This window comes from Pyrus communis, chromosome 3 (assembly GCF_963583255.1).
Source record: "Pyrus communis chromosome 3, drPyrComm1.1, whole genome shotgun sequence".
Lineage (NCBI taxonomy): Eukaryota > Viridiplantae > Streptophyta > Magnoliopsida > Rosales > Rosaceae > Pyrus > Pyrus communis.
Window position 1 is genome coordinate 28,580,350 of NC_084805.1, and position 68,871 is coordinate 28,649,220.

At 37.4% G+C, this 68,871-nt stretch overlaps 13 protein-coding genes, 1 long non-coding RNA gene, 1 other non-coding gene and 1 pseudogene across 15 annotated transcripts in view; 6 read left to right on the forward strand and 10 right to left on the reverse strand.

Annotated features, from left to right (window-relative positions):
• Nucleotides 1–4,458: 4,458 nt before the first annotated feature.
• On the forward strand, nt 4,459–6,478 carry LOC137727354 (putative cyclin-D6-1). The gene is made up of 6 exons (XM_068466219.1): nt 4,459–4,814; nt 4,987–5,073; nt 5,168–5,263; nt 5,451–5,652; nt 5,881–6,011; nt 6,098–6,478. The coding sequence occupies exons 1-6, from the start codon at nt 4,506–4,508 to the stop codon at nt 6,368–6,370; spliced, it is 1,098 nt and encodes a 365-aa protein (XP_068322320.1). The 5' UTR covers nt 4,459–4,505; the 3' UTR covers nt 6,371–6,478.
• Nucleotides 6,479–8,900: 2,422 nt separating this feature from the next.
• Nucleotides 8,901–11,234, reverse strand: LOC137728577 (disease resistance RPP13-like protein 4). Its single transcript, XM_068467325.1, has 2 exons — nt 9,162–11,234; nt 8,901–8,918 (listed from the first exon to the last, which is right to left on the reverse strand). The coding sequence occupies exons 1-2, from the start codon at nt 11,232–11,234 to the stop codon at nt 8,901–8,903; spliced, it is 2,091 nt and encodes a 696-aa protein (XP_068323426.1).
• Nucleotides 11,235–12,071: 837 nt separating this feature from the next.
• On the reverse strand, nt 12,072–14,285 carry LOC137730188 (uncharacterized). Its single transcript, XM_068469247.1, has one exon. It carries the CDS (start codon nt 14,213–14,215, stop codon nt 12,155–12,157), a length of 2,061 nt encoding a protein of 686 aa, XP_068325348.1. The 5' UTR covers nt 14,216–14,285; the 3' UTR covers nt 12,072–12,154.
• Nucleotides 14,286–17,239: 2,954 nt separating this feature from the next.
• Nucleotides 17,240–19,378, reverse strand: LOC137728578 (disease resistance RPP13-like protein 4). The gene has a single exon (XM_068467326.1). The coding sequence runs from the start codon at nt 19,376–19,378 to the stop codon at nt 17,240–17,242; it is 2,139 nt and encodes a 712-aa protein (XP_068323427.1).
• An 832-nt stretch (nt 19,379–20,210) lies between these two features.
• Nucleotides 20,211–22,277, reverse strand: LOC137728579 (uncharacterized). The gene has a single exon (XM_068467327.1). The coding sequence runs from the start codon at nt 22,275–22,277 to the stop codon at nt 20,211–20,213; it is 2,067 nt and encodes a 688-aa protein (XP_068323428.1).
• Nucleotides 22,278–24,843: 2,566 nt separating this feature from the next.
• On the forward strand, nt 24,844–24,917 carry TRNAT-AGU (transfer RNA threonine (anticodon AGU)). Its single transcript has one exon. It is a non-coding gene; the product is annotated as a tRNA-Thr (tRNA).
• Nucleotides 24,918–25,487: 570 nt separating this feature from the next.
• LOC137727389 (transcription factor MYB4-like) lies at nt 25,488–26,645 on the reverse strand. The gene is made up of 3 exons (XM_068466258.1): nt 26,394–26,645; nt 26,081–26,210; nt 25,488–25,932 (listed from the first exon to the last, which is right to left on the reverse strand). Exons 1-3 carry the CDS (start codon nt 26,530–26,532, stop codon nt 25,488–25,490), a joined length of 714 nt encoding a protein of 237 aa, XP_068322359.1. The 5' UTR covers nt 26,533–26,645.
• Nucleotides 26,646–28,046: 1,401 nt separating this feature from the next.
• Nucleotides 28,047–30,441, reverse strand: LOC137729702 (protein PLANT CADMIUM RESISTANCE 12-like). The gene is made up of 5 exons (XM_068468710.1): nt 30,037–30,441; nt 29,605–29,668; nt 29,252–29,416; nt 28,773–28,838; nt 28,047–28,646 (listed from the first exon to the last, which is right to left on the reverse strand). Exons 1-5 carry the CDS (start codon nt 30,327–30,329, stop codon nt 28,485–28,487), a joined length of 750 nt encoding a protein of 249 aa, XP_068324811.1. The 5' UTR covers nt 30,330–30,441; the 3' UTR covers nt 28,047–28,484.
• Nucleotides 30,442–33,590: 3,149 nt separating this feature from the next.
• LOC137728872 (E3 ubiquitin-protein ligase CSU1-like) lies at nt 33,591–36,180 on the reverse strand. Its single transcript, XM_068467661.1, has 2 exons — nt 35,828–36,180; nt 33,591–34,488 (listed from the first exon to the last, which is right to left on the reverse strand). Exons 1-2 carry the CDS (start codon nt 36,064–36,066, stop codon nt 33,816–33,818), a joined length of 912 nt encoding a protein of 303 aa, XP_068323762.1. The 5' UTR covers nt 36,067–36,180; the 3' UTR covers nt 33,591–33,815.
• Nucleotides 36,181–37,244: 1,064 nt separating this feature from the next.
• On the forward strand, nt 37,245–40,459 carry LOC137728855 (universal stress protein PHOS32-like). The gene is made up of 2 exons (XM_068467640.1): nt 37,245–38,036; nt 40,192–40,459. Exons 1-2 carry the CDS (start codon nt 37,349–37,351, stop codon nt 40,209–40,211), a joined length of 708 nt encoding a protein of 235 aa, XP_068323741.1. The 5' UTR covers nt 37,245–37,348; the 3' UTR covers nt 40,212–40,459.
• Nucleotides 40,460–42,189: 1,730 nt separating this feature from the next.
• On the reverse strand, nt 42,190–42,960 carry LOC137727300 (zinc finger protein CONSTANS-LIKE 9-like). Its single transcript, XM_068466164.1, has one exon. It carries the CDS (start codon nt 42,944–42,946, stop codon nt 42,446–42,448), a length of 501 nt encoding a protein of 166 aa, XP_068322265.1. The 5' UTR covers nt 42,947–42,960; the 3' UTR covers nt 42,190–42,445.
• Nucleotides 42,961–47,836: 4,876 nt separating this feature from the next.
• LOC137727288 (calcium-binding protein PBP1-like) lies at nt 47,837–48,537 on the reverse strand. The gene has a single exon (XM_068466153.1). It carries the CDS (start codon nt 48,258–48,260, stop codon nt 47,922–47,924), a length of 339 nt encoding a protein of 112 aa, XP_068322254.1. The 5' UTR covers nt 48,261–48,537; the 3' UTR covers nt 47,837–47,921.
• A 1,490-nt stretch (nt 48,538–50,027) lies between these two features.
• On the reverse strand, nt 50,028–50,324 carry LOC137728580 (calcium-binding protein KRP1-like). The gene has a single exon (XM_068467328.1). The coding sequence runs from the start codon at nt 50,322–50,324 to the stop codon at nt 50,028–50,030; it is 297 nt and encodes a 98-aa protein (XP_068323429.1).
• Nucleotides 50,325–52,741: 2,417 nt separating this feature from the next.
• LOC137728581 (U-box domain-containing protein 8-like) lies at nt 52,742–53,832 on the forward strand (annotated as a pseudogene).
• Nucleotides 53,833–54,807: 975 nt separating this feature from the next.
• LOC137727952 (uncharacterized) lies at nt 54,808–59,959 on the forward strand. Its single transcript, XR_011067892.1, has 3 exons — nt 54,808–55,762; nt 59,382–59,787; nt 59,847–59,959. It is a non-coding gene; the product is annotated as an uncharacterized lncRNA (long non-coding RNA).
• Nucleotides 59,960–66,716: 6,757 nt separating this feature from the next.
• LOC137727950 (G-type lectin S-receptor-like serine/threonine-protein kinase B120) overlaps nt 66,717–68,871 on the forward strand; it is a 4,475-nt gene continuing 2,320 nt past the window's right edge. The window contains exons 1-2 of the mRNA XM_068466814.1: nt 66,717–68,201; nt 68,856–68,871. The exon at nt 68,856–68,871 is cut by the window's right edge and continues 95 nt beyond it. Coding sequence (XP_068322915.1) covers nt 66,857–68,201; nt 68,856–68,871 — 1,361 coding nt within the window. The 5' untranslated portion in view covers nt 66,717–66,856. The remainder of the gene's footprint in view (nt 68,202–68,855) is intronic.

A 68,871-nucleotide genomic window follows, 5' to 3' on the forward strand; every position in this document is an offset into this window, starting at 1 on the left:
TGTGACCAGTTATGTCTATATTTATTATTAACAACTCATCACATGTTGTAACTTACATAAATAATTTGGATGGACAAAATGTCTATATTTCAAGGTGTAATATTATTAAATTATACATATGTTATAATATGGTGACGGTGTGTTGCTCAAACTAATATAAACCAAATCTAATCAAGGAGATCAGTTTAAATAGAAAATTGCCCTATATACCATAATTGCAAACTTGAAATGGGCACCATTAATTTGACACAGAATTCGAAATTGGAATGTGCAAATAATTAAAAAGATGTAGAAGAGTCTATCGGACGAGCCCGTGACAAGAATATGGACCCTGTTCCCGTTGCATGAATCGTGAGCATGCATGCTTCACATTGAGGGATAAGTCAATGTGTATACGTCAAATCGTACGACTAGCTGTTTGCTTGTATATGTCCTCTTCTGAGATCCTTTCTGAATCTTTTTTACCAAAACTTACGGATCAAATGATTCGAGTTTCTAAAATTTAATTTAACGGCTAAAAATACATACTCTTTTTAAAAGGTATAATAATTTTAACGTTGGATCAAATTTTAAGAGTTCAAATCACTTGATCTGTGAGATTTAGTGAAAGGGATCCAGAAAAAATCTATTTTTCCCCACTACCCACTAATTACCATTTCTAGACCCATCTAAACCCCAATGCGAAGGGAAAGATGATTAATTAGAATAATCAATAATATTTGGGTTTTTAGGGACAAAGCAAACAAGTCATCACGAATGCTCCATTTTTGGAAGCTTCCCAAAAGCTTCGTCTTAATTTTACGTGGGTCTGCTTCTCCGCTGTTATCCTTATAAATGAGAGGCTCAAGTTCAATAATCTGCATTTCATACGGATTTCTCTCTATCTATATAGATGGGACGGATAGGTGATACTATTTTGTTTGTATAATTTTTACGTATGTTTTTGTGGGATCCATTTCATAATGTAGTTGAATGATTCCAACCGTCTACCTTCTAGGTCTTCCTTAAAAGATCATATCTATAAAAAAAATACCAAAATCTAAAACCATATGATCGTTGGATTAAAAGTTTAGAGTTTCCTTGTAGAACTATTTGTGTCCATTTTCTTCACAATAAATGAATGTCCTAGTGATTTTGGATTTGTCTTTTTTTTTTTTTTTTTTTTTTTTTGTGTGTAGGAATGATCTAAGAATGATGTTCTAAAAGATAAAAAATTTGAATCTTTAAAATATATTACAGAATAAGCTTCATAAAAACGTGTGTAAAAATTTGGGCGATCCAACTCTTGAAAAGTTAATTTGTAAATGTACAGCTCCCCACAAACACATGACATGGTCTAATTATGCTTCTGCGTATTGATATGATGAAATGATGTCTTATTCGATGGACGCAACAAAGCTGTTGAAAAGTTAATTTGTATATAGACAGCTCCCCATTTTCTTGTAACTTTCAGATATCCTTAATCTCCTGTTAAAATTATAATTGATTAATTAGTTGAGAAATTAAAATGATATATAAGCCAATGAGTGACATGCAGAAGAAACTAGAAATGATTTAAGTTTATTTATGTACCATGACTAGGAGATATATATATGTTAGTTGTTGATGATGATATGGGGCACTATGGGACCTGGAAAATTCAGGAAACTTTAAAAGTATGCACATAAACATAAAACGTCCTAGCCAGGGTCTCACATTGAACACAAGAACATGAACCCAACTGTCACCCTGCCATGACAAGGAAAGACCAATATTGTCACGGTTTGCATGCATCGTCTTTAATTAAATTAAAAAATTTATTTCTACAAAAAAAAACTCGAAAAATTATCATTGGAACGAATGGTTGTGTTGTGCGTGGTTGGTTTGTTGGGCAACATCCAGATATATACACAGTCTATTAGTTTTTTTTATAGATGTTATCGGAGATGTATCATGGGATTTAGGCAAATCACGTAAATCAAATAACTATATATATTTAAGGTAATAAAGCAAAATCTATCATTTATGACACCGTGTGCATTTTAGGGTTTTCAGTAGTATTCGTTTGCTTATGGAAGAAGATGAAAGAAGGAGAATATCAATTTCAAAGAATCAAAGCAAGTTATATAACTAAATACATATTTGAGGAAACAAGGCAGTGCCCTAGTTTACTATTCATCTTGTAAATCGTACTGAATCAATGAAACGCATATACTCCATATGTTTTAGTGGTGGGGTTCAACTTCAACTGGGAAATTTCTATGAATTTATTAGATCTCTTTAGGTGGGGTTAAATTCAGCTGATGCTTTTCTGGTTTTACAAGATATAATATGGCGGATAGTCTATTTCCACCTGCACAAAAAGCTTCAACTTTAAATTCTGGGAATCCGATATTGGCATTTATTGCATACACGTGAATCACATGAGAGTTCAATGCAACCTCAAATGGCCCCCAGAAAACCTAATCTAGCAGAGAAAAATTAAACAAAATGATGGATTTTGGGTGGGGGTGTTCAATCATATGATGAGGATTTAAATGTAAAATAAGGTGATTTAACAAAGAAATAATATTAATATACACAACGACTAATGTCAATTATAATATAGTGAAGTCATCTAGATATCATATTACTTACAAAAAAAACCTATATTTAGCTGGGATCGATGTTGGATCAAAAGTGGCGAAGTTTCCTCGTTGGGACACATGCATGGGTGAATGACGATAGCATGCATATAATGCATTTTTGCTCATCCCCAATTGATTACCTTTAAATTAGTTTAAACTTTGAAATTCGTGTTTTAAATAACTTAAACCAAACTAATTTAACGACAATCAAAGAGGTAGAGGGGTTCGAGTATCAATCACTCCCACTTTAGGGTAATGAGCAAAGATGCACTTATATATACCTATATGCATACGTTTCCACAAGCATTGTGAACGATTGATGCATGTGAGTGCCATTATGAGTCCTGCACATCCATAACCGTCTATGCTTAGGAAGCTGCCAAAAGCATATAACTATTCAATAAATTCGGTCCATATATAAATTGAAAAAGAAGTGTAAGAGGGAGCATGATGTTATGTAAGATCAAATTCTTGAAAACAGAAGCATGATAAAAGTGGGGAGAGGAGAAAGATGGTATGGCTGTGCTGTGCTGTGCTGTGCCAGCTACTGCTAGTAGTTCTGTATTTTGTGTGCATAGCGATGGATTTAGTAGCCTTCTCTTTTGAATGTACCGGCGTTTATCGCGGAAAATGGGACGATAGATACCACAACTGTCCGTGTCTCTCTTAATATCTTGGTACACACACACACACATATATATATGCTATATTCTGTAACACCCAAAAGGGACCACTAATTGTCACGTTCTTCTGCTCATAATAGATTTTCACTATTGAATTGCCAATTGAAAGAAAACTATCCGATCGATTCCAGTCCCAACTATAGTCCAATTGGTTTATCTGTACACTCCCTTAACAATGTGTTTCATTTCAAACTGTTTGTACTTAAAAGTAGCTACGGTAAAATATTACCGAACAAGTTACGGTCATTCAATCGGGCCACAAAGAGGAGAAAAACTCTCGTGTCATAGGGATATATATAGCTCCGAGATAAGGAAGTTTTTCTCCATCCAGAGTTGGTCCTCATGTTTTTAATAATAAAAACAAACTAACAAAATTTTTTTTTTAACAAACGATATTATCTACACTAAGGGGGTGGGCAAGTGAGCTAAGCCTCACAATGGGCTAACAATAAATAGTTCAAATTCGCCTTTGGTGAAGATCAAACTTAAAACATCTGACTTACAAATGAAGAGAAATATCACTAGACTATATTACTAAATGACAACAAAAATAATATAAATTTAGGTTTTGAATTACCCCCCTTAACAGAATAAAAGAAATTCTAAGGTGAATATTAGATTTAAAAGTGGTTTGACTTAACTCTTTAGTCATTGTTTTTGTTTTTATTTGGACTGACAAACCATTCTCATATTTCTTTGCATAAGCATCATTAACTTCTGCATTAACAGTGAATAGTTTTTTAGGATCGATTAGTGATTAGTTAGATCCAGAATTAAGGGTCAGTGGGTATTGTTTTCTCCCTGACATATACAATTCCCAAAAGTCTTGATAAAAAATAAAGAATGCAGCCTAATGCAAGGTTTTTTAATTTTTCAATCTGGGAAAGTTATTCACTCTCATATATATGCTTTGTTATAGACAATTTAACCTGATGAGTAGAGAACTTGCAGCTGCCGGCTTCACAAGTCGTTTCTTAACTTTTTAATGTGAGACAATTTTTTACGTCCTCGTACTTTTCTCTGTAGGCGGTTAAAAAATTCAGTAAAATTGAACCAAATTTATGCTGTTTTCTTTTTCAATGAGGAGAGAATGAGTAAAAGGGACCAACATGCATATAAGTTAATGGAAAGAGAGAGAGAGAGAGAAGACTGAGTAGTGAATGTGAAGACTTAACCACACACAGGCACAGCAAAGCAGCTTCTTTATCAGCACAGAATGCGAAGCTTCTCTTTCCCATCATCATTATTACTCTCTTCAAATTTCTGCTTCAAAGTCCTCTCCTTGACCTCCTCATTCACTCCTCACAATCTACAAACACAAACAACTTCACCAATTCAGAACCAAATCAACCAAGAAGCGGACATGGATTATGAGTTTGATCTTCAGGAACACAACTCCGATACAATCCCAGATCTCTTTGCCTCAGAAAATGATCACATGCCCTCCCAAAACTTCCCAAACAGCTCAAAACACACTGATTTCTACTTTACTTTTCGCCTCAAAGCCATTTCTCGGTTTTTACAGGTAAAGAAACGAGATGTTATTGAAACTAAAAAAATCATTCCGCATCAACCCCTTTATAATATCGTTTGTTAAAGGAGCGTATAATGACTTTTTTGGACTTCATGATGGCTTTGTGTTTCTACTCGTACTCTACTTCTTCAGATTGGTCTGAGCTTGTGACAATTTTTATCAGGTTCGGTATTCTTGCAACCTTGACCCTTTCATACCTTACCTTGCCATTAACTACCTGGATCGATTCGTAACGAAGTGCGATATTCCGGTAACAAAGAAGTTTAATTTCTTAAATTCCAAGATAATGTCACATTTTTTAGCTCTTACTTCTTAATTAGCTTAGAAAATCATTCACATTGCAGCAAGGAAATCCTTGGGTCTCAAGGCTTGTGGAAGTATCTTGTCTATCTCTAGCTGCAAAGATGAAGAACACACCCTTCTCCTACTGTGATTTTCAGGTAACTTAATAGCCCTTCAATTGCAGCGTGACCGCTCTCTTGCACCTAAGTTCAAATCCTCCTTCTCATATAGAGTTAAAATAGTTTACAATATCGTTTTTTTTAAAAAAAAAAACTGAGAATGATATATACAATATCTGAAGCAGAAGAGCTAATTGTTTTGCTTAAATGCTTATATATGTAACAGAGAGGGGAAGGTTTCGTCTTCGATGTGCAAACGGTTCATAAAATGGAGGTTCTCATTCTCAATACTCTAGATTGGCGGATGAGATCGATAACTCCCTTTTCTTTTCTGCATTTCTTCTTGTCTTCGCTGGACTTAAACGATCGGCCACTTACACAAGGTCTCAGAAATCGAGCTTCGGATATCATCTTCAATGCCCATAATGGTACTACTTATTAATTGTTCAAGTACTTCCGCTTCATAGATTAAGGCTAGTGATTTTAACGCTCCTCATTTAGACAATGCACTTTCACGTGCTGAGTAAAAAAAAAGAAAGAGTGTCAAAATCACTAGCCTAAACTGATGCGTGATTAACAAATTATTAATTATGACTCACAACCTTTTTTTTTTTTTTTTTTTTTTTTTTTGAATTTGAATTTAAATTTGATTGCAGAAATTAAATTTGTAGAGTTTAAGCCATCAATAATTGCAGCATCAGCTGTCCTATCTGCATGCCATGAGCTGCTCCCACCGAAGTTCCCTCCTTTTAAAGCTTCACTATCATCTTTCCAATATGTAAATAAAGTACGCACAATATCAACATTACAAATTTTCAATTAATTAAAAAAAAAAATCATATGATTTAATTAGTATTTAAGTTTTTATTTCAGGAGAGTTTGTTCAAATGCTTCAATTTTATGCAAGAAATGGTAGAGAATGAAAGGTTGGATACTATGTCCTGCACAAGAACCCCAGTGAGCGTTCTCGACCATCGCCCTACTAGATTTGAAAGTGAGAACACCATTGGCAACGTGGCGACCACCACCACATATACTTCTGTTTCTTTGGCAGCAGAGAAGAGAAACAGCAAAAGGCGTAGATTAACTGGTACTTTCTGCAGTGAAAATATGTACAAGCTTTCTTATCATGTTCAACAGTGCTGATTTGTTTGGTTGTCTCTATGCCTCACATGTAATAGTTACCCTCAGCTACCTTCCGATAGATGCACTAGTTGTTATATCACTAGGTGCATAATAAGAGAAATAAACACATAATTATCTAAAATTGTTGTTACTCAAGAATCTTTCATCAGACTTAGCCCTTCGTCGGGTAAAAAATTTATGTGGTACTTGACTTGTCATTGAATTGTGCTGAGTGCCACCACCATCCACTCAAAACTTGTCATTTATTAAACCAAATTAATAAAAATAAGTCCTTATTTTCTCAAGCGCACCTCCTCCCTTCTCTTGCTGTTCCCACCAACCCACTCCCATCATTAAATCAATCCATGCCCAAAAATATACTTGAATCTTGTTCGCTTCATACCTAGAAGAGCCTTGTTATTTTTCTTCTACTCATCGAATTCTTTATTTTGCTTGAAAAAATATATAGCATATATTGTTTCTGTGTTGTTTTAGGGTTTTATAGGGATGTGCTGAGTGGCACTATCATCCACTCAAAACTTGTCATTTACATAAAGAGAAAAGCTAAGGAGACTCTTTTAAAGTGGAACTCTCCATGGACTTTGACATGTGTTTTTATAGTGCCCACTCTGCAATGTGTTTTAATGATCCGAATTGTTTATATTTTAGAATATCATTCATAGATTATCCTTACAAAAAATTAGATAAATCCAAAATTATTAAAACATTCATCTGTAGTTAATAGAGAATACAGTTTTACAAAGAAACACTAAATTTAGGTCTCGTTTGGATGTGTTTTTAGAATGACTAAAAACGCTTTTAGAGAAAATATTTTTCGGTTCCAAAAGCACTTGAAGTGCTTTCTGCAAGAAACACCAGTTATTTGGTTCTTCTAGGAAGCACTTTAAGTGCTTTTTTAGAATTTACTTGTATTTTAACTAAGGATTGGTTCAAAAAACATTTTAACCAAAAGCGTTTTTAGTCATTTTAAAAGTACATCTAAACGAGCTCTTAATCCAATGGTCATATGATTTTGGATTTGGGTCGGTAGACATGATTTTTGAGGTAAGGTCTAGAAAATAGACTGTTCGGATCGTTAAAATACATTACAAAATGAACCTTATAAAAACGTACGTAAAAAACAAAAATAAAAATAGTATTACGGATCCGCCCCCTTTTAACTATATGATATCTTATAAAGTAAGAATAAGTGTATCTGGTTACCAAATGAGCTATTCAGACTATAATAAAACTACACTAGACATAAGCATACAATTTGGTTATGGAATTAATCATACCGTTGCTAGCAGTTGCAACAAACAATACAAGGATACAGCAGCAGATTTAAACATAAATATTCTAGTTCTAGTTCTATTAATGATGATTGTTGTTCGATTCTTCTTCTTGCTTTGAGTCTGCCTTTTAAATATTTTTTTTTTTATGTTTTACTTTTGAATATTTTTTTAGGTTTTATGTTATATTTAAACTGTTAAAACAATTATTATATTTAATGTTTTAACTAACGACAAAGTTTTGATTCAGTGGGTGATAGGGTCATTCAATTAGTATATTTAATGTATTTTATTTTGGGGATTTGGGATATGATACAAAGGGCGCTGGACAATGGATTAGGATATTCTCCCGATCTAAGGATGAGAATCCTCCTGATTAAGGAATATAGGCTGTTGGATGAAAATTCAACGGTTATAATTATTATAATTTTAAAAGGATCCCTTGTTTGTAACCGTTGAATTTTCATTAAACGACTTATGTTCCTTAGTCAGGAGAATCTTCATCCTTAGATCAGGAGAGGATCCTAATCCTTGGACAATGAGGACAAAACGGGCTTTTCAACAAAAATTTGTGCAAACACACGTTATTTTTTCAGTACGATTAGTATGTATCATCTTTGTCGGATTGGATCCCTACATATAAGTATAAAGCAATAAAGCTTAAATGTACTACAGAGCACGCATGTGAATCCCACACAATTAATAAAACAGACGTAATTATTTGATTAAGCGATGTTCTAAACTATTTTAAATTTAAATAAAGGAAATTTCAAACCCAGTTGTAAATAGTCGAACATATTATTTTGGCCAATTAGTTTTGTTAGATATTTTGGTCTAAGATTGATATGCTCAACGTTTGTTTGGATATAAGTTACGGTGTGTTAGAGATTTCATTTATTTAACTATAAGAGTGGACCCGTAGCACCAATTTTTTTTAAAGAAAATTAATGAAAAAAACTTGAAAACTTTGAGTTTTAACGATAAGGACAAAATAAAGGGTAAAGTGAATAGTGCCAGGTTTGATTTTTAGTGTAAAAATATGATTTTTCATTAAAGTGAACAATACCACGGACTTTTCGTTAAAACTTCCCTTTTTTTTTTTTTTTTTTTTTTTTTACCTAACTTTTGAAGATATGAATAAAGGAAGACGACAACCTGGGTTTTCCATTTTCTTCCTTTATTTTTTTATTATTGTCGGTGCAATGGACAAACAAATAATAATAATATGGAAAACCTTTCACAAGCACAGTATTAAATATTCAGTCTTTAGTCTGATACTGCAACAAACGTCAGATTAATTTAGTCAGTATTATCCGATGATAAATTATCTTATCCGACTAAAATAGTCAGTACAGTCCGAGCTACCAAACGAGGCCGTTGATACATAAACATATAATTTGGTTATGGACTTAATCATACTCTAGCTCTAGCTAGCAGCTGAACAATACAAGGATACAAGTGTAGTTCTATTAATGATGATTGCTGTTCGATGCTTCTGCTTGCATTGAGTCTGCGCTTACCCACACACCCTCATTATCGCATGGCATGGAACTGAGATTAGGACAATCGAATATCTCCAAGTAATTCAACTTTGGAAACAATTTGTGCAGGCTTGGCCAATCCATCTGCAATTCTTCCAAGAACTTCAAGCGTAAAACTTCGACGTTCTCTCCGCGACGCAAATCCGAGAGCTTTCCCCCTCTGATATGGAGCTTCTCTAGTTTACCTAATTTCCATTGCATCAACCAATCAGGAATCTTAGAATCAGGGAAGTAATGGAGGTTAAGTTTCTTCAAAAGATCAGGACCCGATGGAGAGCCTGAAGCCTTTGATCGAGAAACTGGCGGCATTGATGAAGGTGATGATTTTATTGACTTTAATTTTGGGAGGCTGGCTAACTTGATTAGTTTTGGGCGGCTGACTAACTTGATTAGTTTTGGGAGGCTGGTTGATTTTGGTTGTTCATAAAGTCTTGACCATGATATGGATAAAGACCCGAGCTTTTTAAAATCTGCCAAAGAAATCAGCTCTCTTTCCACAGCGTCGGACTTTTTGTTTTTGTCTACATGGATACTCAACTTTGTTAGATTTTGCAAGCTTGACAAATCAGCTAGCTTACAGGGCTGGCGTCCACCTTCTGCAGCCCTTGGCTCACCAATCACAAACCCTTTAAGCACCTGGAGCTTTGAGAGCAAAGCAAGCCCTTTCGGCATGTGGCTCATCAAGTAGCACTCGTACATATCTAAGTGTGTCAGGTTCTTGAGTGAGCCTATCCCTTGAGGAATTTTCTCCAAATGAAGACAGCCGTTGAGGTTCAGGATCATCAGATTGCTGAGTTTGCAGACTGCAGCCGGAAGCTCAGAAATTCCAGAGACTCCTCGAAGACTCAAGTACCGGAGATCTCTCATATTCTTCAACCCTTTTAAGAACTTGCTGTCCTCTACCTGAATCAGATGTTTGGCAGAACTCTGCCATCTTCCAAGCTGCAACACTTTGACTTTTTTCATCTTCGAGAACCAGTCTGGTCTGAAGTCAAGATTGGGCTCATTGACATTGATCATACATTGAACTTCCTCCTGTTTAAAATGGCATGGCAATTTGAGTATAGAAGAACCTTCTTCGGTTTTTACCAGGCATGACCTCTTAGAGCGAGTAAAGTCTTCGGTAGGATTTCCATCCACATCGAAATCGAAGAACGAATACCACTTTGCAAGCATGATCACGGCATAACGAGTAGCAGGGTCCATAGTGCAGCTGTCAGCACTTGGTCTGCGCTTTTTGTATTCCGGCTTGATGAGACCTTTTTCTGTAAATTTCTCGAAGAATTTATTTGCCGTCTCCTCAGCAGTCTTGCCTTCTGCTCCCAAAGTGTCTATAAACCCCTCACCAACCCACCAATGGACTAAAACTTTCTTCTTTATGACAGCATTTTCAGGGAAAACTGAGAAGCAGAGGAAGCACGGCTTCTCTTCGTCACTTAGACCGTCATAGGCGTTCTTAGTTTCTTTGAAAGCTGAACTCTCTTCCGTCATGTTTTGCAAGTTCAAATCTTGCAGTTCTAAGGAATGATGAAGGTTGAATTCCGCACGCGCCATGGATTTTAAGCTCTCAGAAGATAAACGAGGAGGGTGAGAGAGTAACTCCTTTAAACGGGAGGTGATGCGGAGAGTTTCGTTAAGCTTGTGAAGAAAATTTGGTCTGCTGCTGTTTTCGAGTGTCTCCGTTCTCTCGTTGGAGGCACCATGTAAGCTTTGAAGAGCTAAATCTTTGATAGCACGGTTGAGATGATCTTCCCATTGCTTCAGTCTGCCATACGCCTTTTTGATGTAAATGAGATCACTCTGGATTTTCTGTAGTATTGTTTGCAGATTACAAGAGGAAGAGTCTTCTTCACTGTTGGTGGTGCTGCTGCTTTTGTGATTTACATAATCTATGTCAGTTGGAAAATGTTTTGCATGACACACAAAAGTGGGCATGATAACTTCATTGAAAAATTGGAATGGAGTGACCTGCCCGGAATTCAGGTACGAAAGAAGGGCTAGAGACCGATCAGGTGACTGGAATGAAGGGGTAAAAAGCACTTGTGTGGACATGGTGGATGATAACGGATAATCAAGAAGGAATTGAAAACACAATCAGAGAAAGAACGAGTTGAGACTTGTTCATTGAAAAAACAAGAGCTCAAAGAGTTTTATAAGTGGTCCTAGTGCTCATCTCGTCCGTTGAATGTTCTTCACAGCGCACCAGTAGGGACCATTTTACACAATGATTACTAGTAAACTTTGGCATGCTGTATCAAAGACTTGTCGAAGAGTCAAGGTCTCCCTCCACGAGTTCGGTGTGAGTTTTCTCAAACCAAAACTACTGTATTAAAAATCTCTGTCTAGGTCCCGCCTAAGTGCTAGACGGCTGATCATTACTCCGATTAATCATTCGGCGTTTGGAAATTAAGAAGGGGCTCATAGACTTGCCCAGGCTCCCGCCTAACTCGTCCAGACCCGCTTAAACAACCATTTAGGTTACGACTCTCATTTGGACAGAAAATAGATAACTTTTATTTTGTATTTTATTTTTTTAATAAATTGTAAGAGATTTGTTGAATACTTGGATGAACACTCATTATATGCTTGTCCCCATATTTTTATTATGTTCTAATATTTTAAAATCTATTTATCGTTATATTTGACAAATTATGTATCCTATTAGAATTATGTATTCTTTTTTTGAAGTATAAGTAGAAATTTATTTATATGTTATATAATAAATTTAATTAAAGTTAAAAAGAAAAACAGCATAAGGCCCGCCTAAACGTCTAGGTGTTGGACTCAAGCCCGCCCCAACTAGCACCTTTTAAAACCGTGAAATGAGCTACTGGACTTGGAATTTCATCTGAATTGAATGAACGGAAAAAGTTCATTTTATTTCATACCAAGAAAATAAACTGTAATAAAGTCATACAATATATTTCATCCCCCTAAAGAAATAAAAGATAAAGAAGCTTGGATGGATGATTTCACTTGACCAGCACCATTTTTCCAGCATGGTTTTCGAGCTCATAGAATTGTGTTCCCAAGCCGAGATGAGTCATCAGTAGCCAAGTGAAAGTCAGAAGTTCTCCACCCCTGCTTGGTTGCTGAGCATGTACAATTGGTCTACAATTGATGGAAGCATAGGACAACAATTCCACCCACACTCGGCTCATTAGCTCCCACGAGTCTCCGCGCAACTTTTCAAGCTCTCCTACTAGGAAACATGCATCAAACAATACAGATTTGCTTTTACTTCCCTTCACAGCTGCTGATCTGTATTTGGCCTTCACAGCAGTGATCTCGTCGCAGGCTTTTCGATGATCAGATATTGAGTGCTTGGAAAAGAACCTCTTTGCCTCTGCACGAGTGTCCTGAAAGACTATATGCCAATTTCCCAAGAACGGGGCCATCATCTTGTGCTGCATCACCAGAAGATAAAACATATAATCTGAAAGTATTTTGCAGATTTTTCGTCTTCGGTTATGATCAGCATTTTCCACAGGTTTTGCAAAGTAGAGTTCCGTTGCAATGTGCCACAGAAGAACACTTTCTGCATACTGATACTCCTTTACACTCCATTTGAGTTTAATGTAATCTGAAGTCCACCAGAGAGCCCAGTCCCCTCTTTGTGAGCATGCCTCCATGTTGGTTCTTCTGTTGTTTGCTTCCAAAGATTTTATCCTCAGCTGCTTGAACACGAAGCCCTTGAGCTCATCCGTGAATTCCTCAGAGGAAGAAAAGACTGAAACTTTTATCTTTTCTAGGATTCCTCTAAAACCCACAAAACCACCAATAGCGAACACCCATTCTGGACGCTCATCCAGGCAATTCCTTATCATATTATACTGGGACACCAATCCAGACCACCTTCGTCTTTTCAATATCCATGCAGGGATATAACATTGGCTCCAGATGTTTCTTAAGGCAATGATGGTCCAGTCAGAGAAAATGAGCTTCAACAACACAGATAGTGTGTCGAGGACTATGGCTCCGACAAGCAATGCATAAGTAAGAACAATGTCAAACTTACCGAACTCATGTTTCTTAAACTCATCTTTTTCAGCTGAAGCGAACAACATCAAGGCACCGATGGTTGAACAGAAGGTAATTAAGCGGAGCAAGTAGCCAATTCTGTGTCGCGCCACAAATACCTTGGTATGGAGGACCTCATACATGAAGCTGAGCTCATATTCTATCAGTTGAAAAGCACTGATGGGAGTTCTTTCGAGAAAAAAATATCGACTGCGCTCCCTATCATTGAAGCTCAGAAGGAACCCAACAATGAGTCCTTTGAAGCTTTCGAAGAAATGATATGATTCCTGCAATAACTCCATGTCATCTAAAGATTCTTGAGAAACTCCATCAACATTGGGGTTTTCTTTATGATTAATCCCTTTCCCAATGTGCAATGGCCTTGTTGGCAGCGGCATCTCCACCATTTCTGACCTCATTGTAGTAAATATCGCGACGGTCTCTTCATAGTCAGGACCGGGTTCTGGATTTGGCAGTGCAGTCTCTCCAAAATGGTCCAAGCTTGCAAGGTAAAGACAGCATGTTCTCTCCCCAAATTTGATAGTACCGGCAACAAACACTAGGATCGTCGGGATCCAAAGCTTGTTTTCGACAAGTGTCAAATAGAAACTATACGCAGCTGCCAGGACTTGTAGGATGAGTTGAAGCAAGTGCCTGAGCCAGAACTCATTGTCCTCCAGAGCAAAAGAAGTAATCGTATCAGGGCCACCAAGATGCACCAAAAGAAATGAAGCCCAGAATGCTAAAAGGTCTTCATTATTTCCAGAGTCGCAAGTCCCTGACTGGCTTTTGGAGATTACCCCAATGGAAACAGCAGCAACCCAGTCGGAGAGCAAGTACGCCGACCAGATCAACCCTAGGAGCAACATGCTTCTGCATTGTTGCCTGAACGGCGCGGAAAGCGTTAGGAAAACTTGAATAGCAAGGCTCAAGAGAATGCAGCCCCTCAGATTCCATACATCCCATATCTTCATCAGCTCTTTGGGTATGGGTAGCTGCATAGTTCTCACCATATTTCCTCCTGTAATTAATCTCCTCCAAGTGCATAAAACTTGAAGCTTAATTTGCAGTGTGTGATCAGAAAGAGAGCTTAATTTGCAGTGTGTGATAAGAAAGAAAGCTTTGTCGTCTTTCTTGAGTGCGCGACTTTGTCTCTCTCTAGATTGACTTAAAAGAGACATTGGGTCACAATCATATGATGGTGGAACCAATTCGGTGGAAATTTCATACTCGTTTTTGTTTTTGGTGATAGTACGCTAATTATATATTAACACAAACTTTGAATATTCTATTCAACTTCCCAGTTTTTGAGCTGCAACCGCTGCGAAGTTGGGTTCAGCAGCTTCAGCATTGTGGATTGAGAGAAATTTTTCGTTGTGACTAGAACACTGGTGATACATCAAGTATTTTTATATAAGTGGTGGGAAATTTTGTTTTTTAAGTTATTAACTTTTTAACACACATATCTCATCATTTCTGTTGTGAAATGTGGTGCACCACTCTATCTTGAACACTGAAAAATCTCTTGTGAATTCAGATCCTTCAACGATGCATTCATGTATGGTAGTCTTTGGTACAGTCTCATCTTTTACCAGGAAGCCCACGAGACGACTGATTCAAAGCGTGATTTGGGACCACGCTAGAGGCCGCCCATTATTCAGTCTTTGTTTGTACCATATGTGATGGAAACAAGCCATCGGCTGACCATAAAGTTTTCAACGTGTAGGGAACACAATTAGATATATCAAATATTATAATACAAGTGATTGAAATTTGAAAATTTTCAGTGTATCAGAAACACAACCTAGTACACCAAGTATCGCAATACAAGTGGTTGAATTTTTTTTCTTTCCAAATACCCAATGATTTGCATTATAAGTGATCTCTCTGGCTAACCCCATAACGAGTTAATGGGAGCTTTCTACTCCTTGGAGTAGAAGCCCCCTTGCTTCAGGACTGTGCCACCACCACAACAACGATCAACAACGTAAGATGTTAAGTCTGATAGGATGTTGTGTATTATGCTAAATCAGCATGATTGTAGTGATGTGTTGGCATTGCTGACTAGAACAAACAAGATTTAGTTAGAATTGTTGGTTGTTAGGGAGTGAATTAGAGAGGAAGCTACCTAGTCACTATATAGGGAAATACTGTAGAAGGAAAGCTGTTGTTGTAATTGGTACTGTAACAAGAAGTATATCCTTCACTGTTACGTTGAGTAAGAAGCAGAGTGTGGGTTGTATCAAAGTCATTATGTGAAATCCTGCTTCTGGATTTCACTATTGTAAATTACGTATTATGTATTAGCGAGATTTTAAATTATTTCGAGAATTTATGTGAGTTTTATTAAATTTAGATTTTAATTAAATTAATTTGATTTTTGAATTTCGATCAGTAATCGTTAAAAATTTGTAGACCTTACGAGATCATATTAAGTATAATTGGACATAGCTCAATCTTATGAGTGCATAGACGAAAACCGTTTATGAATTGGAGTTGAAAGGAAGAAATTAGAGGCTTTAAAAAAAAAATTAAAAAAAAAAAAACTGAAAGCTGCCAGATGGCAGTGGGAGAGAGGGGGAAAAGGAGAGAAAAGGGAGAGAAAAGGGGGAGAGGGTGCCAATCAGAAAAGGAAGAAATGAGGGGAAAGGAGGGAAGGGAGAATGAGAGAACCGGCCAAGATCGTTCGCTCTCCAATGGCCTGCAGTATACGAGAGCAATTCCACCCATACTTCACTCATCAGATCCCATTTCTTATCTTTCTCCTTCGACAGCAGCAGGTTTAACTTCTGTGTTTACCTCGAGCATTCTTTTGCAGGCATTAAACTGTTCCTCTCCTGGTCCCAGCTCCCTTCTGCTAAAGTTATCTAAAATTGGTGTTACTCAAGAATCTTTCATCCTACTTAGCCCTTCGTCAGACAAAATATTTGTGTAGGACTTGACTTGTCACTAAATTGTATTGAATGGTGAGTGCAATTACCACCCACTCAAAACTTACCATTTATTAAACCAAATTAATAAAAGACTCCTTGTTATGTTCAAGTAAAAATATAAATATAAATTGCTACATAATTAGTTAGTTAATTAAAACCGAATAACAAAAATAAAAGGCTTTATTTTTTCAAGCGCACCTCCTCACTTCTCCTTGCTGTTCCCACCAACCCAATGCCATCATTAAATCAATCCATGCCCAGAAATATACCTGAATTAAGTTCACTTCATCAAACCTAGAAAAGCCTTGTTATTTTCCTTCCACTTATCGAATTTGTTGTTTTAGGGTTTTATAGGGCTGTGTTGAGTGACACTACAACTCACTCAAAACTTATCATTTGTATAAATACGTTTTTGGGGATTTGGGTTATGGAACAAAAGGGTGTTGGACCTGGGCAACGAGGACAAAACAGGCTTTTCAACACAAGCTTAAGCAAACACACGTTATTTTCAGTAAGATTAGTATGTAGCACATAGCACTGATGTAAATCCCCCACACTCAACAAAACAGATGCAATCATTTAATTGAGTGATATTCTAATCTATTCTACTCAATCATTTAGCTAACTAGTCTTGTTAGATATTTTGGGCTAAGATGATAGGTTCAACGCTTCTTTGGATATGAGTCACGGTGAGTTAGAATTCTCATTTATTTAATTATGGGGAGGATTCGTAGCACTACTTTTTTACACAATTTTGACATGCATTTTTGTAGAGCCAACTCTGTAATGGATTTCAACTATCCGAATTGTCTATGTTTTAGAATGTCATTCATAGATTATTTTTGCAAAAAATTAGACAAATTCAAAACTGTTAAGACATTCATTTGTAATAAAGGAAATAGACAAATATGTTTTACAAAGAAACACTAAATTTAATTCAATGGTCAAGGTTTTGGGTTTCAGTATTTTTGGCAGACATGATTTTTAAGGTAAGATCTAAAAAATAGACGGTTATGGGATTATCATACTGTAGCTAGCAGGTGCAACAAACAACACAAGGATACAACAATAAATTAAAACATAAATATTCTAGTTCTAGTTCTATTACTGATGATTGCTGTTCGATGCTTCTTCTTGCTTTGAGCCTCCCTTTACCCACACACCCTCATTGTCGCATGGCATGGAACTGAGTTTAGGACACTCGAATATCTCCAAGTAATTCAACTCTGGAAACAATTCTTGCAGTCTCGGCCAACTCATCTGCAATCTTTCCAAGAACTTCAAGCGTAAAACTTTGACGTTCCATTGGCATTGATTTCCGTGACACAAATCTGAGAGTCTTCCCCCTCTGATATGGAGCTTCTTTAGTTTGTCTAATTCCCATTGCATCAACCAATCAGGAATCTTAGAATAAGGGAAGTAATGGAGGTTAAGTTTCTCCAAAAGAACACGAAGCGATGGAGAGTCTGAAGCCTTTGATGGAGAAACTGGCGGCGTTGATGAAAATGATGATTTTCTTGATTTTAATTTTGAGAGGTTGGAAAGCTTGTTGGTTAGTCTCCTCCGGAGTGGTGGGCGTTTTATGTGGTCATAAAGTCTTGACCATGATATGGATAAAGACCGGAGCTTTTTAAAATCTGCCAAAGAAATCAGCTCTCTTTCCACATCGTCGGACATTTTGTTTATGTCAACATGGATACTCAACTTTCTTAGATGTTGCAAGCTTGACAAATCAGCTAGCTTACAGGGCTGGCGTCCACCTCCTGCAGGCCTTGGCTCATCGATCACGAACCCTTTAAGCACTTGGAGATTTGAGAGCAAAGCAAGTCCCTTCGGCATGTGGCTCATCAAGTAGCACTCGTACATATCTAAGTGTGTCAGGTTCTTGAGTGAGCCTATCCCTCGAGGAATTTTCTCCAAATCAAGACAGCCGTTGAGGTTCAGGATCCTCAGATTGCTGAGTTTGCAGACTGCAGCCGGAAGCTCAGTAATTCCAGAGACTCCTCGAAGACTCAAGTACCGGAGATGTCTCATATTCTTCAACCCTTTTAAGAAGTCACTGTCCTCTACCTGAATCAGATGTTCGGCAGAGCTCTGCCATCTTCCAAGCTGCAACACTCTGACGTTTTTCATCTTCGAGAACCAGTCTGGTCTGAACTCAAGATCAGGCTCATTGACATTGATCATACTTCGAACATTCTCCTGTTTTAAATGGAATGGCAATTCGAGTATAGAAGAACCTTCGTCGGTTTTTACCAGGCATGCCCTCCTAGAGCAAGTAAAGTCTTCGGTAGGATTTCCATCCGCATCGAAATTGAAGAAAAGATCTCTCTTTGCAAGCACGATCACGGCATAACGAGTAGCAGGGTCCATAGTGCAGCTGTCAGCACTTGGTCTGCGCTTTTTGTATTCCGGCTTGATGAGACCTTTTTCTGTAAATTCCTTGAAGAATTCATTTGCCGTCTCCTCAGCAGTCTTGCCTTCTGCTCCCGAAGTGTCTATAAACCCCTCACCAACCCACCAATGGACTAAAACTTTCTTCTTTATGACAGCATTTTCAGGGAAAACTGAGAAGCAGAGGAAGCACCCCTTCTGCGGGTCACGTAGACGGTCATAGGCTTCCTCAGTGTCTTTGAAAGCTGAACTCCCTTCCGTCATGTTTTGCAAGTTCAAATCTTGCAGTTCTGCCAAGGAATGATGAAGGTTGAATTCCGCACGCGTCATGGAAAGTCTGAAGCTCTCAGAATCAAAGTTCACTGAAGGTAATTGAAGAGACTCCTTTAAACTGGAGATAATTTTGACAACTTTGTCAAGCTTGTTGTGAAGAAAATTTGTTTTGGTGCTGTTTTCAAGTGTCTCCGTTCTTTCTTTGAAGGCATCATCTAAGCTTTGAAGAACTAATTCTCTGATAGCATCGTTGACAAGATCTTCCCATTGCTTCAGTCTGCTACACGCCTTTCCGATGTAAATGAGATCACTCTGGACACTCTGGATTTTCTGAAGTGTTTGCAGATAACGAGAGGAGTCGTCTTCTTCACTGTTGGTGCTGCTGCTGCTTTTGTGTTTTTCATCATATTCAGTTAGAAACTGTTTATCTTTAGATATATGATAATGAAAATCCGGCATGATAACTTCATTGAAAATTTGGAATGGGGTGACCTGCCCGGATTTCACGTACGAAAGAAGGTCTAGAGACACATAAGGTGACTGGAATGAAGTGGTGAAAAGCTCTCGTGTGGACATGGCGGATGATAACGTATAATCAAAGAAGGAACTAAAAACACGATTAGAGAAAGAACGAGTGGGACTTGTTCATCGAAAAAAGATGAGCTCAAAGAGTTTTGTAAGTGGTCACAATGCCCGTCTGGTCTGTTGAACGTTCTTCACATCACACCGGTAGGGACCAATTTCCCGAATGATTATTAGTAAACTTTGGCATGCTGTATCAAAGACTTGTCAAAGACCTTGACCAGGTCTCCCTCCACGCGTTAGGTGTGAGTTTTCAAAGCCAATTAAAACCAAATTGATGAGTAATGCATGCAAAAAGGGAGTAGTTGTAAGGGAAAATTGACTTGCGGATCGTCGAAATATTAGAGACACAGGTCGCGATATTGTCCCCAACTTGGCAATTACTTCCTACACAATCTGTCAGATACGAGATTTTACCGTAAAAGGCTTCAAAGCTAGTTGAAGTGGAATTAGGATATTTAGACTCTTCTTTCCTTCTTTCTTTCTCTGGCCGATGTGGGATTTCAACTCGGATATGCTGTGAACTTGCAGCATATGATTACTTTTCTGTAGTTTTAATAAGAAATTGCAACAATTAGCATACATATTTCATGGAATTTCAATAAGAAATACCACTTGTAGTTTTAATCGGAGTGAAGAAGCAAATGATCTACTGAACTTGGAATTTCATCTAAACTGAATCAACGCAAAATGTTCATTTGATTTCAAACAGATCGCCATACCAATAAAATAAAATGTAATAAAGTCACACAACATATTTCATTACAAGCATCCCCCACCCAATTGCCTAAAGAAATAAAAGATAAAGAAGCTTGGATGGATGATTTCACTTGGTTGGCACCATTTTTTCAGCATGGTTTTCGAGCTCATAGAATTGTGTTCCCAAGCCGAGATGATACATCAGTAGCCAAGTGAAAGTCAGAAGTTCTCCACCCCTACTTGGTTGCTGAGCATGTACAATTGGTCTACATTTGATGGAGGCATAGGACAGCAATTCCATCCAGACTCGGCTCATTAGCTTCCACGGGTCTCGTCCCAACTTTTCAAGTTCTCCTAGCTCTCCTGCTAGGAAACATGCATCAAACAACACAGATTTGCTTTTACTTCCCTTCACAGCAGCTGATCTGAATTTGGCCTTCACACCAGTGATCTCGGCGCAGGCTTTTCGATGATCAGATATTGAGTGCTTGGAAAAGAATCTCTTTGCCTCTGCACAAGTGTCCTGAAAGACTATATGCCAATTCCCCAAGAATGGGGCCATCATCTTGTGCTGCATCACCAGAAGATAAAACATATAATCCGAAAGTATTTTGCAGATTTTTTGCCTTTCGTCAGCATCTTCCAAGATTTTTGCAAAGTAGAGTTCTGTTGCAATGTGCCACAGAAGAACACTTTCTGCATACTGATATTCCCCTACACTCCATTTGAATTTCACGTAGTCTGAAGTCAGCAGGAGAGCCCAGTCACCTCTTTGTGAGCATGCCTCCATGGCGGTTCTTTTGTTGTTTGCTTCCAAAGATTTTAACCTCAGCTGCTTGAACATGAAGCCCTTGAGCTCATCCGTGAATTTCTCAGAGGAAGAAAAGAGAGAAACTTTTATTTTGTCTAGGATTCCTCTAACACCCACATAACCACCAATAGTGAACACCCATTCTGGACGCTCATCCAGGCAATTCCTTATCATATTATACTGGGACACCGATCCAGACCACCTTCGTCTTTTCAATATCCATGAAGGGATATAACGTTGGCTCCAGATGTTTCTTAAGGCAATGATGGTCCAGTCAGAGAAAATGAGCTTCAACAACACAGATAGTATGTCGAGGACTATGGCTGCGCCAAGCAATACAAAAGTAAGAACAATGTCAAACTTACCAAACTCATGTTTCTCAAACTCATCTTTTTCAACTAAAATGAACAAAATCAAGGCACCGATGGTTGAACAGAAGGTGAACAAGCGGAGCAGGTAGCCGATTTTGTGTCGCGCCACAACTGCCTTGGTATGGAGAACCTCATACATGAAGCTGAGCTCGTACTCTATCAGTTGAAAAGCACTGATGGGTGTTCTTTTGAGAAAAAAATCTCGACTGCGCTCTCGATCTTTGGAGCTCAGAAGGAACCCAACAATGAGTCCTTTGAAGCTTTCGAAGAAGTGATATGATTCCCGCAATAACTGCATGTCATTTAAAGATTCTTGAGTAACTCCGTCAACTGTAAATTTGGGGTTTTTCTTATGATTGATCCCTTTCACAGTGTGCAATGGCCTTGTTGGCGGCATCTCTACTTTGACTGACCTCATTGTAGAATATATGTCGACGGCCTCTTCATAGTCAGGACCAGGTTCTGGCTTTGGCAATACAGTCTCTCCGAAATGGTCCAAGCTTGCAAGATACAGACAGCATGTTCTCTCCCCAAACTTGACAGTTCCAGCAACAAATACTAGGATCGTCGGGATCCAAAGCCTGTTTTCGACAAGTGTCATATAGAAACTATACGCAGCAGCCAGGACTTGTAGGATGAGTTGAATCAAGTGCCTGAGCCAGAACTCATTGTCCTCCAGAGCAAAAGAAGTAATGGTATCAGGGCCACCAAGATGCACCAAAAGAAACGAAGCCCACAATGCTAAAAGGTCTTCATTATTTCTAGAGCCACAAATCTCAGTCTGGCTTTTGGCGATGATCCCAATGGAAACAGCAGCAACCCAGTCGGAGAGCAAGTACGCCGACCAGATCAACCCTAGGAGCAACTTGCTTCTACATTGTTGCCTGAAAGGCGCAGAAAGCGTTAGGAAAACTTGAACAGCAAGGCTCAAGAGAATGCAGCCCCTCAGATTCCATACATCCCATATATTCATCAGCTCTTTGGGTATAGGTAGCTGCATAGTTCTCACCATATTTCCTCCTGTAATTAATCTCCTCCAAGTGCACAAAACTGGAAGCAGTGTGTGATAAGAAAGAAAGCTTTGTCGTCTTTCTTGAGTGCGCGAAAGCTTTGTCGTCCTTCTCGAGTGCGCGACTCTCTCTAGATTGACTTTAAAGAAACTTTTGGTCACAATCATATGATGGTGGAAACCAATTATATTTTAATACCAACTTGGATATTCTATTCAACTTCCGACCTTTTGAGCTGCACCTACTGCGAAGCTGGGTTCAGCTTCAGGAGATTGTGGATTCAGATACTTCAACCATGCATGCATGTACTCTAGTCTTTTGAACAATCTCATCTTTTACCAGGAAGCACGTGAGACGACTGACTCAAAGCATGATTTGGGACCACATTAGAAGCCGCCCCTTAAAATTTGAAGTTTTTGGTGTGCCAGGAAGTGGTTGAAATATTTTTTTTTTTCTTTCCAAATACCCAACTATTTGTATTATGACACTTAATATACTAGAAAAATATTTCTGGCACACTAAAAAAATCTCTCCTGGCTAACCCCATAACAAGTTAATGGGAGCTTTCTACTCCTCGGAGTAGAAGCCCCCTTGCTTCAAGACATGTGTCAACACCACGACATCGATCAACAACGTAAGATGTTAAGTCTGATAGGATGTTGTGTATTATGCCAAATCAGCATGATTGTAGTGATGTGTTGGCATTGGTTGTTAGGAGGTTGTTAGGGAGTGACATAGAGAGGAAGCTACCTCGTTACTATATAGGAAAATATTAAAAGTAAAGTTGTTGCTATAATTGTTGGTATTGTAATAAGAAATACATCTATTGATTTTCAAAGGTTGAATTGTATTTCACTCATATGATTACGCCACAACCGGCGGCTTAGGGAAGCTAAATAACAACTCCTTGAATTAAGGGAGTTGACAACTTAGATTAGGAAGTTGACAACAAACTAATCATAAGGGAACCGGACTCTTAACCACCTAGGGAACAATCAATACCCATGAGAAACATAGGTGATTAGTTGACCAATCCCCTTATTATCCAGTTAATACCGAAACCTTCCCAAATATTCAAAGAACCCTAATAACCATGCAGGAAACCCTAATATCCATTAGGCAACTTCCAATAACATCCTTAACTGTTACATTGAGTAAGAAGCAGAGCGTGAGTTGTATCAGTCATTACGTAGTAGAACTCCCAAAAGCTTGTCGAGTAAGATGCTAGTTCGAAACAATTGGAGATTAGGCTAGGCAAAATAGAAGAATCGAGGCCTTATAACTTCTTGTTGAAGTTGGATTCGCCAAAAGGGCGTCGACTGTGAAAGACAGCAGAGATCTGCTGGAAGGATGGCGGAGGACAATGAGAAGAGGGAATGGTATTTTGGGAAGAAAATTTGAATGGTTTTTTGGGAAGAAAATTTGATTGCGGATGGAGCCTTCTCACCTAAATCCAAATACCAGCTCCATTTCAGTAATCCAATTTCGGGTAATTCCGGGATTCGATTCCTGATATTAGGTGGACCTCCCCCATTTTCTAATTCCCCATATGTTAGTAAACGCTGAAATGCTTTGGAAGACGTGCATTTCCGTTTCTCCCAACTCCTACCTCGCTTAGTAAACACGCCATTATTCTTCAGAGCAACAGCAGTCCAAATAGAGAATATAAGCATGAAAGCGGCTATTAAATCCAGGCTTATGGCACAGCAGAGCAAGATATAGGTAATCAAGACATCTTCCTAGTTGAAACTTGAAACCCTGCTTGTGCATGTCAAATATTAAGAAAACCGAAAGCAGATGTCTCATGAGAAGAAAAAAAAATGATGTACTCAAATGAGATCACCGATACTTCGTTCAGTTTATTTGGGTTCAGTATAAACAGATGTCTCATGAGAAAAAGGTTAAATTCTACTAGGTTTACTTTCCGACAATGAGTTTTGCTCTAGCATGGCCCTCGTTTATTTGGAACTGCTCCCCTATGCCGAAATGAGCCATCAGTAACCAAACAAGAGTGACAAGCACTCCTCCTTTACTCGGCAGTTGTGCAGATCGTTCGCTCTGCAATGGCCTGCAGTATACGAGAGCAATTCCACCCGTACTTCACTCATCAGATCCCATTTCTTATCTTTCATCTTCATCAACCCTCTGGCCAAGATGCACGCATCAAACAACATGGATTTACTTATATCTCCTTTGACAGCAGCAGGCTTAACTTCGGATCCCCATTTGCAGGAAACGTCGGAAAACACAAGGAACGAAGACTGTTGGTATAGAGAAGCATAAAATCCCTGAAAGCCATGCTTTTGCTTTCAGTAAAATAGCTCGCTTTGTTTTGAAAATGCAAGTCATTTTTTGGGAATGGTGGGGTTCCAGTGATGATCTCAGAGAAGAGAAGGCTCAAGTTTCCGTCGGAATCTGCAGACATTTTTTGTGAAAACTGTTAGTGGGTGTTTTGATTTCAGTTTCAGACTCTCAACTGTCATCAATCCAACGGCAGCGGGGAGGATACTGACTGTGTTTGCTCAAGATAATCTATAATATAGATAGAAAAAGCAACATGACAACAAAGCTTTCATAGCTCAGTTGGTTAGAGCACCCGTTTAGTAAGCGGGAGGTCTTGAGTTCAACTCTCAATGAAAGCAAGATACATTTTCTTTTTCATTTTTTAGTGGGCTTTCGATTTTGGGCTTCATTTTTTTATTGGGCTTTGTTTTTCGGCTTAATGTTGTAACCTGCCCCAACCTTTTTGTTTTTGTTCTTGTTTCGCATGTCTGATGGTCCCTCTGGAAGATTTTAACATCAAGTATCTGTTTCCCGTGTCCAGCAGCCGTCCATGCTTTCATAGCTCAGTTGGTTAGAGGCTTAGAGCACCCGTTTAGTAAGCGGGAGGTCTTGAGTTCAACTCTCAATGAAAGAAAATTTCAATGTTTTTTGCTCTTTCTTTTATGTCTTGCTGCTTGCTGGGCTACATTAAAGCAAACTGAAGTTTGTAATGTGTCTCATGTTAACAATATTCTAATTAATCTAATCTAAACTACGAAAAGGTGGATTTGAACTTGGCGATGATTTAACTTTTACTCATACATATGCATGACAATTAATATAGTCAGAGCAGAAGAACAAATAGTTGACGGCTGTACTTAAACATCCAAATACACAAGACATTACGATTTCCGCTAATTCAAAGTTCAAACACTTTTAATTAATCTAACTCATCCTGTTTTATCGATTAAACTGACCCAGTAATCACTGGTGACATGATTAATGTAGGAATCACATGGAAATATAGGCTCTTGCTGCCACACCTGAGAATCCAAACTTTGAAGCTCACCCAATGTGACATCAGATGCACAAACACTTTGCTCTGCAATCTGGCCTTTTCGATCGTCGACTTCCCAAACGGGAAAGAATACGCTCGATGAAGCTGAACAAGTTGCCTCCAACTTTGATGATGCTACCTTCGTAGCTTCATCAACAAGAAAGAGTTGTCCAGCTTCAGATAACTTGTTCTTGCTGGTTTCTTTGTCACCGGACCCTTTTGCTTCTTCGTGTACTGATTCAATCGCCGCCTTGAAGCGTTTTTTCATGTGGGTGTGCCAGTAATTCTTAATCTCATTGTCCGTTCTTCCGGGAAGCCTTGCAGCAATAGCAGACCATCTAGGAAGATAATAAACAAAAAATCTTTTAGGAAACTCGTCAGTTTCTTATGAAGCTGCAGAAGTTGCTTATAAACGATGAATTATGCTTAAGGCCCGTTTGATAACCATTATGTTTTCTTTCGTGTTGGTTAGATTTAAGTCCTTACCGGTTTCCTATTGCTTGATGCAACTCAAGTATGGTTTCCTCTTCGTCTTTGCTGAAGTTCCCACGCTTAATATCTGGCCTTAAGTAATTCACCCAACGAAGTCTACAACTCTTCCCGGACCTGGCCAGACCTAAAACAAATGTAGAAGAAGAAAAGTCAGTTCGTTAAAAACGATTGTGGTTGTCTGAAAGCGCTTTGTACCCTTCTAAAAGCAATTCCAAACGAGCGAGTACCCAAATGATCAATGAAAATTTTGCTCAATTACGCATAAATATAGATAGAAATATCAAGAAACTTCAAATTTGCTTCCTACCAGCTGGTTTAGGCATCTGACTCCAATTCCAAATTCCATATCTTTGAATGTAAGCTACCAACTTGTGATCCTCCTCAGGACTCCATGGACCTTTCTTCACAGCTACCGTCTTCTCACACCGCTGAGTCCTTTTCGCCATCTTCTATCTCCGATTCAGTGAGTTCTCTGCCGCCTCCGTACCCGTATATGTCTACGTACCCAATGTGCTTACGGTGTAGCACCGGGCAGACTGTTAGCGAGTGTGGATCATCTTAGGACAACAAAGTATGGCAAAGATCGAGGGGAAGAGGTATGCATAAAAGTATTTATGTAATCAATGTATCCTATCGGTTAATTTGATGTAAACAATACAAATAACAAAGTCAATCATGTCATGATGATGTTGATCACACACAATAAGTCGTACATGTAAAAGGACGAGTATATATAATTCAACACTCCTTAGCTTACTTTTCGTAAGAATCATGTTTACTCCATATTACAGTTTGACACGTCTGCAAAAATAACTCATTAAGAACGTCCTAATTTTTTTATAAGACGATATTTTCAAATACTCTAATGTACGATAAAGTGGATTCAAACTTGAAAGTAATAGAGTAGACGCATTGTCTTGGTTAATTGACGTAACCATGTTCCAAAGAATACCATCACCCTTACAGTTTTTTGAAGACCATGTAATATTTGAGTTTAGTTTTTAAGATGGAATAGTGGTCAAAATTGTTGAGCTTTAAATTGCTTCAAGCATCTTTACATTCACATTTTGTACAAGATGATAACACAGTCCGTCAAGTTTGAACTTCATATGTGAGTCCGATGAAAGGGATTGAGATCCTTTTCGGATCTCACATTTCAAAACTCGCAGATCGAACAATTCAAAGCGTTCAATTTAAATTATGCGGTCTTTATTAGCCAAGTTCATTGGCCAACCTGAGAAACAATCTCTCTCCAACGTTTGGGTATCTCTCTGTCTCTTGAATGCCCCAGATTGTGCAATTCGTAGGTTACAGAGAGAATCTCAATCCTAATTAAAACACTAGGATTTTGATTACTACTTGCAAATAATCAACGTTAATACTATTTTAGTCTTACTAATATTATATAATACATTCTCTGCATCCAAATTGTGTATAAGCTTGAGATCAAGAGGACGATCTGTCATGATTCATGATGCTGCTGGCTTAAATCAAATTAGGATTAATTAATCATTTGAGTAAGACTTTAGTGGCCATTGATTGATGACTAATTTCAACTTATTTGGATTGTGTATCACATGCTGCTATTGTTATGATTTTTTCTCAATGTCCTTGATTAATTAGTCATGTGATTATGCAGTATGGAGGACTAAGAGCATTCATGCACTCGATATCCCGAGTTCAATTTTCCTCTCCTCCACTCAATATCTCGAGTTCATTTTTTTCTTTCCTTCAATATCGCTTTATTGGGAAAAATTAGCATCCACCATCAACTTGCATGCCATTTCTACCTTTTTATAGTTACATACGCCTTCAATAGAACCGTCAATTTTTTGGGTTTCCTTATATTTCAACAATTAGAACCGTCAAATTTTTCGTTATTTGAAACATCTTTTTGAGTCTGCTCCAAGTTATATTTCAATGATTAGAACCGTCAATTTTCAAGTCCTCCATTTTGATATCACAATCACATCTTTAGTAAATAAAAGTGGTTCAATTTGGAACAAGCATAAATGTAATAAACAACATTACAAGAAGCAAATCTAGAGAATGGGGATCAATCTAAGAAACCCCAGCACATGTATGTACAATTACATGTTTACCATTATCCACCTGGATCAATGAAATCTTCTTCATAACGTAATTTTACACCTTCCGCAGCTGAAAACACAGCAATTACAAGGTGGAGCAGGAATTTCTAGCAGCTCTACTTCACGATGGCGACCGCAGCACTCATGAATGTTAAACGTTTGCCTTCCCGATGGCAAGACATAACAATCCTTCTCGCGGAAGAAATCAAATGGAAAGTCCGATTTCCAATCATAGCTGTGGCCACTTTCTGGAACGGCAAATGCCCAGCTTATTAAACTCGTGGATATTCACAAGAATCTGTACTTGTCTACAAGCTGCAGGGGTCAGGGGATTTGATTGAGACAATCGGTGGCGGTTGTAGCTCAAAGAACGATTTTGCACCTTCTCCAAGGCTACCTATGTATATCGTATCACCCCGACCATGCCAGGTGCCATCTTGGACATTGTTCATCTCCAATGTTCTGGATTCCTGCTCACATTGTAAGAATACTATCAATAAGTTTCCGGAAATAAGAAGCTTAATCAAGGATTAAACCATATGTTTAGTTTTAACTTTTAACAACTGTTTTGTAGGCATAGGATCTGGAAAGATGACCTGACATAATGCACAGCATGGGCAGATGAGATGGTAGATGCAATCATCCAAGGAACTATCACTACCCTGAAAATAACAGCATTGCCCGCAACAATGTTAGCGTAATTCATGTAGAACCATGAAAGAAAACGAATATGAGGCATGAATTAGAAAAACCATAGATTCATGAAACAACTCATTAAAATTGAAATGATGGATCACATAGCAGTAACAGCACCATCTCCACGAGAAGGGAATAGCAAACCGTCTACCGTACCAAACCTACATTTTCTGTATTTTTCTACACCTAATGTAGTTTTCTTCCTTGAATAACCATTTGCGTTATAAGACTTTAACATTGTTAATTGGAATTAGCAAGAGATAGCAATCAGGCAAATACTAATATTAGAAACAAAAGAGAAACACCAGTTCAGGTAACAACATATATTAACGGTTGGCAAGAAACCGGATACAACGATAGACAAAGAGAGAAGGCTTACCCTGATGTTAAATTTCTTCTTTATCTGTGTTCGGAAGTATCCCAAATATGTTCCTAGTGAAATGGTGAAGGCAACCGCCAAATATAGAAAGCAGTGCTTCTTGGTGACAATGAAGGCAATGCAGTTGAGAAGGACAAGAACAACAAGAATCAAATGAAGAGCTCCCTGCGAAATAATATACCGAAACTCAGAATCTACCTAAAACAACCTTATTTACCCAAAAAATCCAAATCTTCGAATCAAAACGAGCTGAACACGGGTTGTTCAATAGTTTTCAATCTAAAACATCCTCAAATTCTCCTTTCCACAGATAACATAAAAAAAGCAATCACAAAAGGGATAGAATTACAAACCTGTAACGAACAAGGACCGAAACCAGCTCGTCTCATGTTCTTCCCAAATCTATAGCATGGGCAACTGCAAACATCAAAATACATTGCAAAGATTAGTCAACAAGTAGTCAAACTAAACAAGCAATTCAAATTCTCAACAACAAAAAAACAAAAAAAAAAAAAAAAAAAGGAAAAACGCATTGACCCAATTAATTTCTTGACTATTTTTGAATAATTCAACGACAGGCAGCAAATATGCATCTTCAGAAACAAAAAAGTCAAAAAAAGGGAGAGATTTTGGCTCCCCAGTTATTCGAATTTTGAACAATATAGAAACCAAAAACAAAAGGAATCGTCTTTATAGCAAAAATTAAAACTTTTTCTCCGGAAAACAAATTATGGGGAAATTTTCTGGGAATCCAAACAGGAAAAGAGGGAGAGAGGGGTACGGACCAAAGGGATTCGAGCGCAACACGACGGTCATCGAAGCAATCTAGGACTTCACCTTCCCACATCCTGAAGACGCCACCCAAGTCCCCTGCGTCTCCGCCTTCCTCTATGTCGGGGAAGCTCTGGAGCTTGGCCGCCAGCTTTCCATGGGTCTGCAGCGCCACCGTCGAGCAGAGCAGGTCGAAATCGACGACCGCCATTCCATTTCCCTCCAAAAGCCTCTCCTTTTCTTCCCCATCCGCCTCCTCCGCCGCCTTCTTCAGTAGCACCGTCTCTTGCTTCTCCAAATCCCCCATTTTCCAAACCCCAAAACCAGAAGCTGAAGCTCTAGGGTTTCCTTCCTCCTCGCTGCTCCTCCGCTTTCTCTCTCCTCTGCTCCTCCTCCTTTTATGCGTTTTCGCTTTTTGGTATTCAAAGAACGTGATTCTCAGATGCAATGACACGAAATTTATTTATTTAAATAGTAAAATATATAACATTTAAATTATCTTTTTTTGGGGTATTATTTTATTATTTATTTATAAATATGAACAAAGAAAAAATTTTTGCAACACATTTTTCAATTTGTTATATAAAGTAAAATATTAAGCAATTTATCATATTAACTTTTCGAAATCATTAATTTATCATTTTACTTTAATTCCGTTAAGTTTTTCATTCAAAATAAGTCATGTGACCTGTGTTCAAAGTTTTTGCTGTCATTTAAGATCTTTTTACAAGTTCTTTACTTTTCTTTAGTAAAACTCTTTTGTGTTTGAAGGTATTTATGCGGATTGTTGTGTTCGAGCAACATATATGCATCTACATCTCCATTTCTAACACCAAACCTTAACTGGTTTCTCATATTATAAAATTTGATTTCATGACCTGCTAAACTGAACACTCTAGAATTATTTTGACGAATGCAACTTAATAGAAGGAAATGAGATGTTAAAATGATAGAAATAACCCTGAACACAAGTCTCGCACATGACTTATTTTGGATGAAAAACTTAATAGAGTCAGCGTGAGAAGACAAATTGATGATTTCGAAAAGTGTGTATGACAAATTGCTTAAAATTTTAGTTTATATGACAAATTAAAAAATTAGTACAAGTTCATATGATATTTCAAAAAATTTCCCTATGAATAATGAGACAAATTATTCAATGTGTTGGTAACATGCCTCGATACACTAAGTACTAAGATACAAGCGGTTAATTTTTTTTTTTTTTTCCCTTCAAATATTCAACTATTTAAATTATAACATTTGATATACTGAATGATATTCCAGAGACATAAAAAATTATTTTCTGAGTAATGGGAGGTGGAGATGATAGTGACGATTGTCTGTTGGTGAGACGGGTGGGGGTTCTGTTGGCGCGTAAGGTAATAATTAGGCCACAATTTAGCAACGGTCTCCCTTTACTTATCGCAATCTTTCAATTGAGCCCAAAACTTTTAATTTGATTGTGAACCTCAATCATTTAAAACATGTCATTGACACATATTTTGTTATTTCTCAATTGAATAAGGATAAAAATAACTTTTAATTTAATAGAGAATTTGGACAGGGTTAAGATTGGGGTCAAAGTGGCATACTTTGAAGATTCGGAGCACAAAATCAGATTGAAACTCTTAAAAAAGTTAAAATAAGGTACTAAAAGATTATTCTTTTTCACATATATAAAAAAAAAATAAAAAAATAAAAAAAAAATAAAAGATCATTCGTGATTGCTCCTTAAGAAAAGGTTTTGCTAAGCATATTTTTTTCAGAGTAAAGCTAAAATTTTGGCTAAATTATATTTTACCCTTTCAGATTTGGGATCAATTTCAATTTCTTACAATATCTTTAAAATATTCACTTTCATACCTCACATATTATTTTATTTCAATGTCATACAATCGTTAAAAAATCTATTAAGTTAACTGTTAAATAATGGCGTGGCAAATATAAAGTCCACATTTGTGCTGACATAATTGTCATATTTGTGCCACATAGCTAAACACTTAATTAAAAAAAATTAAAATAATTAATTAAAGAAAAGTATTATAAAAAATAAAAAAAATAAAAAACCCAGAACCCTACTTCGACCTGGTTTGGTACTAAGGTGATTCTGAAAAAAGCTGCTATCAAAAAAAGCTGAGAGCTGTTTTTGTGTTTGGTAAACACTCAGCTTCAGTTTTTTTTCACAGTTTTGGGTAAAAAAAAAGCCAAAAACAAGAAGCTGCAAATATGGCAGGTGGCACAAATATGGCAGTCCTGTCAGTTCTTAAACATCAATAGATGGAAAATATAACAGATGTATTATATTGAAATAAAAGAGGTATGAAAGTGAAATGTTTTGAAGATATCATATGAGGTTGCACTCAAACTTGAAGGGCGTAATGTGTAATTTACCCTAAAATTTTCTATCATAAGTAATTTTAAAATCATTTTTGTCTGACGGGCTACAAAGCTCATTTCTTTTCTTCTTACTCCCGGCTTTTTCGGCGCATCCCATAATATACGGAAAAATCTACATTACTTCGGACTACCACCCGTGTATACGGTGACAATGTTGATATCGTATTCAGGCAATTAAATATACTTTAATAATATCCGAGATTCCAATTATTTTGAGTTTGTTACACGATAATACAATGTTATGATGCTCTAAAATAATATTAATTTAGGGATGTGTTACTTCTCCCACATATTTTTTGTTTTCGACCGTCGGATCGGATGAATTGAAAAAAATCAACATGCAGAAATTAACAAGGGTGTGTGAGACGCACATCCCTTAATTTAATGACAGAAAAAGAAACTTAATCATGCAAAGAAACGACAGCGGCCGAAGAAAATTGGGTTGCCGTTTAATTAAGTCGGCATTATTATAAAAACAAGGAGACGAGGCTGAATTATGGTTCAACATATTGGGTTAAGTCATTAGTGGGGATAATAATATTCTAATTAACAATCAATCTTACTTTATCAGAAAGACAAATTATATAATTAATATGGATTGAAACGATGGATAAGGAATAAGTCGAATGAGCGATAATGGCGGGTGACAAAAGAATCAACACGGGTTAGCCTCAAGTGCCCGTGAGTGCTCGTCGACAGAACCCGCGGAACCGTGAGCTGTATTTGCGGCAGTTCATGCATAATCCCTTATGACTTAACCATGTTTTTTTTTTAAAAAAAATAATTGGGGTTTATTAATTTAATGATTAATTAATTAACAGTCCTATGAATTGGACTATATTTATATGATGTGATATATATCTCGTGCGTGGGAACCGAATCAACCGATAGTGCTGGCTCATTGCTGTATGGATTTCGTTTTAGATAAGCACGAGCTTGTGAGCCATGTGGGCATCCTATTACAATATGCACATGATTATACGTCATATGTTATTATATAAAGAGATAAAAGTTCTTTATTTTTTTTTTCAAATGTCCTCCACTTGTATAACATTTAACGTATATGCCCGTATTCCAGCATAATGAAAAATCTCCCGTTTCTTTGGTTATTTACTATGTTAAACCGGAAAAAACTTTCCGCGCACAAGAACGTTTATGTAACAATTGCAAGTGTAAAAGCGTGTGATAAGTTTTTGAATACCGTCACAGTGAAAGTATACATGTTGCAGAATAAAACATGATCAAGCAATGCATAGGCACAATCAACTTAGACATACTGTCTACAAAATTATAAAGGCCACAACAAAGGAGAAGAATCTTTGGTGCAACTTGTCTTTTCTTATCTTGAGGATGAACTTAGTGTGTATTACCATCACCGAACGGTAAGAGATCGAGGTTAAGTCTTCGCGGCAGGCCTCACCAACCCTAATCCGGAACCGCTCCCCAAATGCTTAAAGTCTCTTGCTTCAAGATTATCATCGTGCCCTGCAAAGCCTGTTCCTCCTTTTGCCAAGTTCACCAAGTTCCTTTCTTTGCATCCCTTGCTGCAAACGAGGCAAACCTTATCTACAGCCACGAACCTATCAGCACATTTCTTACAAAAGACATGCCCGCATGAACTAAGGGCCACGAGCGACAGCGTGTTGGTCAAAGTAACCTTGCAGCTCGGACATATAAATGTCTTATCCAGAGATGATTTCTTCTTCTCGTTATTGTCTTCTGTGTAATACACAGTAAATAGGGACTTCAGCGTTAGTTTCTCATTTCCTTCCGGACAGACCGTGCTCGTAGAGGGAGCATCTACTTTAACAGGAGCTGCCGGTGTAGCAGAAGGCAGCCAAAAGGCTTTCATTGTCCGAAGAGCCTCCTCTTCATAAGAAGTGACCTTCACACTATTCGCCCCATGGAAACCAGTCTTATCTTGGCTCTGGTTTCTATCATTGTATTGTGGAATTGCACCGTGGTTTTGCTGATCAAAAGCCTCAAGCTCTCTAGCTTTCTGCTGCACAAGCCTATCTTCTTCCTCGTTCTTTTCTTGCTTCTGCTGAGCAGTATGTGCAGCCAGCTTTCTGCCAAGTGGAAGAAACACCTTAAGCACAAACCATATAAATGAAGGAATTTCTAGATATATACTACATCTTGGTGAAATTTTACTCAAGAGCTACTGAAAGGAAATAAAACCAAAAGGCATCAAGCTGGGCCAAACTCACATCTACCATAGGAAGCCTCGTGGAAACCAAAAAAGGTAAAGAACAGGCAACTACAAAGCTAACAACCAGCAGAAGGTTGCATTTGCTATAACCATGCTTAAATGCTTAAAATTAGTTTTACAGTCCCAAAATTGGCTCCGTTAAACAAATAACTGGATTGATAATCCACTTTCTCTTGAAGTCTCCCAAGGAATCACAAAACCAATAGACTCCAGGGAATTACAATCTATGAACCAGATTCCCCAGTATAAAGCAATCCCATTCAGTAATGAGAATATAAAACTATACTACTAACCGAGCATATAAATAAGAGCTATTTAAGGATTATGTTAGTCAAGAGGGGACAGGGTGTTGGGTTTCTAGTTCTACCCATGCATCCCGGGTTCGAAACTCCCCCTCCCCTAAATTGTTGTAATAGTTTCGAACTCTCCCCCTTCCACAAATAGTAAACTTAAAAACAAAATAAAAACAGTTGAGGGAATCTCGAGGAACCAAAACTATAGATCCTGCATTTTCACCATTTCAATTAAATTGACATAGATCGTATTTCTCTGAACCTCTTTAATCCCTTTGAAGAAAACCCGTTGAAGTAGTAAACAAGAGTAACAAAAACATCACATTCTGATGTAACAACAAAACAGACTCCAGCATATTAGGAAAAACTTTCTTCACCTAAAAATATGGACTAGAGAGACATACCACACGGCAGGGCAGAATGTAATTCAAATGAGATACCCTATGGCAACCTCCAAGACAGGTCCTATAACTTATGCCTTAACAAAGCAAGCTTGTTTCTGAAGGGATTCAATGCCAATGAAAAAACAAATACAGATAGCGCTGAACTTATGATCCCCAAGCAAAATCCCACTTTCGAAATTTGCGATTCAATGCAGTACGGGGGTTCTCTATGCACTTCAAGTTGGTTTATTTCACAACCAAGTACCTTCCACTTTGTTAAAGCTGAAATCTTTTGGTTTCGGGTACCCCTAACAATCATATCATCTAGAAAACTAAATCTCCAACTCCAAATCTCTTAGTCACTTCAAAATCTCAATCCAACAGAAAAACCCAGCAATTCAACACATCAAAAGTCAAATTCACAGAAGAAAAAAAAGACACCAAATTGGACTGGACAACTAACAATCAAAATTGCGCAAAAACGGAGAGTTCGAAAAAGAGGGAGAAGCGGCATACATACCTATGGATATCCTTCTTCTGAGAAAGCAAGCACTCGAGAATGCATTCCTTGCAAAAGACGTGCCCTTTCTGGCAGCACATGGGGTCGATGAAGGGTTTCAGGCAGAGGCAGCAGGCGTCGAAGGGCTTGATGGAGTCCCTGCCCAACCGCTCCCTCTGGGTTCCATAGCCGAGCTTCTTCTTCTCGTCGTAGGTGAAGAAAGCGAGGTCGTTGTTGTTCTTCGAGTGCCTCTGCGGCATCTTTTCTCAGCGGATGATTGGGAATTTGGATTAAAATCCAACTCTTCTGATCGTGGATTTTGGGAGTTTCGATTTGGGAATTTGGGGAGGGAGATGCAAAAGCAGCCCTAATCAATTTGGGGGAACACTATTTGGAGTTTTATTAGCACCGCCATTTGAAACGACATGTCGCGCACGTTAGCGTAGCTCAAATTGTTATTTAAATATTTGTCTTTTTAGGTAAAATAGTTTCTGAATTCGACATAACTTTTCACTTTAATTTTTGTGATTTAAAATAGTTATTGAGTTTAATATAAATTATTTTTGTCTTTTCGTAAAAAAATAAAAAAAGATTTTTTTGTAAATATTTTTCATTAAATAAGAATAAAATAATAAAAATACATTTAATTTTGATCATTATGATCGATTGATGGTGGACAAACTTAATGACTATTTTTTTATTTTGAATCTTAAACATCAAAATGACGAGTTATGTCAATCTTATCGATTATTGTTTAAAAAAACCTTGTTATTTTAAAGAAAAAAAATGTAAAATTCAATAAATAAATCCCAAAAAAAAAGGATAAAATAGCCTATATTATGTTATTTTATATTTGTACCATAATTTAATTGACAAAAAGCACAGGTAAGAAATTACCCAAAATGGAAGGATAAAAAGATAGAGTAAACTGCCGATTGGCCATCTGAACTATTAGTTAATTTTCGATTTCTTCCCTGAACTTTTTAATTGGAAAATTAAGGACTTAAATTAAATTTTTTGGCCGATTTCCCCTACCGTTAGTTTTTCATAGATTTCATCCAAATTAACGTTAACTCTTATCATGTGCATACCACATAACTCTTCTTTATGGACAAAAGTTTCACTTCACTAGACATTCAGATACAAAAGCTATAAAATCACACATATTTGCATAGATTTATATTTTAGAAATGTAAGGTTTTCAATTATTTTAAAGAATGGAGCGACCGAACTATCTATACATGTTGTGCACATATTTCCATTTAACAGAAATTTAGATAGAAAGAATGAAAAATTAACACCAGGGACAAATCGACCATAAAAATTCGTTTAAGCCATTAATTTTCCAATTAAAAAGTTCAGAGGAAAATCAAAATTTGGACTATAGTTCATGGGTGAAATCGTCAGTTTACTTTAAAAATATATAATCTCTCTTTCTTCTTTCCCTTAAACATTTGCGACCTCCACACTCTCTCTCTACTCAAAAGAAACCACCTGAATCCTTTTGCCGTCTTTCTTCCCAAATATTCCGATCAACTCCCCATGGCTTCTCCCAGAAAGAGCCCGTTATCAGAACCTGGAGATCGCCAGTCCGCCGCTGCAATCGTAGTCCAACCGTCGTCCCCTCGCTACCCTCCGAGCGGGGCCACCACCTCCGGAGCCCAGCGCCGAATCGGGATCGCCGTCGATCTCAGCGACGAGAGCGCCTTCGCCGTCAAATGGGCCGTCCAGAACTACCTCCGCCCTGGCGATGCCGTCATCCTCCTCCACGTCCGGCCCACTAGCGTCCTCTACGGCGCCGACTGGGGCGCCACCGACGTCTCCATACCCGAAGACCAGGAGTCCCAGCAGAAGCTCGAGGACGATTTCGACAATTTCACCGTCACCAAAGCCAACGACCTCGCCAGGCCGCTTGAGGAAGCCAAGACGCCGTACAAGATCCACATAGTCAAGGACCACGACATGAAGGAGCGGTTGTGCTTGGAGGTCGAGAGGCTCGGCCTCAGCGCCGTCGTGATGGGCAGCCGGGGATTCGGGGCTTCGAAGCGGACCTCCAAGGCCAGGCTCGGCAGTGTCAGTGACTACTGTGTGCACCACTGCGTCTGTCCTGTCATCGTCGTGAGGTTCTCCGATGACAAGGATGATGAAAACGACGCTGCAAAGCAAGGTAAATTGGACTGCCCTGTCGCGCCTGAGGAGGAGCCGGAGTTTCATGATGCTTTGGATAAAGGTTTGAACTTTAAGCTCTCTCGCTCTGCTATTCTCTTTAATTCTCGATTATTAACAGGCAGTTGTTGTTAATCCTGCTTTAAATCCATCGGATTTAATAGTAGTATTAGTACTGTAGTTATGCATTTGATTGGGATTAGCTTTGGATTAATGTCTGATTAAAGGTTCGTGCTTCGAGAGTAGCTTTGGATTGATTTCTGATTAGTTATTAATCCTGCTTTAAATCCATCAAATTTACTACTTTCTTCCTTCACTTTCTTTTCAACCTGAGTATGTTTGATGAAGATATGCTCTAGTATGTTAAAGTTCTTGCTTTCCGAATTTTGTTTACTCAAGCGGTCCAATTCTTTCAGGCTCCATCTAAGCCAGTGCAAATCCACAAGTTGACAAAGTTGTCTGTTTCCTTTGTTTTATCTCTTGTACCGAAAACATTGCATTCAGGAACAAGTGACGTCATAAAAGCCTTCTTTTTCATGTCGGGGTTAATTAGATGGTTTAATTTTCTTTTTCTTTTTCTTTTTTGTTGTCATTCTTTCCGAAGTAACATATTTGTTTAGTACGTAATACACGTAAGTAGGTGGCAGTTTATTTTCCGAGAGTGATAAGTTGTAGTAGTTAAACACCTGGGTGGATGTGAGGCAAGGGCATGATCCACTTGCTTGTCGGTTTTCATTTTTCTGATTTAAATGTAATCCGAAAATAATGGCTTCATCATTAACATTCTCCTTTAGATTTTGGGACATCAAGTTTAAGGCCGTTTCAGCATTCATTGTCTAGTTTTAGCACCAGTTGAACCTTTAAGGGCTTGAAGTACACGCATTTGACTTCTAGTAAAATATAACAACTAGGCATTCGGAGTCTCAAGTTTTCATTTGATTGTGTTTGGTTATGTATAATTCATGGAAACGGGCTTCTCCAGTAGTGCATCTGTATTCCTAGAGCATTTTCTTGGTGGTGGAATTTTGAGTCCAAGTTGAACTATGTTGGTTGCATGGGACCTTATTGGGATCACGTTATAAATTATGTTTCATGGCATCAAACATTAGTTTCCTTTTTTGTTGGTATATTGAAATATCAGTATAGGTTGGTTGCACAAACGTTAGTTTTGATGGTGTTTATACTTTTGAAACAAACTAATGTTTTGCGACCAACATTCCTAATAATATATACCCAAAAAGAAGGGGAAAAAACACATGCATTAATAGGAGAAACCAGTGTTTTTTATAGGAGCATCCTTGGCAGTGCTTCATGTTTTCAATGTGGATCCCTACTACCATTCTTGATAAATATTCAGGCAAATAAAAATGGCAGATTGTAACTACTAGTTGTGATGTCATGTTACGTGGGCTTGTATGCATTGTATCCTTGCTAGTGTTCGGCGTTTTCAATGTGGATCCTTACTACCATTCTTTCAATCGTTTGTGCTGCTAAGTGTGTGGTATACATTGTACTATCTGAAACCTGCTTTATGAGAAGTTTCTTCTAGTGGAAACTGAGGATTTAAGAACACTGAACAAAATGGGTTTCATGATGATTTTAGGTTGGTGTTTGATGAGTGATTGAAACTTACCCGGCATGCCATATGCTTTGCATTGTCACAATCCTGTTTGCCTGTGAGTGTGATTTGAGTCCTGTTAACCCTGGAAGTAGCTATGAATGGTCAATGATTATAATTGATTAGTGTGTTTTAAGTGCTGACACTTGTAAGGTTCCTCCTCAAGATGGCCCGGTCGTTTTCACTGTACAGGGTCTTTAGGCATCTTGATTGAATGTGCAGTCCACATTGTCAGTCGGCTGGATGAGTTTCATATAGTAGGTTGTTTCTTCAGAATACTGATGGCCATGTGGTATTGAATTATCTGGTGAAATGTTTCTTCGTGCTCATTACCAAACATGATTCATGTGCAGAAGGATTAAGTCAACTCTAGTGTTCAATAGTAATCTGGAAATCCATCCTTTATTTGTTGGCATTTATCCTCGAACCAATTGTTTTGGACTAACTATGCGTGAGTAGCAAGCCCATGTGTTGTTTATAAGTTCATTTTGTTAGAGCTTTTTCCTTACATTTTATATGATTTACCTCGTAATGATTTGAGTTTCTCTTGCTCTCTCTCAATACTTTGGTTGAAACTTGATACCGAATTTATGCCTTGCAGATGCAGATAAGGCGCACTGAACAACAGATGGAGATGCTGGACGAGCTTTCAGATGATGTTGATCAAATACTCCTGCTTCGTGTGTAATCATGTTGTATGAAAAAGTGTGGCAGTACTACTGAGTCTCTGTTTTTAATTTCTTTTATTCCGTTCTGTGGCGGCTACCTGAATCGACTGATCGTTGTTTTAACCACCTTTTCACTGCCTTCCATGTTTATGAAGCTCCGGGATGATGAATAATGGATGATTGTCTTTGTTGTTCCTTCCAGTTTTCTGCACGTACAAAGCCTGCACTTTCATCTTCTAGTATTCGTGATTCAAAATATTTGGAAGGGTAAATGTTTGGACCTTTGGGGGGTTTTATAAGGTAAATGCGGTTTTAGGCCCATACCTGAGGACCTCCACTGACCCAAGGGCCCAATCTTTCCTTAGGGTTTAGGGCTTAGGGTTTGGGGTTAGGTTCTAGCAGGGCGATAATCCTCGTATTAGTATCTCTCTCATTTCGAGATATACTACCTTCTTAGGTCTCGATATCCAGATCACGTAGCTGTCTAACTGCACGTAACACACTTGTATTTTGTTCACAACCCTTTGTGCTTGCTGCCATATTGAAGCGGAGTGTTTCAGTCTATTTTCCTCATAAAGATCGGCCAACTTTAACCCGAAGAATCGGTCTGGGGGATTTTCTAGACCAGGAATTAACTACAAAAAATTTCGGTGGATAGGATACAGCAGAGCATAATAGAATTTCCGTTGGGTCTTTCTTGTTACAATGATCATGATTTCATTGTTTTGGCAATCTAAACTGAAAGAAGGAAGTTACTTAGGTGATGGTAAGTAAATGACGATATGAGTAATGTTAATAATTGACATGTCATAATTTAAGTATACAACCTAGTTGATGTGCCGTAGTTTAGAATGAAAAAAAAAAAGTATTATAACATGAGCGAGTGATCATTTTGAACAGAATTACAGTCATTCCAAAAAACCAAAAAATTACACATAATCATAAACGAGACGATCCTACATAAATCCAAAATATCACACATCTCAAGGTGTTTAACTTTTGAATTGGATCCACCACCACAACCACAACCACATTCTCCCTCTACAAGTAGAAGCAAAGAATTTCGATTTTCCACCACAAAACAAATCCACAAGGATGCTCTCTGCCCCTTCCTTGATTCCTTGTTTCTTTTTCATTAAATCTTAATCTTTGTTTATTAACTTTCTTAACAATCACTAATCAACTTGCAACTAAAATACTATTTGCTAAATCATGATTTATGGTACCCCACGTGGTCATGTTCCATGCTTTGACCCCACCAACCACCCCTGATTAAGTTTAGAGATATTCTCTTCTTAAAATTTACCACGTATCAAACTTATACTTGAAGATGTTTCGCTTTATGGATACATAACAAACTTTAATAATTCGAATAATGTCACAAAAACTCAAAATTAGTTGTACAAGAGAATCTTTCCTTTTGTAATATAATATTCTTACACGAAGCAATTTTGTATGCCTTCCTCAAATCTAGTAACAACCTGCTTAAATCAACCCTCCCCAGTTTAAAAATGTATCAATATAATTTAATTTGATTGGAATTAAGGATGCTAAAGTGAAGCATTGGTCCACTTGTAAGGTCAAATCATATTCTATTATTTTGTATGCGCTATTTGAGTGTCTTACTCATCGTGTTGTATGCGTGTATATTTTGATGACAATGTAATATTTTGCCAATTCTCCTACACTAGTGTTGTTATTCTGATGATGTCTCAAGTTAATCACATACCGTTATGAGCATTAACATCTTCACATGACAGTTCGTGATTAATTTGAGATATTAAAAAATGGCATCCTTGTCTCAGTATGATCTCCGCTTACAAGAGTGATTTTTTAACTCCGATCGCCCTTTAAATTGAATAATTCAGATAAAAATCAATGGATAAAATTAAATATAAGAGTTTAGGAAGTTAAAATGGATGTACGGAAATCATTCCCAATGTGCACCGATGGCAATGAAGTTGGCTACTTGCAGAACTTTGTGCACAAAATGGATAAAAATGTGTAATGACAAAGCTAAATTACAATGCTATTGAGGAAAAAGTTAGTGGCTTGGACTTATTACAAACATAATAATTTGTTAACACAGTAAATTTGCTTACATAACAGGATCGATGGCCCCATGGAAATTTTAACAATCATTCGTAGAAAAGATTCACTTGAAATTAAGTTGGTTATTTGATCTGGTCACCTGGGTTCCCTTCTGGTTGTTGATCTGGAAATGCTCATGCTTCCACTGGAACATTCTTCGTCCCTATTGCTTGAAGAACTTGAAGACACAGGCGGAGGAGGCTTGCAAGACCATGGAACAACTTGGTTGTCATCATCATCATCTTTATCCCCATCATCCTGCTCCTCGTCCTCGTCCTCGTCCTCGTCCTCGTCTTCTTCCTCGTAGTCTTCTTCTTCTTCTTCTTCTTCTTCTTCTTCTTCTTCTTCGTCTTGATGATGATTTCCTTCATTATTATTGACACAATTCTCGCAAACGGAAACAGTTGGAAAGAGCTTGAGACCGGAGCCAATCCAGGGGGTCGGAGATTGGCAGACATGGCAGAGCAGAGTTCTTGAATGCTTAGCTACCAGAAAGTTTGCGCCGTGAACTTTGGCGTCGCAGTCCCAGCAGAGGCTAGATTGATCGGATTCGCAGTACATTTTTGCTGCAGAGTCACACAGCTCGCACTTCTTCATCTCTCTCTCTCTCTCTCTCTATATGTTGTTATGCCCCTGGGTGTGTGTATATATTATATCCGTGGCTCTGTGTGTGTATATGTATGTTTAAATATATAAAGAAAGAAGCTGAAAACAAATGATGCAGGCCAAGTTGCAGCTATTTGTATTAAAAACCGGCTCTGGTTTTTTCTTTTTTCTTTTTTATAAAAAAATGGAGAATTCTTTTCTTCTTCTGAGCAGGGAAAGATGCACAAATCACTCTCTCTCCTTAAGTTTATGAGGCAAGTTTATTGGCTAAACTGCCAAAAAATAACAGATTAAAAAAAGAGTTCTTTAGATATAAATCCTTACAACTCTTATTTCTTAGATAAAAACTCATCTAATTCTAAATATACAAATAAAACTCAAATTTGAAAGACTGCCAAGTAGAAAAGTAATGACCTATTTTTACAACTTGTGCCACAATATTCAAAATCAAATCAATAAATGTTATTATTCACCACAAATAATTATTGCACATACTACCCCTAACATATACACACACATATACACACGTTCAAAAGTATATAGTACCACTATAAGTTCAATATATATATATATATGTGTGTGTGTGTGTGTGTAATTTACCTATATGTATATAGTACTACTCTATGTTCAAAAGTATATATATGCACAGTACTAACATATATGTTAAAAAATATTATATGTAAGTAATTTACCTATATGTAAATTTATGATTAGCAAATAATATATATTATGTGGTAAATCAATATTGAATCAAATAACATTCCTTTATTTTGTAGGTAACTTATTTTTCATATATTATATGGCACATTTTATTATTATAAGATATATGTACAAAAGGTAAATTAACTTCTAATCAAATAACATTGCTTTATTTTGTAAGTAAATTAATTCTGAATCAAATAGCATTCTTTTGTTATGTAGCTATTTAATTTTGTATATATCAATATCATATATATATATATATATAATTGGCACATTTATTTATTATATGTACAAATAATAGGTAAATTAGTATCAAATAAAATAATATTATTTATTATGTAGGTAAATTATTTTGCCTACATATATTGGGTAAATTTTTTTGTTTTTTTTTTTAAAGTAATCTAACGTTTTAAAATTTTAATAGTGGGTACATTATTTGAATCAAATGTTTTTTTTATAGGTAAAATATTTTGCATGAATTTTACATATATCAGGCATTATATATGTATATGTGTGTGTGTGTGTGTTAATTTACCTAAAATATGATTTTATTGACTTAATTAAGCATGTATAATAACATATATTAGACATGTTTTATGTTATTATATATTAGGCAATGAATTAACAACATAATTTTTTTTTTTTTTTTTTTTTTGTAAAATCACTAATTCTCCCTTACAATCTGCATGACATTAATTATGTACATCAAACAGTCAAATAGGGGTATTTTAGGCATCCGAAATTTTTTACATGTGTGCAGTCAAACGTACTTAATGAATTTGCTGATGTGGAACCTAGTCAATGTGTTTTATTCAAGTAAAACACTTATGTTGGGTTTTATGTGGAGAAAATTAAGTTTTATGGGCTAAAGTCATATTTTTAGTTATAAAAGCATCTGACAAATTTTAACAATGACAACTGAAAAATGCTTCCATGTTATGTAACATTAACTGCTATGAGCATTGAATTGTGTGGATTAATTTGGATTATGTTGCCCAGTGAATCTAAATCATCCAATGCTCGTAGCATTTAATATATGTAGCACCTAAGTGGAACTTGTAAAAAGTGAGAACATTGATGTAGGCATTATATATTATCAGCATTGGATGATATGTATTGGTTTGGATTATGTTGACCATTGAGTCCAAATCATCCAATGCTCATGACATTTAATGTTATGTAGTACTGAGCGTTTAGACTCATATGAGTTCCTACTCTATTAGAAAGGTAATACAAATGTGATATGAAAAATATATGATAAGAATATCATTTTTGTGTTTTTAATGTCTTGTAGTAGTACCTTATAAAGTAGTTAATTTTTACACTTCTTGTAATGTATTTTTTTAACAAATGAGTTCAAATTTTTTTGGTTATGTTAAAGTCACTTGCGCGCGCACATACAAGAGAAACAAATCAGTTCGCGACTGATTGTAGTACTTCTAATGTGAGTTTAATCATGATGAGAAGAAATTAGGTGCACTCAATCAGCACTTTTGAAAACTCAAACCTAAAATTTGCCACATCAAATGGCACTAACCTTGCAATGGATGTTTGGTGTGGGGTAGGAATGAAATATGCTATGGATCTCTGTGTTCAGAGTTTGTGAATTAAGAGATTCGGACTTTTCAAGAAAGACAGAAAGAGATCTAGATCGTTTAAGTTTTTAGGTTTTTGTGAAGTGAGTCAGTGAAGTAGGTTAATGAATATCGTAAAATTAAAATTGAATGGTACGATTCTCTCAGTTCATAGATTTCGGACACAAAAATCTGAAGTGAATCTCGTTGCACTACTATTAGAGAGTAGAGAGTAGAGGTACACCCTTTGGGCCCAATTCAAGAAATCTGTGGTTGGTCGTGCATGCACTCACTGCTCTTTGAATTTAGACACCGAAATTGGTGAAATCATCAAAGCTAAATAAGCTCAACACGACAAGTCTCAGTTTTATTTATAGACTACACAGGTGTCTGATTTGCAGTGAACTACAAAAATCTTGTGGACTCACGCGTTTGTAAGCTTTAAAAATATTTCCTGTGGGTAGTTGTGATGATTAATTTAGAGGTTGAAATTTGGTTTTCATTAGAACAAATGCTGTCACATGGCTTCTAAAATTTGGGTTTAATTAGAGGAAGTCACTTTGGGTAGTTGGTAGCTTAAAAATAATTCGGATCTTCGATTTGTGTGAGGTGGACTATCGAATGAATTAATAAAGATCGTCAGATTCAATTTGAATGTTCCAAATTGTAAGCTCTAGACAATGAAATCTGAAAGGATCTAAATTCATGGCAATGGTGAGAGGTGTAGATAAAGCAAGAACTATAAGAAAAATAGCCATGCAATATGAAGCTATATTACAAGTCAAGTCAATTATACATTGTCAAATACAAAATTAATTATAAATAAAATTTCCAAACAATAAAAAAACTCTAACGTTATATGATTAGTTTAAGATAAGTATCATGACGATAAGGTCTCCTGAAGTAGTTAAATCTCTTTCGAATGGTGTATGTCATGTATATGGTACTAAAAACCCATCAACCTTTGTGAGGTCGGCCAAAATTCGTAGTCCTGATGCTGTTGCAATATTGCGTAGCAGAAAAAAAGGAAGACAAAGCGTGTGGATAGGGAATGGGGAGTAGGAAGTGGCCTGGTGTTCAATGTCCATTTCCATTCAACTTGAAAATTGGATAACTATAGCTTATTAGCCTTGCCTACATAGACATGTATATTTGTGGTCGAGGTTTTTAGCAGTAGAAATTCAAAGGGCGGTTGTGACACACTGATTTTCTTTTTCGAACCCAGTGGACCAAGTAGTTCTGTGACTCTGTGGGCAGGCTTTGAAAACCGAATAGCTTCATGTACTGTGTACTGTGTATAGGACCCAACTTACCAAATTTGTTGGTGGATGGATGATGACAGAATTGTAATTTAAGTAATTATGCTATGAGCATTATCATGCATGACTGCGAGTCCTCTGTTCGGTCTACTGTGTATAGGACCCAACTTACCAAATTTGTTGGTGGATGGATAATGACAGAATTGTAATTTAAGTAATTAAGCTACGAGCATTATCATGCATGACTGTGAGTCTTATGTTCGGTCTCATCTTTCGATAAGAGATTTGCAGATGAGATGATTTGCAGTATTTCCCAAACTCAAAATTCAATGGAAACGGGGTTTGATCTCATTCTCGTGCCGGTCTTACGCCTTTGAAAGAACTTGACTATAAACTAATTGGTAGCTAGCTTCATTTGTTAGAAGTTTCTGTCTAAATTTTCAAACAAGACTGAACAAATTAATAAGGGCTCGTTTAGAAGGGTTTTAAAATGACTGAAAATACTTCTAGAGAAAATGTTTACAGGTTCCAAAAGCAATTCAAGTGTTTTTTCAAGATTCATTTGTATTTTTAAAAAAGATTGAATGTTAGGGAGATTCAATTTACAAACTAAATGATGAGTTGCCAATAAGAATAAGCATATTTATCAATGTTTAAGTAATAAACCAATCATCAACTTCCATGTCCTTTAGTTTATAAAACTTTGTCTCTAAATTTAATCTCCCTAGCATTACCTATTCCAAAAACATTTCACATAAAACATTTGCATCCATTTAAAAGCAGTTCCAAATAGACCATAATTTATTTTAAATTTAGTGGACTGGGCTAGTTCCATCTAGGCCATAACCTGATTCAGATTTCAGAAGAGTCCAATATTGTGATCCTATGACTAGGACACCCAATTTAAATTGTTAGGCATTCCGCCCCCCTGCCTAATTGTCATGGCATTGGTATTGTCATTGGATAACCGCGATGACAGTCTTTAATCGGGTAAACTTATACTCGGACAATTACTTTTTAGAGTGAATAGTAACTGTCATTGCTCTCCCACGGCTCTTGTCATGGCACAATGGGTGAAACTGATCTTACTTGAACCCAATCGACCTCCTATATTGATCTCTGTTTTGGTAAATCTATAATTCAACCTCTAGTTGATAGAAAAAACTTCAAAGTCAGTAGTTTTGCATAACCAAATTCAGGGGAAAAGGGTTAAAACAATAAATTCACGTGAGAAAAATTATTTTGTATGAAGCGTTTGCAACTTTAAAAGAATGTCAAAATTATTTTCTGAATAAAAGAAACAAATAATGCAAAGAAGAGTAGTCTCTTCTATTATTTAAGCTACCCGAAATTACAAAACTAGATGAACACCAAAGAAATTAAAGAACATGAAATTCCCACATAATTAAGAGATCGAGATCCAATATTTCATTACATATCTAAAGCTTCCACCAATAATTCTTCAGAACTTTGCATTATGGCAGGGCTCAATCTGAACATGAGGGTGCAAAATTCCATCTCATCCAAGGTGCCATCACCGTCCAAATCACCTTCCTTGAGCATGCACATGATCTCCTCATCGCTCATGCCTTGCAATCCAAGCAACACCGAGTTCTTCTTCAAGCTCTCAAACGTGATCACGCCCTTCTCTCCGTCCGTCAGCAACCGAAACCCTTTCGACAGCTCCTCCATAAACCCTTCTGCTCCCAGTTTCTCAACCATTGCTGGAAAGAAATCTTCAAACACAATAACCCCATTTCGACAAGCCATTGATTTAATAGATTCCAAAGTGAAAATTTGATGGAAATGAAACTACGGCTAGGGTTTATTATCCTATAGTTTGTCCGGGGTTACTGTGCTTGGAATTTCGAATATTTTATGTGTGGAAAAGTGACCTAGGGTGGGTGGTTTATATATTAGAAGGGAAATTGAGTGAATTAGTAGAGAACATGAGGAAGATTTCGAGGAAAAAGGGGTGGCTGGCTGTGGATGGCAACAAATTAAGGTGTACAGATAAGAGAAACTTATGTTGTTGCTTACCGGCATGGTCGAAGTTTGCTCTGTGTGTTGGTGAGATGTTTCATTTCTGAGAGGCTTCTCTTTCCCGGAAATTACATGGGAAGGTCCAGAAAATAAAGAGGGTCAGGTAGTCATGGGAAGCAATTAATTAGCATTTTCCTGTGAAAAGATGAAACTTGGCCATTTTTGGCATTCACGGGCTCTTTCCAAATCAGCATCTAATGGTTCTGACAGCTGGCAGATACAGAATTTTGCCACAATTAATATGATTAGTTTATTTTATTTTTGATAAAGTCATATGATATTTGATTATGTTGTTATTTTGGAAAATGTGTTATTGTGGAAAGAAACTTACATGAAACAGATTTACTGTCATATAGCATTCTGATTGAAGAATACATTGTTATATGAAGAAAAAACTCGCACATGACAATGAACTACTGGACAAAAAATATCGTATGGCCAGTGAATTCATTCATATAAATCCTTGTTATCATGGAGTAAATAGAATAGCATCATATGTTATAATCATATTATGTGTTAATATGTATGGATGAGATTACAAAGTTGATGATGTTCCCACTTTTAGTAATATCGTATCAACAAAATTCACTCATAATAAAATACGTATTTAAAGTGTCGATGACAATAACTTATTGATGATGCACTTAAATTGAGGGACATTTTTTGGGTGTGACAATCCTTTGATGCCAAGTATTATAATATGAATTGAGGATAGAACTAACATTTTTTTTACTTATGTTGTCATGGATAAAATACATACGTTATGACACAAGTAACTTGTAACATCATGTGTTAGTTTGATAGTGTTGCCAAATAATTATAATTCTTGAATTGTGTAGGACTCATTGTGTGGTAAGAATGACTTTTATAAAGTGTGATCATGTAAGAATTGCATGGAGTTGAATTCATTTTTCTTTTTCTTTATTGAGAAAATAAGTACTCTCTAATACTAAAACTTGGAATTCCACAAAAGTGCCTTTACTTTCTTTGCAAGTAATACTTCTAGTAATTCCTTCACAACCAAATTCAAATGGTAGAAGAGTATCCCTGTGCATTTACCTAATCAAAGTAAATAACAAGACAATCCCTAATGTGTATTAGCCGTTAATTTACCTAATCAACATCTGCGAAGTTTTGCTCGTTGAAAAGAAAGTGATGTCTATGCAAAATTCCACATAGTACCTCCCCAAAATGAACATGGAAGGAAATTGCCCATCAATTTTGCTTTGAATGATACGCTACATTTTGTACCTTCCAAGGGGGAAAGAGGCAGTATACAGCTGCAAAATTGAGTACATCCCTACAACTAAGAGTCCATTAAAATTTACATGAAACAATTTGGCGTATTATAATGTGGAATTTAAGAATACGTAGTAATTAAAGAAGAATAATTTCAAAGATATGCTACAAAACTACAGAAAATGACAGATAATAGCCATGAAAAAGTTATACACGCCCTAATATATACAACAATAACAAACTAAGAGATCCTAACTAGAAGTTACAGGCAAGAGCTTCCTCCAAAAAGTCTTTAGAAGTTTCCATCAAAGCAGGACTCAACCTAAACATGAGAGTACAAAACTCCATCTCATCCAAATTCCCATCACCATCCAAATCACCTTCTCTCAGCATGCACCATAACTCCTCGTCACTCATCCCATGAAACCCCAATAATGCAGAGTTTCTCTTCAAGCTGTCAAATGTGATCAGGCCGTTATCTCCGTCCGTTAACAACCGCAACCCGTTGATCAACTCCTTCATGGACCCTTCTGCTCCCAATCGCTCCACCATAGTTGGGAAAAAAAAAATAATAATAAAAATCCTTATATGACATGAGAGACATTTTGCGAGGCTTGGCATGTCGTGATCGACGTTTTGCAAGGCTTGTCATGTCATGACCGACATTTTGCGAGGCTTGGCATGCCATGATCGATATTTTGCGAGGTTTAACATGTCATTGGCATGTCGTGAGGCTTGGCATGTCTTGATTGACATTTTGATAAGCTTGCCATGTTTGGAACCAAAAATCTGCCGCAACAAAGGTACAAATGCTTTAGATTATTAATTTGTTTTAGGATTTATGACTGCCAAGGAAGATTTTTTACAAGTTTACATTTGGTTTGCTAATTGAGAGTATACAGAGTTGGATCGGGTCGGGATCCTATTTGTTTGTGGTTTGGCCCAGCCCCACCCACCCCATTATTGCTTCAAATATTTTTATGATCCTCCCCAATTCCCCCGACCTGCGGGTCCAGTCCCACCATTGCACCAGCCGTTTTATCTTTTAAACATACCCTTTAGCAAGAGGGATTCTCATTTATAAAAAAAAATGGAGACATTAATTTGACTTTAATAAAACTGTGTGGTTGAGATTGTGTGGCATGTGATTTAATCTTAACCACACAATTTCATTAAAGTCAATCCAACGGTCAAGAAAGTGCCTTCATTTAAAAGAAAAAAAAGAAAAAGGGATCCCTCTTGTTAAAGGATCCCATCTTTTAAATATCTAGTTTGATTTTTGCCTCTATCTGCTTCTCACTTCATTCCTATGTGCTCTTTCTTACGAGCTCTCTTCAATTGCTCAGCCATGGCGCCCATACTCACACTCAAACAGAAAAAAGGGTCTCTTTCAATTTCTCTGCTCCACTCTTTCTCCTTCAATTTTCATTCCTTCCCTCTCTTTCAATTATCAATATTTTTTTTTTAAATTCTCAATTGACGAGGAAGAAAGCAAACGATTACACTCTTTCTCTTTCAATATTTTTTTTTTAATTCTCAATTTTGTAGTATCTTAAGAACAATGACGAGGAAGAAAGGAAACGATTAGAAGAAAGAATGAAGGATTGGAACCATTTTGTAAGTTTGCTTCTTCATTAAACTTTCTTATTTTTTATTTTAGTTTTAGTTTCAGAATACGTTATCCTTGAATTTTCTTTCATATTTTTCTGTTTTCTTGAACTTGTGTATTGTTTCATTTTATTTTGTTTTATTTTTTGTATTTTGTTTAAATTTTAATTTCAGAAAGAACGAAACGTTACTAAGAAGAAGCATACTTTTGTCAGTCTTGCTAAAGTTGGGGATGGAGATGATTCCATAATGATGTTGTTCCTAAAAATAAGTTGGAGACTCATTGGTGGGTTATCATACAGTACATACACACAACATGAGTATGTAAATGTCTATGGTCATAAGACACAATTTAGGATATTTATGATATACTTCCAATTTCACTGGCGAAACTAATGTCGGACAACTTCACTAGCCACGACTAGTGTCGGTGTATTATGTATATTTCTTCTCTGGCATAACCCAGAGTCGTACAGCTTCACCTTCGGGTGATGGGACATTCATATTTCTTCACTAGCGTAACCTAGTGTCGTATAGCTTCACCTTCGGATGATGGTTATGCCTTCGGACGAATATGATACCCCTAGTTGAGTACATCATTGATGTGATTTACAGATGTTTTACGGATTTTCCTTCAGACGAATATATTACTATTACTGATCACTGGTTTACACGTACATGTTTAACGAATGTTTTTCATGGCATGCTAGAGTTTTCAGAAAATCTATTATGTAGTACTATATGAGTTTTCAAATAGGGGATTAGTATGTTCAGAAAGAAAATGGTTTCTTATTATTGGTAGGGAATTGTTATTGGCACTCCAAAAATCTCATTTTGCACTCCAAACTTTCTATAATTAGAAAGAAAAAAACATTTGTGAGGAGTGTAGAATAAGATTTGTGGAGTGCTAATAACAGTGCCCTTATTGGTATTATTATTATAAACTTTGGTCTACCCACTTTTTGTTTTTGCGCCCCCTTCAGAACATAATGATAAGGAATACGACCCGAGCATCGAGGCATTTCCCTACCAATAACTTGAGTTCTTCCACTTGTGTATGGTTTCTTTATGAATAATTGTAACTTGATGTCTTATCTTTCACTAGTACTTCCATTTATTAGTATGCTCTAGACATATTCGTAGATCTTTTATTTCTGATTTGTACTTGCTAGACATTCTATTTCTTTCATGTTTAATTTGGATTATTATTATTGCCTCTTAGCGTTTGTATATTCCTTATGATTATTGTTGTTGCATGATTTTTGGATTACTTGTTCCTTCATATACTAGCAAATTCATGTATTCATGGCTTTCGTCACTCTCCAGTGACGGCCAACACGTGTCATTAATGTGTCATTTGGATATCTGGTTGGGACGTGTCATCGGGTGGTACCTTTGATCGGGCTTCCATCCAACGCTGGCTCGATGCCGGCCACCGTACCTGCCCAAACTGCCCCTTCTCGACCACCCTTCCCTCATCCACAACCACGCCCTCCGCAGCTTGATTTCCACTTATACCCTTCTGTCCCCTGCCAACTTACAACACCAGTACCACCACCACCAATACGTACCATCACCACCGCCAGCAACGCCACTCCCACTCCTACCTAGCCCCAAACCCCAATCTCGACGCTTACCTCCCCAGCTTCCACCCTCGAGTCCAAGCTCGACTCGCCTCTCCAAGTGCTCTTCCACGCCAAGCTCACCAAGTCCGACACCGTCTCCGCCGTCCTCAAGTGGGTCGACTCGTAAGAGATGTCAGCTTGGACGACGACAACAAAATGGGTCTTGTTGCCAAGGGTGCAATCGCTCGAATCGTGGAAGTTCTCCAAGGTGGGTCCCCCAACAGCCGCGCCGTGGCGGCGACGATGCTGACAAGCTTGGCCGTGGTAGAGGTCAACAAGGGCACAATCGGGCCATACCCGTATGCAATTCGGGCTCTGGTTTGGCTCCTCAGGGTCGGCAAGAGTCGAGAGCAGAAAACGGTTTGATTTAGTTTGAAACGGTTTAATTTAGTTTAATTAGTTTATCTGTTTTAATTAGTGAACTTGGGTTCGGGGGAATAAAACGGTCTCCACGGTCCTCCTTCGTTCCACTTTCATCACCAATTACTTTGAGAGAAATTCAGCTAAGAATTTTCCAGTAAGGTTTTGTGACTCAAAGGATTATCTGTACATGGTAACGCCGCACCATTCCCATTGTGCACGTTAACACTACAGCATTCGCCGCCAAGAAAGGTATGAAGCTTCCATTCTCTGTTTTCCTTTCTTTTCCGACTCTGAATTCAGTTTCGCTACTGAATTCACTTCGACATTCCTTCTTATTTGTAGTTTCCGGAATAGAAGAGGGTTCTTGACAGTGAAGAAGCTGATGAACTTGAGTCAAGAAGGAAGAATTGGGTTGAATTTGTAAGCAGAATTCTTGAAGTTTTGTTATTTAAACTTTTTATCCATGTTTCTGTTGACCCTAAAAATTACAAAACCTACGTGGCGCGCAGGCCGAGTAATTAATAAGCTAACTACGTCCTTCGGTCGAATGCGGGGCGTGCCAACTCGTCGGCCGAGCTCGGCTGAGGAGTAAAATTTGTTGATGTTGCGTTGAGCGCGTCGGTGACTTCTTTATCTTGCGATTGCGGCCGAGGAAGGAACAAATCTCGGCCTTTGGATTCTCGAGCCTGAAGACAAGGCTGCTAGTTCTACGAAGTTCAATATCAAATTCGGCTTTTATGGTGCCGAATGTAGTAACCTGGTAACACCTCACTTCGCCGAGAAGGCTAATGAGATGACCTCTGCCAATAAGGATTTGAAAATCCTTCTCGACCGAGACTTGGATAGATAACCAGTCGGCCTCGACGCAGTACTGTTTATCCAAACTGAAGGTGCTTCGGGAACGGCTGATTCTACGGCAACAGTGCTGTTTATCCAAACTGAAGATGTTCGCCGGTTGCCTTCACAGTGCTGTTTATCCAAACTGAAGATGTGTCGGCGGAAAAAGAAAATAAAAAATCTCAAGATGTTTGAGAGGTTTTGCGCAGGGCAGTTGGGTGTTGAATTGGAGGTCCTCTCTATGGTGTTCGCAGCCTTGTATTTATAGAAGCAGATGTGTGGTGCGGCTTCACTTGTGTAGAATTTGATTTTAATTCAAACTCATCAGCTAGAGTCTAGGTCAAAGACTTCTCAAGGTAAGCAACAACCTATCTTTTAGATATCATTTATCTTTAAACGATCCGCTGGATATAGCCAATATTAGGCTTAGATAATCCAATATATATTAAGAGATAATATTATGATTAAAACCACAATATTATTCCTTAATAATAATTGAAAATTATCTCAACCACTTTATCATCCAACGGTCTAGAACTTTACTCATCTAACGGCCTTGATTGTATGGGCCGATAGCGTAAATTTAGGTCCAAACAGTTTCCTTCTCCATTGATCGCTTTCTGCTTATATTTATATTTTCAGACGAGAAAAATGTCAAAGAACCCGAGGATGAAGTTGTTTCGTAAATCTGGGTCTGTGGAAAACCAGATGGTTGATCATCCAGATGATCATAATCTCCTGAAAGTGCTCAATTCAGAAAGGATGAAGGCAAAATGGGATGGTGTTGTCCCGACTATGGTTTTGTTGGAAGAAAATGGCTGAAATTGTACTTTTACTGGCAAACAGTACAGCTTCGACCATTTTCTTCCAACTGTGATGAAACCGTAGTCGGGCCAACACCATCCCATTTTGCCTTCATCCTTTCTGAATCGAGCACTTTCAGGAGATTATGATCATCCGGATGATCAACCATCTGGTTTTCCACAGACCCAGATTTACGAAACAACTTCATCCTCGGGTTCTTTGACATTTTTCTTGTCTGAAAATACAAATATAAGCAGAAAGCGATTCAATGGAAGAGGAAACATGGATAAAAAGTTTAAGGAACAAAACTTCAAGAATTCTACTTATAAATTCAACCCAGTTCTTCCTGCTTGACTTAAGTTCATCAACTTCTATGCTGTCAAGAACCCTCTTCTCTTCCGGAAACTACAAATGGGAAGAAATGTCGAAGTGAATTCAGTAGCGGAAACTGAAATTGGAGCCAGAAAAGAAAGGAAAATAGAGAATGGGAGAAGGACGAAAAGTTTCATACCGTTCTTGGCGGTATGAAGCTTTTCATCCTCCTCCCATTCTCTGTTTTCATCCTCCATTAAACACTTGCCTAGTACCATCAGAACTGGGCAATCTGTATTTAAGGTAATCCTTTATTTATTTTTATAAGTTAATTTTTGAACGAACACTTCTGTAAACATGTAGCGTATTTTTGTATACAGAAAGAACCAAAGGCCGAGGAAGCAGTGGAAGATGACGATGCTGAAGGAGATCACTAACCAGGTGGATTATTTGCAAACTTTTGATCTAAAATCAAAGTACTTTTCTTGTTTATATTGCATTGTTTTGTTGATATCATGTTTATATTGGATTTTGTTGATGTTGAATCCCAGGTTAGTGCTTTGAAATTGATAGGTTACATGAGTTTTATTGATTACTGATATTCTTTTACGTTTTAAGGTAGGTGGACAAATGCTAGGATAGAGTAGGTGGACGCAAAATGTTAAAAAATAGTTTAAAAGAAAAGGAAAAATCAGGTTGATTTTACAATCCAATCCAATCCTTGGCACCAATTAATTCTTAGCCAGTGTGCCGTATGCTTTGCATTGTGAGAATCCTGTCTGCCTATGAGTGTTATTCAACCCTGGAAGTAGCTAGCAATATTCACCAGTAACAATTAGATGGGTTGACACTTGGGAGGTTCCTCCTCAAGATAGCTCGGTCGTTGCACTGTGCAGGGTCTTTAGGCATCATGATTGAATGTGCAGTCCACATGTGTGAGTCGGTTTGGATGAGTTCCACACATGTGATTGAATCTTACCCAGCATGCTGTTGTGCGGAAGCTTCAAATATGAAACCAAAGCTAATACGGCAAAATATGACAAGACAAATAATCCAAAATAACACAAGGATTTATACTGGTTCGGCGTAAGCCTACATCCAGTTCCGAGACGGCGAGGAAATTCCACTAATGTCAAAAGGAGATTACAAATAGAGTTTTAACTCTCAAACCCAAATCCCACATACAACCAATAGCTCTCACTCAAACTAAGAAACAAATGGAGAAGAAGAAACACATATCAAAATCCTTCTCTCCCAAAAGCTACACAAGTAGCACAAACATCTTTGATTGAGTGATTACTAACAAAATGGGATTATTACAAATGATGGGAAGGAGCAGCTCATATTCAAATGGGAGAGCCGAATGCTCTCCCTGGTTTCTCTCATCTGCCGCTCCCCCCACATCCGAAAACAATGAGCTCTTCTCCCTATATACCAAAAAGAAAAGGCTCTCTTTCTTCTCTTTCAAAACCGAATAATGAGCTCCCTTTCTTAAAGCAACTTTTTCTTTTCCTTTTAGCCAAAACTCACGGGTGGTGCTAGGGAACCAAAACATTCTTTTCCCTTATTTTCCTCCCCAAAACAAGGAAAGGTGTTTCCACCTTCTTTTGTTTAATCTAAAGTATGGCCACTTGGCCACTTATTCAACAATCTCCACCTTGGCCAAGTTCCGAAAGCATCACAGAGAATCGAATCAACAATCACCATAAGCACCCAAAGTACACACTAAAGACAACGAGAACTAAATCAAATTCCCCAAACTTACCAGTGCTCATAACAATTTCCACCTCGACTCAAACTGTACCAAAGCCAACAAAAGTAGACCATTTCTCTACCGTCTTCTCCAAATTTGCAAACCATAAGTGCCTTGATCAAAACAAAAGGTGATTCAAACGAAGAACTGAAATTCTTCAATATCACCAACAAAAGATCAAGTACACCATACCAAAGTTGGACACACAATGAACTCCACCTGCTCATAAACACCATGGTCTTAAACTGCACCAATAGACTCATTCACATAGCATGGCACATTCTCCAAGTCAAAACTGATTACAAATTTGGCAACAAAGTCTCACATACCACATACGAAAATATGCCCTTCACTCAAGTTTACCATCATCACATGAGCACCAACAGGACAACCAAAATTTCAAATTCAAATAATCAGTAGGAGATCCAAAACCATACCTCAACTGGAGTCTTCAAGAAAACTAATTGCAGATGATGGAGACCAACAGACCAAATAGCAGTGGCAAACAAATCCAACCAAATGTCCATAGACCAAAGTTAGAAAGCATATAACTTGCCTTCTACAAGAGGGTTCCACACAAATGTTCTGCAGTGCATGTGGTGTATCCAAAATAGTGTGGTGTCTCACTATCCAAACTTTTGCAGAACTCAACAAATTGGCCCTCACAAACTCCTCCAATGTTTCCAGCAACTTGCTCCAAAGTCAACCAATGGGAGTGGAAAAACAACCAAAAATTTCTGCCGTTGAAAAATGCCAAAGAAAAGAAAACTTAGCCTTAGCCTTTTTCCCTTTTCTTCCAGCCAACAACATCATTTGTCATCATGATGTCCTTCTGCCTAAACAAATGCCGAAAGAAAAAAAACAACATTTTCTTTTCAATTTTCAACTGCTTCTACCTTTTCTCCTTTCCACTCAACTGGTCGACAACAGCCCACATTTTGCAGCCAGCATCTCCAATTGACCAAATGCCAAAGTCATTCCTCCTGTCAAATTTTTTCAAAAAAACATATTTCACCGACATATTTGATGGTTTCATAGACAATACTTGTACAAAGCCTCTAAGTCGAAACTCAGAGCTCTGATACCACTTGTTGTGCGGAAGCTTCAAATATGAAACCAAAGCTAATACGGCAAAATATGACAAGACAAATAATCCAAAATAACACAAGGATTTATACTGGTTCGGCGTAAGCCTACATCCAGTTCCGAGACGGCGAGGAAATTCCACTAATGTCAAAAGGAGATTACAAATAGAGTTTTAACTCTCAAACCCAAATCCCACATACAACCAATAGCTCTCACTCAAACTAAGAAACAAATGGAGAAGAAGAAACACATATCAAAATCCTTCTCTCCCAAAAGCTACACAAGTAGCACAAACATCTTTGATTGAGTGATTACTAACAAAATGGGATTATTACAAATGATGGGAAGGAGCAGCTCATATTCAAATGGGAGAGCCGAATGCTCTCCCTGGTTTCTCTCATCTGCCGCTCCCCCCACATCCGAAAACAATGAGCTCTTCTCCCTATATACCAAAAAGAAAAGGCTCTCTTTCTTCTCTTTCAAAACCGAATAATGAGCTCCCTTTCTTAAAGCAACTTTTTCTTTTCCTTTTAGCCAAAACTCACGGGTGGTGCTAGGGAACCAAAACATTCTTTTCCCTTATTTTCCTCCCCAAAACAAGGAAAGGTGTTTCCACCTTCTTTTGTTTAATCTAAAGTATGGCCACTTGGCCACTTATTCAACACATGCCATATGCTTTGCAGTGTGACACTCCTGTTTCCCTATCAGTGTTGTTTTGAGTCCTGTTAACCCTGGAATTAGCTACCAATAGTCACCGATACTAATTGATTTAATGTGTTGAAAGTGTATACTTGAATATGCAGTCCACATTGTGTGAGTCGGCTGGATGAGTTCTATATAGTAGGTTGTTTCTTCAGAATAAGTATGGCCATGTGGTATTGAATTATCTGGTCAAATAGTTTCTTCATGCTGATTACCAAACATAATTCGTGTGCAGAAGGATTAAGACAACTCTAGTGTCGATGATAATCTGAAAATCCATCTTAATTTTGAACTTACTATGCGTAATTTGTTGGCATTTCAAACTAACTATGCATGAGTAGCAAACCCATGTGTTGCATCTGGTTTGTATGGTTTACCTTGTAATTATTTGAGTGCATCTCGCTCTCTCTTAAGATCCGGTTTTAATGATGATATGCTCTAAAGTTCTTGCAAACACTCTTTAGATCCGGTTTTAATGATGATATGCTCTAAAGTTCTTGCTAACACTCTTTATTTTAGTTGTATGCAGTTCTGAATCAGCTAACGTAGATGATTTTGATAAAAGGTTGTCCTCTCAGCGACGTCTGTGATCCTTTAAGCTTCCGATGTGCATATTGTGGTCATCTTACTCCAATCAAATCACACAAAGCAAAAAGAAGAATTACTGCAAATAATAGTAGGATTCCCTGGATGATATGTTCGTATTAGCGAAGTTAGTTTTCGTGACATGGTGGTGACTAACTTATACACTCTTAGGCTCTTTTTGTGGTCTAACAATTCTTGTCACTGCGATGTTACCATTTTTGCTTTCTATTTCGTTGTTCTAAAAAAATTTATACAAATTTGTAGCAGGTTTTCGGTATTGAAACTTCTACTTCGGTATGTCAACTTTGGGTTGGAAATTGCTAGGAAGCCATTAATTCAGGTTTTTTTCTTCTTTTTTTTTAATTACGAGCGATATTAGTTCTCTAAGCTGGACTGCAGGAGGTGGGAATGTTGTTCTGCAAAACTCTACTGGATGGATCAGAAGTGGTGTGAACAGAGACACATGAATAGAAACTTAACTCTATTCACTATAGTATTGTACCTCATTTCATTCTCCCTTAATTTACCATAAACTAATTAGAGTTTGAATCAAAAGAAAATGGATAAATCATTTCTCATATAATAATGCTTACCTACTTAAGCATGAGTAGGAACTCCTATTCAAAATTCTTCGTATTTGAATCACAAAGTTTTGTGTTTACAATCAGAACTGTTCATATTATGAATCATATTATAAAGATCATCTCTGCAAAAAATGAATTAAAATTAAGGTCGTTTAGTCTCTCTATTTTAGCAAATACATAGACAGTTCGTAATGCTTGTACCAATTTCGTTCATCTGTTTTTATACAGTTCGATGACTAAACGACCTTAGTTTTAATTGATTTTTTGTAGAGGCGTTCTTTATAGAAGGATTTATAATATGAACAGTTCTGATCATAGATACAAAGTTGTATAAATTGACAACGAACAATTTTGAGTAGAAACTCCTACTCATTCTTTAAGTCGCCAAGTATTATTATTTCTCATATATAAGAATAGAAAAAGAGTATGCACAATGGATGAATGGAAGACTTTAGTTTTAGGCACATGGGTACATGAGTCCATCCCAATTTTTCTTGTCCAGTAGTCACTTAGTACTACGGTCTAGTTATATTCTTCTTCAATAGTAAGTGAGAGGTCTTAGGTTCGATTTTCGCTAAAGATGAATTTGAACCATATTATTGCTAGCCCATTATAAAGCTAAGTCCACCCCTTCCCCTTAGCGTAGATAATATCGATTGTTAAAAAAAAAATATATTCTCGTCCAGTAAGTGTTGATAAAAAACCGTTACTCAGTACTATGGTATAGTGATATTCATCTTCACTCGTAAGTGAGACGTCTTATGTTCGAGTTTCACGTATGACGATTTCGACACCAAATTAGGCTGCCTACTATGTAATTTAGCCAAACTATCCCTCTCTTTCTCGTTAAAATATATTGTTGTACTTAAAAAAGTATTGATAAAATGCAAGGGACACATGCAAACTTCAATTTTGACTTATTTTTAGTGGGAGTTTTAAATTCCAGTGGAGGAGCAGGTCGAGATGATCGTGTTTGATTTGATATCTATGGTAAATAGGCAGCTTTATGCATTTGGCATGCAGATTTTGTGAGGAAGGAATCTAATCTGCCTTAATTTATTTTGTCAATGGTAGAGTACCTTTCTTTTTTTTGGGTTGAAAAACGGGGTTAAAAGTAAGAGCCCAAACAAATCTACTCAAAATTAAATCCAGGAGACATTCCAAGCTGATCCTCACGGATGAAATTACAACAACAACAAAATATTTTCTCACTAAGTGGGGTAGCTGATCCTCACAGATGAAACTAACTGAATATGAGGAGTATCAAAATAAAAATTATCTACATCTAACGAACAGAACAATTTATATTGAGCCTTAAAACGGACTAGCATACAAAAAAAAACCATCATTTATGCAAACAAAGTATGAATAATAGTTTTAGTTTCTTTCTACAGCATTTGTAGAACAATGAATAAAAGAAAGACTTTTTAGCCAAAATGGTCCATGAGATTTGTATAAATATTCACTTTGGTCCCTGAGATTTGGAATCAATAGAAGTGGTCTCTGAGATTGCTCACCATTAATCATTTTGGTCATTCTGTGAAAAATTATGTAAAATAAGGATCAAAATGACAAAATACCCTCAATTTAATAATCAATAGGCCAAAATGATTAGACAAAAATTGAGGGTATTTTTGTCATTTTATTCTTATTTATGGAGATTTTTTACGGACTTACCAAAATAATTGATCGCGGACAAACTCAGTGACCAATTCTATAGATTTCAAATCCTAGGGACCAAAGTGAGGAGTTATGTAAATCTTAGGGATCATTTTGGCTGAAAAACTTAAAAGAAATACATAAACAGGTTTCAACACAGATAAATACTCTGTACAACTAATAGAGACCAAAAAATAACTAGTAGAGAGAACCCTAAAAGCATAAGCGAGGGATGACCTGGCGTTGCCTGAAAACTAGAAGCGACCAACGACCAATTCTTACAACAGTCACTATTTATATATACGTGTACGTGCATGGAATGTAAACTGCAATCGATCTACATATCAGTTGCGATAACGCTTCGATATCGATCATAGGTCTTAATTTTTCCCCATGAGACGCACCAAAAGATTCAAAAGATCAAAACTCACCACCAACACCATCGGCTTCAATCTTGACGATCTCCATGATTCCATATTGGTTGAAATCTTTCGTCGGCTTCCCTGTAAATCCGCAGTTCAATGCAAGTGCGTGTGCAAGCGTTGGTGCAGACTTGTTTCTAACAATCCTTGTTTTGATGACCACTTTTTGCATGTCCAAATTGATAAGCAGAATTACTACATATGTTATCCATACACCAAGCAATGGGCTGCCCTTCCTCGCCCTCCTCAATGCACCAACAAATTAAGTAATCGTTGGACTCATGTGCAATCCCTACGACAACCTTGGTGATCGCCGTGTTTGTGAGTATCAATATAGGTATAGGGTGAAGAAAGTTGAGGTTCCACCATAAAACCAATTAGCAATATGGAGAGTAACCCAACCTTTTATAAGCCCAAGTAAGGTCCCTCCTCCTATCAATGTGGGACTCATTCTCAACACACCCCTCATGTGTGGTGAATTTTTTAGCCTAACAGGTGGACAACACAACGGGATGACGTGGAACACATGTGGTCGTTTGGCTTCACACGTGGGACAACCTGCTCTGATACCATGTTAATAGAAATGCAGAAAGAGCATGTATCGAAGAAGAAAAGAGAGAAGAAAATAAAAGAGAGAGAGAGAGAGAGAGAGAGAGAGAGAGTAATTGATTACATTGATACTGAATTGATCTATACAACTATGAGAATACAGTTTACATAGCCATCATGACTAGCTTGTAGCCTAAGTTATTTAACTAACTAATTTGATAACAACTCTAACAACCTTTCGGCACGTGGATATTGTCAACACAGGGTTGTGCGAATAATTATTATTCCAGATGATGATACAGATGAAAGGTATAATTCATCCCTCGGCCAATTCAAAGCGGAGATTTTTGCTTCCGAGACTCGTAAATGGACAGAAAGAGTAGTGTTATACCCAAAAAACACAAAATTTTGCGTTGGTAATTTGGTTTCAAGGCAAGTGGCAGTTGTTTTCAATAGAATGTTGTACTTCTTGAGCACCGACGGCTTTGTTATTGGTTTGGATCCCTACTCCAACGACGACAACTGTATCACTCCTCCCGCGAGTCTTACTACTACTGCTACTGGTGGATGCGAAGATGATGGTAAGAACTACATTAATTGTCATTTCATTGATAAGCCTGAAGGTGAAGATGCAGCAACATCTGACTTGCTAGGTGTGTTTAGATGGTCATCAGGACCTTGTATGCGAATGTGCCAGCGTTCAGGTTCCTTTGGTGATCTGTGTGTTTGGGATTACGAGCAAGATAATCAGGGTGCAGCAGGCAAATACTATTGGAGCTTAATTGGCAGAGTGAACCTGAAAACAATGGTTACGCTTAATCCGCTCTCCATGAAATGGACTCTGGACCGCCGCTTTTATAATGGCGTACGTTTGCTTGCTTTCGACCCAAATGATGGGGATATCTTGTATCTAGAATTGTGTCAACACATTATCATATTCAACGGTGCTGCAGGAACGCTAACCGAAGCTTGTAAAACTAAGGTTTCTTATAATAATCGGGCCGAAGGAGATACTGTCTTCCCATTCGTGCTCCCAAGGTGGCTGACATAAGTTCATGGAGAGATTTTTTAGTGTGACCGTCACACGAGATAGTACATTACGTGTCGTTATATAAATGATAGGATATGTGTTAAAAAATTAATAACTTAAAAAATAAAATTTTCCACCACTTATATAAAAACACGTGGTATACCACCTATGTTCCTGTCACAACTAAAAATTTCTCCAGTTCATGGACACAAACAACAGGAGCAAGCTAGCTCAAGTAATTCAAGATTGCCGCATTAGCTGCCCTCTCACCCGCCATCACAACTATGCTTGGTCTGAATCTCATGCTAGAGAGACTAAATTTGTAGATAAAATATTGAAAATTACAAGATGTGAAAGTTGATTGGTTTATTATTTAAGTGTTGATAAACATGCTCATTCCTATAAGTGACACATTATTTAGTTTGCAAATTTAATTTTCCTAACATTACTTTAAATTTTGTGTTGTCAAAGTCTCGCTGTAAATATGTGAGACAACCCACATCATAAAATGCTTTTTTTTCTCGTTGAATTCGACGATGGAGAAGGCCTGAAGCCCAGAACCGAAAGTCTAATTGTGTAACAGGATAAATTACTCAACCATAATGCCAGCTAAGTATGCTAACGTTTACCAGCTAACGTTTACCATGATGAAATCAAGAAAAATTTTACGAAGTCGATTATGCATACGAGAAGGGCTGTTATTAACACTTGGATATGTACTTAGGAAATAAAAAACAGTTATGTGTGACTATTTTATAGTATCAATAATATTTTTGAAAAATTCATCTATTCATATTAATAATGTTTCATTTTAGAAGAAATTGTAGCAATGGTCTCTTAATTTTTACCTAATTGGAATAATGGTTCATTAACTAAAAATTCTTGACTATTAGTTCCATAACTTATCAAAATTGCACCTATGGTTATTTGCATTAACTCAGTTAGAATTTCCCTCAAAATGAGTCACGTGCCACGCACGTGAGGCTGAATCAATGGACAAATATGGAAAACCAAATGAAAACAATTGAAGCAATGGTCCTCCAATGTTAATACAATTCAGAAATGATCCCTCAACTTGAACCTAATTAGAGAAATGACTCCTCAACCTTAATTCAATTGTAGCAACGGTCATTCCAACATGATTTATTTTAACGAAATTCTAACAGGGTTGATGAAAATGACCATAATTGTACGTTTTGATGAGTTAATAGATCAATAATCATAAATTTTTAGTTACGAGACCATTACTTTAATAAAATTAAAATTGAAACACCATTTCTACAAATTTCTATTCATTTATGCATAAGTCTGTATCTATTTTCCGTTTCAATGGTATTACATGACTAAAGACCACATGGTTCGCCCGTTTAAAATTTTAAAAATTGTACCTTCCTGGCACCGTCTGATCAATGTGATGGTCAACACTTAAAACTCATGTTAATTATGGGATGGTTCTATGATTGTCCCAAATCCGGAGGGCAACATAAAAACACATGTATAGTTTAAAAGTTGGTCACCAGTCGAACTAATCAATTAAACCACGAGAAAAGACAAGGTACCTTCTAATAATTAAAAATGTTATTAAAAATAAATTAAGAACACGGAAAGTTGGAAACCGTGATTGAACATGGTGGAATCAATTGGGTCCCAATCCCATCCTTTTTCTGGGAAAAGGATCCTAGGAATCATAGGAATCTTGTAATTATCATCGTTAATCGTACATCGTGCGATCATAAATTATTTTAAAATTTAAAATTAAATATAATTAGTATATAATAAAAACTGACCGCACGATATACAATGAACGGTCACAATCACAGAATCCCTAGGATTCCAAAAAAAAGGATCGGACGACTATTCTACACCAACGGATTCTCTCCTCTCCCATTTTAATTACCCTCTAGTATCCTCTTTTTTTTTTTTTTTTTTTTTTTTGGTTAACAAACATATTGTGTAAACTAAGAAGCTGTGAGAGTGAGCTAAGTTTCACAATATACTAGCAATAATGTTCAAATTCACATTTGACGAGTATCAAACATAAAACCTTTAACTTCCAGTACCCTTTTATTAGAACGTTCACAATTAAGTCGCGTCAATATTTTTTGTTGCTTTCTTTGTAGAAAGAGAGAAAAAAAAAAAAAAAAGAAGAAGAGGGGACCAGAGGGTAGGAGAATGACGGGGGTGAGATCCTACTCCTTTTATACCAAGCTATTCTACTCTAAAATAAATATTAGAGCAATTTGATTTTTATTTTGATTGAAAAGTGATTTGATTTACCTGCACATAGCAAACAAAGACCTCTCACTTATAATTCAAAAGTGAAAAAATATCACTAGAGTACAACGTAGCAATGGAGCAAGTTATAACTAAGTAACTTAACTCATTATCAACTACCACGGGGTGGACAGTAATTGGGAACGAATTCTAAGCTTGTATCCCCACGGCACGTCCTGTGTTCGATTGAAATGCCTTTGAGTCTTCTCGGCCTCAAGAAGGGTGGACCATTGCGAATACATCAGCTGATCTCCTTTTATAAAAAAAAAAACTCATTATCAATATATCTAATTCTTCACATCTATGCGAGTTGAACTTGAAATCTCTGCAACAAAAGTGAATTAAGTACCATTAACAAAAAGACCGGTTAGTATAGTATACACATAAAAAAATGACTAGTTGATATGTTGGAACACCTAATGTTTTTTTTTTTTCTTTTTTGGATCACCTAATGTTAAGAAATTGGTAACCATTATGTTCTTAACCCTAATAGTATAAACATATGGAAAAATTTGTCTTTTAAAGCGTGTCATCCAATGTGACATTGACTCGTCTCTACAGGGACTTCAACCAACCAATATTCCTCGATGTGGTAGGTCAAGTCCTTTGCCATTCGACCAAACAATTGTAATCTTCCTGCAAACATCCAGATTCCAAAGGGCCCGAGGCCAAAACACAAATAGTCACCACTCAAACGATTCCCAGCCTCACAAAATATATATACTTTTCCAATACAACACTGTCGCCTAATTCCGCAACTCTTAGAAAAAGCGAGTCGGAGTCAGCCAAGAGCAGCAGAACGCCGCCTTTGATGCCCATATGCTGACTTAGCCACCTTTACGCGCACCCACATCATTCTTCCTTACCTACTTAAGACTTTGTTTGCTGCTAATGAATGCCTGCACTTCTCTGAGTTCATCAATGGGAGTCGATAGAAAAAACCCAGGTACCAGAATTTGTAACTTCTCATTCCTTATTGTTTTCTGCTGGTCTCTCCCTCTGTTTTGCTCTGCGTCGAGTTCGATTTCGCAGGGGCAATCTATAAAAGATGGAGAGAGACTGATCTCGGATGGCGAAATATTCGAACTGGGTTTCTTCAGTCCGGGGAATTCATCGTCCCGGTACGTCGGAATTCGGTATTACAAAATTTCGGACCCGTCATTGATCTGGGTTGCAAACAGAGAAAACCCAATTTCTGATAAATCTGGAGTCTTGGAATTTAGAAGCGATGGAAATCTGGTTGTTTTGGATGGAAATGGCACCGCTGTTTGGTCTACTAACGCTTCAGCCGCCACTAACTCGACGGCGAGACTCCATGACGAAGGAAGTCTTATTCTTTCCCGCCGCGGCGATGCCAACGTGGTCTATTGGCAGAGCTTTGACGATGCAGCAGACACATTTTTGCCGGGAATGAAAGTTGAGGTGAGTGATGAGATCGGAGAGAATCGGTTTCTGAGTTCGTGGAAGTCGGAAAGTGACCCTTCGGCCGGAGGGTACTCAATGGGGGTTGATCCTCGAGGATCGCCGCAGATTGTGATATGGGAAGGATCAGAACGGCGGTGGAGAAGCGGGCATTGGAACAAGCAGATATTCATTGGACTTCCGAATATGCCAACTACTTATGCATTTGGTTTTAAGCTTAGTGATGAGAATGGGAAATCATATTTTACATACAGACCGTGGAATCCTTCAGATAAGTTGAGGTTTCGGATAAGGTGGGACGGGTACGAAGAGCAGCTGCAGTGGGCGGAAGAGAAGAGCCAGTGGGAAGTGATACAATCTCAGCCTAACAAGACCAACCAATGTGAGTTTTACAACAAATGTGGAAGGTTTGGGGTGTGTAGTGCATCTGATGAATCGAGTTCAATTTGCCGTTGTATGCATGGATTTCAACCGAGGAATTTGGATCAATGGACTGGGGGAAATTGGTCGGAAGGGTGTTCTAGGAAAACCCCTTTGCAGTGTCAGAGAAATAGTTCTAATGGAACGGTGGCAAGTGATGAAACAGATGGATTTGTAGCGATAAGGTGTGCCAAGTTGCCGGATTTTGCAGACTTGGTTGTTGCAGTTCCAGGGGAGAGCTGCGAGGAGAAATGTCTCGAGAATTGTGCTTGTACTGCATATGCAATGGTTCAAGGGATTGGTTGTATGATGTGGACCGAAGACTTGATTGATGTCGAACGATTTACAAAGGGAGGAAACACGTTGCATATACGTGTTGCGCATTCAGATTTAGGTAAAGTTCAAATCCATTTTTCTTGTTGTTGGTGCTATTCGATTCAGTTCTTTTCCTAAAATCCATTTGTGTTCATTATTGAGGTTTCAGGTTTTGGCTTTTACTTTCTATACAAGAAAAAGCAAATGATGAATTTTAGTCACTTCATTTTCCTTAAGTTCTGTTCCATTCAATCGCTGTGATCAAATTTAAACTGATGCATTTCACAGGAAATCAAACCTTCTGCCTTTTGTGGATCATTGAATTCTAAATTCGCCTCGAGGCAAGCTGCAGCAGCGAGTCCATAAAAGATAATCTAAAACGCCTTTGCTTGTTTTCCCATTCCGTTTGAATTGTCCTTTTATCTGGTCAACTCTTCTGCAGCGATTTTTCTTTTAGTCATATTGCACTCGTAACTTTAGCAGCGCTTGATCTGTTTTTTTTGTCATCCATCCAAAAACCAAAAATAAGTTATTGTCTTTTGATTCCATGTCCTTTAATAATATCAAAGGCCAGACATGCTTTCTGTGCTGTATATTCAAATCATTTAAAATACAGAACATAGCACGGAAAGGGCCAGGAAACTGCTCAAATAACTATTTAATGTTTGAAATGTTACAACTTACAACGCATTATACTGCACTAATCTTTTAATTGATCTCCTTTTATATATAGGTAGCAAGCACAAATT

Bases quoted from the DNA above. Each gene is read 5' to 3' on its own strand.
- LOC137727354 (XM_068466219.1), top strand. From the start codon at position 4,506: ATGCGAAGCTTCTCTTTCCCATCATCATTATTACTCTCTTCAAATTTC. The intron at 4,815-4,986 runs GTAAAGAAACGA...AATTTTTATCAG, and splicing joins CCATTTCTCGGTTTTTACAG to GTTCGGTATTCTTGCAACCT. The intron at 5,653-5,880 runs GTACTACTTATT...ATTTGATTGCAG, and splicing joins CATCTTCAATGCCCATAATG to AAATTAAATTTGTAGAGTTT.
- LOC137728577 (XM_068467325.1), bottom strand. From the start codon at position 11,234: ATGTCCACACAAGTGCTTTTTACCCCTTCATTCCAGTCACCTGATCGG.
- LOC137730188 (XM_068469247.1), bottom strand. From the start codon at position 14,215: ATGGTGAGAACTATGCAGCTACCCATACCCAAAGAGCTGATGAAGATA.
- LOC137728578 (XM_068467326.1), bottom strand. From the start codon at position 19,378: ATGTCCACACGAGAGCTTTTCACCACTTCATTCCAGTCACCTTATGTG.
- LOC137728579 (XM_068467327.1), bottom strand. From the start codon at position 22,277: ATGGTGAGAACTATGCAGCTACCTATACCCAAAGAGCTGATGAATATA.
- LOC137727389 (XM_068466258.1), bottom strand. From the start codon at position 26,532: ATGGCGAAAAGGACTCAGCGGTGTGAGAAGACGGTAGCTGTGAAGAAA. The intron at 26,211-26,393 runs GTAGGAAGCAAA...CATTTGTTTTAG, and splicing joins TCAGATGCCTAAACCAGCTG to GTCTGGCCAGGTCCGGGAAG. The intron at 25,933-26,080 runs GTAAGGACTTAA...TTATCTTCCTAG, and splicing joins CATCAAGCAATAGGAAACCG to ATGGTCTGCTATTGCTGCAA.
- LOC137729702 (XM_068468710.1), bottom strand. From the start codon at position 30,329: ATGGGGGATTTGGAGAAGCAAGAGACGGTGCTACTGAAGAAGGCGGCG. The intron at 29,669-30,036 runs GTCCGTACCCCT...TGATGTTTGCAG, and splicing joins GTTGCGCTCGAATCCCTTTG to TTGCCCATGCTATAGATTTG. The intron at 29,417-29,604 runs GTTTGTAATTCT...ATTATTTCGCAG, and splicing joins TCGGTCCTTGTTCGTTACAG to GGAGCTCTTCATTTGATTCT.
- LOC137728872 (XM_068467661.1), bottom strand. From the start codon at position 36,066: ATGCCGCAGAGGCACTCGAAGAACAACAACGACCTCGCTTTCTTCACC. The intron at 34,489-35,827 runs GTATGTATGCCG...TCCACTTGGCAG, and splicing joins CAGAAGAAGGATATCCATAG to AAAGCTGGCTGCACATACTG.
- LOC137728855 (XM_068467640.1), top strand. From the start codon at position 37,349: ATGGCTTCTCCCAGAAAGAGCCCGTTATCAGAACCTGGAGATCGCCAG. The intron at 38,037-40,191 runs GTTTGAACTTTA...TATGCCTTGCAG, and splicing joins TCATGATGCTTTGGATAAAG to ATGCAGATAAGGCGCACTGA.
- LOC137727300 (XM_068466164.1), bottom strand. From the start codon at position 42,946: ATGAAGAAGTGCGAGCTGTGTGACTCTGCAGCAAAAATGTACTGCGAA.
- LOC137727288 (XM_068466153.1), bottom strand. From the start codon at position 48,260: ATGGCTTGTCGAAATGGGGTTATTGTGTTTGAAGATTTCTTTCCAGCA.
- LOC137728580 (XM_068467328.1), bottom strand. From the start codon at position 50,324: ATGGTGGAGCGATTGGGAGCAGAAGGGTCCATGAAGGAGTTGATCAAC.